Below are 72089 nucleotides of genomic sequence, written 5' to 3'. Positions count from 1 at the left end.
CATCATGTGGGCTGAAGAATCTGTTCTTACGTTGTGCCGTTCTATGTTCTATGTTCTATGTTCTATGTCAACCCCCTAGATCAACCTGTCAATTAGCAGTTTGCATGGTTGCAAAATTAACTGTTCATGCATTAGTTATTAATTGTAAAATAAAGGCAGTTTAATTCCCCTTCAAGATGCATGAACCATTACTTCGTGGTATAGATCACAACATGGAAAGTGGTAAAGTGCTCTCACTCCAACCTGGTCAGCCTAGTGCTATGGCTTGAGCGTTTCCTTCATTAATTTCAACACACTTGTTAGGTTCTAAGCCACATTATCCCCTTACGTTAATATTTCATCAAGCCATGAGGCCTGTGGTCAATAATTCCATATTAAGTGAATATTTGAAAGGTGAATAATACTGTTGGATCCAGTCATACTTCAGACACTTGAGGCCAAACATTTAGTTGGGAACTGCACTGATGTATTAAGCACCTGAACATGAACATGAAAGTCTTCAGAAAAGGGGTTAAACTGTGACTGCACTTATCCTCTGGATGTTTGAATACCCTTGGCACTGTTTTGAAGAAGGGCAAACCAGTCATCTTCTGAACCCACAGTCACAAAGTAAATGACCTGGAATTCCTACTTCCCCTTGAGGTAAAGCACCAGGTAATCCTGCTTCCCCACTCTGCTCCTCCCTTGATGCCTAAGTTATCATTGCACCTCCACCATCACCCTACTGACTGGTAAAGTCTTCATTCCCAGCCACAGTATCTTCCTTTGCTGTTCTCACCCCCAGCTCCATATTTCCTGTAAATAAAAATAAAAAGGAGCAAATGCATGATATTTAGTTTTGTTCAGTTTAGAGATACAGCGCGGAGACAGGCCCTTCGGCCTATGTGTCCACGCCGCCCAGCGATCCCTGCATATTAACACTATTCAACAAACACTTTTTACATTTACCAAGCCAATTTACCTGCATACTTAAACGTCTTTGGAGTGTGGGTGGAAACCGAAGATCTCAGAAAAAACCCATGCAATCAAGGGGAGAATGTACAAACTCTGTACAGACAGCACCCATAGTCGGGATCGAACCTGGGTCTCCGGCGTTGCAAGTACTGTAAGGCAGCAATTCTACAAAAAAACAGGAAATGCTGGAAATTCTCAGCAGACCGTGACTTCTAAGGAAGAAATAGTTAATTATCCGGATCAATAAAAGGTAATCGACTCAAAACACTTTAGCTCTATTTACACTGTTTCCACCGTCTCAATCTGTCTTGACTTAGATATGGAGGGAATAAACAAAACGCTCAAATTATCTCTTGCTCCAAGATGAAGACTCTCCACAATATCTGTGCTAATATGATTTCCTACCACAATGTTTCCCACTCGCAGCTGCTTTCCATTTCCATCTCAACAGAATGATCAAATAAAATAAATAAAATAAATGTATTATCAAGAATACCTGTTTACGGTTTAATAGCAAATATTGTTAGCATTTAAACATTAACACCTGCAAAGTGAACAAATTATATTGTAAATCGTATTCACTTAGCAGGATTGTATTTGTAAGAAAGGAATATATGTCAAGCTGTTATGCAAACTCCCAATTCAATTTATGCTTGGAAGCTACTTTAACCTGTTTACTGACAAGATTTATTTTCACTAGTATACTCTGACCTGAGTATACTTAGGGGTGGCACTGAACAGGTTAACTTTGGTTGATGTTTTACAGATTTCTTAACAATTGCTCAATAGTTTAATCTTAAAGGATCACGTCTGCCTTGTGACTGAGGGAATAATCTGTACACAATAGCTGTCCCCCTCTCAGGCCTATTTTGCAGGCTTGTTTTTGTTTTTGTGAGATCTCACAGCACTGGGCCATTACATAGTCAGCTGCATCATTAAACATTTGTACAACAGCTGTCAAACATATGGCACAATAAGTTATTATCATATGGCTTTAATAATTTGAGTTTGGTTATTTTTAAAGACCAAAACAAAAATAATTTTAAATCACACTTTCTATTCTGAAGAAGGGTTTCGGCCCAAAACGTCGCCTATTTCCTTCGCTCCATAGATGCTGCTGCACCCGCTGAGTTTCCCCAGCAATTTTGTGACCCTTTCTATTCTCCCCTCTGTCTCACAAACACTTTTGTTCTGGAAAGTGTAAGCATGCATTTTGCAGGCAGGTGGGACTAAGGGGAAATAAAAGTTGTTCGGCATGGACTTGTAGGGCCGAGATGGCCTGTTTCCGTGCTGTAATTGTTATATGGTTATATGGTTATATGTTTGAGTTATCCCCAGGATGTTGCTTATATTTCCATGGAGCTGGCTACTGGAAGATCTGCAAACAGCACAGATTCATCATGTCTGTAGGGTCTCTTTATCCAATTGAGTAGTGAATCATTGAATTAGGCATACCATTGTGAGGCAGTTCTTCGGAGACATATACACATATAAACACAAGAATAAACACTTGTTTGAGCAGAAAGCACTAACTCTCATAAAAATAACTGAGACTTTATTTTCACAGCAAATGATGACAACAATGCAAAATGGTGTCATTGAGAATTTCACTAAAAGAGATGCCTGTTTGGAATTGCTATAGTGACTCTCGTGTGAGGAAGCTGGTGAAATATTATAAACACCAAAATACCCATAAAGAGGCTTCAGCCACAGTTCTTGTGGAATTTCTGCTAGAGTTTCTGCAATAGATCCCTTTAAGAGTCATCCACAATAATGAAGATATATAGTTAGATCTTTAGGCTGGATTTACTGTTGAAGCCTTTCTGCTCATGTACACTTTTTTGGAGACAACATGGAAAAAGGCCCTTTGGCCCACCAAGTCACCCTCGAAGAATGACCATCCATTCACACTATATTATCCCACTTTCTCATTCATTCCCTATATATTGGAGGTAACTTTTTTGGAGGGCAATTAACCAACAAACCTACACGTCTTTGGGATGAGGAAATAAACCAGAGCACACGGAGGGATCCCACGCAGTACGCAGGGAGAATGGGCAAACTCTCCACAGACAGCATCCAAGGTCAGGAGTGAGCACGAGTCACCGGCGCTGTGAGGCAGCAGCTCTATCAGCTCCGCAGAAAGCTTTGTGGGAAGTAGTTCTTCTGAGTACTTGTGTTTCCAGTGAGAACAAGCCAGGGGATTGGGGGTGGAATGTTACAGATTGATCTCTGATTCATACAATTTTCCGGATTGTATGAATCAGACATGGATTATAATCATTGGGTTGTGTTGAATTGCATTCATTCAGCTCACACAACGTGTGTCTGTTTATTGAAGAAAATAAGGCATCACAGATGCGCGAAACAATGTATGCATTGGGTGCAGTCAATGAACCACACTGTTGACTTCTGCCCTGAACTTGCCGATCATGAAGGAATCCACCTGGTTTGATATAAATTTCAACATACAACTTGAACACGCACCCAAATTCTTACCATAGCTATAAGAAAGAAAACTCTTTGAGTATGATTACAAATTTGCCTTTGTGATATAAATGCTATGTATGGTGACATACAATGGATAAAAAAAAATAGATTGTTTGCATTGCCTATTTTCAGATTGAAAAGATATGTGTATAAAATCATGAGATCGGGTAGACGCATAGAGTCTTTCGGCCAGAGTAGTGGAATTGAGGACAAAGGTTTAAGGTGAAGGGGAAAAGATTAAATAGGAATCTGAGGAGTAACTTTATCACACAAAGAGAGGTGGGTGTGTGGACCAGGCTGCCAGAGGAGATGGTTGAGACAGGGGCTATCGCAATATTTAATAAACAATTAGACAGGCGCATGGATACGACAGGTTTAGAGGGATATGGGCCAAATTTAGGCAGGGACTAATGTGGCTGGGACATGTTGGCCGGTGTAGGCAAGTTGGGCTGTTTCCACGGTGTATCACTCTAGGGCTCTATACATTGAATGGAGTGAAATCCAATAATGACCAGTCACATGACATTTTACTAGGCAGCTCCTGCTGTTAGCTAAGCTTCCAATTCAACTGACTTCATTTTCATGAATAAAAACATTAATCTTAAGGAAATTTCCTGGGAGTGAAAATGTTGAACTCTTCCAAAGCCATCTGTGTTTTCAGCCATAATGTTGGACTGAAGACCCACTGATGTACAATAATTAAATTATATTATGCATCCTTCTTCCACAATTCCAACAAAATCCTGCCTCTCCATCCTCCCACCTGCAAAACTCCCAATGGCCCAGATCTCGATCATGAATCCCTGGTTATTCAGAATATCTCATTGCTCCTGGCCTTGACAGCCCTAATCTGATTACTTAATTCCCTAATGATTCTGACACCAGTGTCACTGATGTTCCAAACCTCCAAGGCAGAAAATCTGGTATCAACCAAAGATGGCACTGTGGTGCAGCTGGTAGAGCCATTGCCTCACAGTGCCAGACGCAGCTTCGATCCTGACCTTGGTTGGTATTGTGCTAACTGCATGGGTTATCTCTGAGTGCTCGGGTTCTTCCCGCAAGACGTACAGATGATACTATATGGCTTCATTCAATGTATAGAGCCATAGATAATATAGAACTAATGTGAATGGGAGATCATTGGATAATGTGGTACAGGTATGCCCAAGGGCATGTTTCCCAGTTTCTATGTTTCTATGTTTCTATGTTTCCACATTGTACCTAAGGTCCCTGGGAACCCAATTTTGCAGTACCCCTCTTCTTCTTGTGAATGAAACATAAACCAAAGGAATAGTTAGATCTCAAGCCGGGTGTTGAGCAGCCAGGTTGTTGACTCTGCATCAATGTCTGCCAGGTCCTGAGCTCCATTTGATGGGTGGTAGAGCGGGCACCCAGAGATGACATGGTTGGCTGTCTGTTGTTCTGCTCCGCGTTCACAGGCTGGGCTCTGGCGGGAGTCCCCATATCCACATGCTGGCATTGAAACACCCAACTCCAGTACGAAGTCTGTTGAGCTTCACCCGTGCTCTTCTAGGGAGGTCAGGCCCTGGACAGCTTTTATCTGGTGAGGAGATGTTGCTGTGTAATGGAGATGAGGTTGCCTTCCACTCCTGTGATGACTTGGTGGCTATCCAGTGTGCAGTACCCTGAAGGCATAGGCCATCCAGACTCTATGATGCCCTTATAGCACTGGAGTCTTAATTTTCCCCCATTGCTCCGATCCTCTTGCGGCCACAATCCCTTTATCCTCCAATTTATTAGATAAGGAGCGGTTTGGTGGCATAGCGGTAGAACTACTGCCTTACAGCGGCAGAGACCCGGGTTCGAACCTGACTACAGGATCTGTCTGTACGTAGTTTGTACGTTCTCCCCGTGACCTGCGTGGATTTTCTCCAAGACCTTCGGCTTCCTCCCACTCTCCAAAGACATACAGGTTTGCAAGCTTGGTATAAATGTAAAAAAATATCCCCAGTGTGTGTAGGGTATAGTTAATGTGCGTTGATTAGGGTGTGGGAATCGCTGGTCTGCACGGACTCAGTGGGCCGAAAGGCCTGTTTCCACACTGTATTTCTAAACTAAACTAAGGACCTTGATCATTAACTTACGTCCCACCCCAGACTGATGACCAGCCGGGTTCACCAGCCTGACCAGCCTTAGTCCCAACAGATTACTGGACCTCTCCGAATGTTCATCTGACCTCAGTCTTAGACAACACATTTTCCTGCACAGGATCCACAGCAAGCTAGAAAAAATATGTTACACAAGTTCTGAAGCGAATTAAGTTTGCCACCATGAGGTCACGGCTGTTAGAGTCACATGCATTGTATTACAATTGATGCTGCTTTACAATTCTAATGCCAGACGAGGCACAAGAGGATTTCCAAATCACTTTTATTTTAAATAGTTCCTGGTCCAAATGCTCAAATGTGATAAACATTGATTATCAATCTATATTTATTCAAGTTAATGCAAATTTTGACTTGATAGACTATATGATGCAATTTGTTCCTTGAGGCACTGCAGATTACACAGACAATCTTCTCTAAAATCAAACTGGCTCAGAGTAGAGAATGGTGCAGAATAATAATAGCGAGCAATTTCCTGATTTAATACCCCATGCAGTATTTCCCACTTCAACACCCACTTGTAGTCGGCCCTTTCAATTTAATGCATTTGAAGAGGCAGTGGACAGTGTGGACAAGGTATTTGTTAACTATTTCTTCTTTCTACTTTCCTTGCCAACACTTTCACGGGTCTTTATCCTGCACTAATCAAGAGTCAAGAGTGTTTTATTGTCATATGTCCCAAAATGGAACAATGAAATTCTTACTTGCAGCAGAATAACGAACATGTAAAGATGGTACTCTGTAAACATCACCATAAACTTTTGTAATCCGGATTTTAAAACCGCGAGACAGTGGGGGTAGGACTGATGATCGAGGGCGCCGATTGGACGAGAGAGACGTCGGTCAGCAGGCAATGGGGGCGGGACATGATTTAGCGCGATGATTAGAGGGGGGGGTGGGACTGAGGATAGAGCGCGGTGATTGGAGGAGGGAGACGTGGCACAAACCTGTGCTTCATCCACAGCCAGGATCGATCCAGGCCGGGTCTCCGGCGCTGCCCCGTCTCCTCCCGAGTACCACCCCCCACCCCCCCAGAGTGGTGGCCAGAGAGGTCGGCAGCAAAGATCCTCCGCTATAGGATCTTTGGTCGGGAGTCAGACGGGCGCGGTGCCCCCAGGCCCACAGCCAGCGCAGAGAAGCTGCGCTAAACCCAGCTCAACTCTGCCTGTCACGCCAGGTGAGCATACAGCCTTCCTGGACTTGTGGGAAATATGGCCAGCGCGGTGAAGCAGCGCTGGTATCACGTCAGTCCAGACAGGGCTGTAGTTAACCCGGTGAGACAGGCAGAGTTGAGCTACATTTAGCGCTGGATTGAACCTCCGAAGCCTCGCGCATGTGTGTGGAGTGTGCGCTTGCGCGTGGGGCCACCAAAAGATTGTGTCCCCCGTCCCCTCCATGTTTTGATAGCGAGTTCCGCTCTTGCACACATACACGCACACACACGCGCACACACACACACACACACACATACACACACACACACACACACAAACACACACACACTAGACCAACTGGGTCCCGTTCGGACCCTGTCGCATGGGAGGCCTGGTCCCCCAACACAACTCGTTCCCCAAAGCAACATTGCACCACTAACTCATAGCCCCCACGGGAGGCATGGTCCCCCAACTCAACCTGTTGCCAAACGAAAGACTCCAGCATTCCCCTGCCTCCCTCAGCGCTGGACTTTAAAACAAATTCCAATTGCACTTCCCCAAATGCAATACCAACTCACCCTCCCTCTCCCATCCTGCCAGGAGCTGGAGTAAGTGTTGCATGATGGCAACATTGTTGCAAATGTCAGGTGGAGGACTGTGATATTCCATGGAGTAAAAAGTTGGTGAAATATAACATCAAATGTGCAGAAACTTCACACAAACCACCACAGGAAAAGGCTGAGTAAGATTCTGCAAAAATGTTCACGCTGACATTTTGTCGTAGCTCCTGAGATCAAAGACAAATAGACAGAAAAACAAAAGTATACCAGACCAAGTGGGACCCATTGAGTCCCGTCCCCTCAATTCGCAGTTGCGGGGGGAGGGGGCCCGGCCTGCGGCATCACACACACACTAACCACTCCTACACACACACACGCACTAATCCCCCTCACACACACACACACTGACTACCCCCCTTGATATTATATTAATATTATTCATTCAGGGGGGGAGAGAGGGGGGGGGGGGGGGGGGAGAGAGGTGGGGGGGAGAGAGGGGGGAAAGAGAGGGGGAAGAGAGGAGGGAAGGGGGGGAGAGGATGGAGAGAGGGTGGGGGAAGCGGGGGGGAATAGGTGGGGGGGTGGGGGAGAGAGGGGGGAGAGAGAGGGGTAAAGAGAGGGGTAAAGAGAGAATTAAAGAGAGGGGGAAGAGAGATGGGGAAGAGAGGGGGGAGAGAGGGGGAGAGAGAGGGGCAAGAGGGGGGTGAGAGGGGAGAGAGAGGGGGGGAGAGAGAGGGGGAGAGAGAGAGGGGGGGAGAGAGAGGGGGGAGAGAGAGAGTCAAGTACTGGACCCGAGCCGAGAACCGGAGCCGATGACCGGACTCAAGCCAAGGTGCGAGATGGCGAGCGAGAGTCGACCAAAGTAGCGCCGCTAGGGCCGACGCCGTCTTCAGCTATGATCTTTCGACTTCAGTAGTCAGGGCGACTTTTGTATAACGGGGAGGAGGGAGGAGTGCGAGCAGACGGCAGGCAGGCAGATCCATTGTCACGGAATCAGCGAAAAACAGGTGATTTCAACGTTTTATCGGATTTGTGAAGATTTGTATTAATAACTCAAGAAATAGTGAAGAAAATTTTTCAGATGAGCCGATTTCGGACTCCAGGAGGTAAATCCATATCAGAATATGTAAACATTTTCCCATTCGTGCGTCGTTTTTTCGAGAAGGTGTGAAAACACACAAACAAATAAATAGACACATACACACACACACACAGATATCCAAGATCAGAATTTTATAGTTATAAGGATATCTATATTACTAAAAGTCTGATCTTGACCACTTCCTGTTGTTCTGTATATTGATTTTAGAAAAAACGCTGCTACTTATGGCTGTGATTTTTGGCCATGTTACTCAGAGTTCCCCTCCGCTGTGCAGGACAAGAGGATTTTTCCCATCGATTAAAAATAAAAGAGTTATTAATGTTTAAATAATGTTGAGATTCTCTCTCCTGAAGGCCACGCCCTTTCCGGAGGGACTATAAAACCTGGAAGTGTTGAGTGCCTCAGGCAGTCTCTGCAAGATGGGGAAGCGAGAGGGTCACGTCTCTCAGTCTGAGCTGTGAATAACACTGAACAGATGTTTACTAAACTGTGAGTGGTTTTACTGACCTGTCAGTGCCCTTAATGTGGTTTGAAAATATAGTTTGGAAATGCTAAAGCTGTGTTGCCTTTGGTTTGGAAATGCTAAAGCCGTGCTGCCTTTGGTTTGGAAATGCTAAAGCCGTGTTGCCAAATTAAAGTTGCCTTGCCTAATTAAAGTTGCCTTGCCTAATTAAAGTTGCCTTGCCTAATTAAAGTTGCCTTTGCCTAATTAAAGTTGCCCTGTCTAATTAAAGTTGCCCTGCCTAATTAAAGTTGCCTTGCCTTCTATATAATTAAATCTCTAATCTTGACCACTTCCTGTTTGCGCTTTATATTGATTTTAGAAAAAACGCTACCACGTACGGCTGTGATTTATGGCCATCTTACTCAGAGTTCCCCTCCGCTCATCGGGTGCCGAGGATTTTTCCCATTGATGAAAAATAAAAGAGTTATTAGTGTTTAGAAAATGCTGAGATTCTCTCTCCTGTCAATCATGCCATGAAGTCCACGCCTCTTCTGATGGGAGGGGGAAGGACTATAACACCCAGAAGTGTGGCCATGGCTCAGCCTCTGCAAGATGGAGGAGGGAGAGGTCACAACTCGCTGCCTTGCACCCTGCTTGAAATGGTATGAAATTGCACTTGAATTTGGTGGCCTTGCACCCTGCTTGAAGTGGTAAGAAACTGCACTTGAATTTGGTGGCCTTGCACCCTGCTTGAAATGGAATTTCAAGGAATAGCCCTGAGTCAACTGCCAGCCCACCAGCCGTGAGTGAGTGAGCTACCAGCACAACAGGCTTGAGTGATTGAGCTGCCAGTCCAAGAATCCATTCGGCCCACAATGTCCATACTACCCCTCTGGAAACCAGTCCCTTCAGCCCACAACACCCTTACTAGCACTCCAGAAAGCCTCCCCCACTGGCCACCAATATTGGAATTGGTGGATTGGTGGAATATTGCGTTGGAGGACCAGCCCTCCCGTGTAATGCTGGGACCCAACAGGTCCCACTTAGTCTAGTATATATATATATATATGTACTAGACTAAGTGGGACCCGTTGGGTCACAGATTAACATGGGAGGGCTGGTCCCCCAACACAATATCCCACCTCTCCACCAATCCCAATATTTCTGGAGCGCTAGTATGGGTGTTGTGGGCTGTAGGGACTGGTTTCCAGAGGGCTAGTATGGACATTGTGGACCGAATGGTTTCTTGGGCTGGCAGCTCAGTCACTCAGGCCTAGCAGCTCAGGCCTGGTGGGCTGGCAGCTCAGTCACTCAGGACTGGTGGGCTGGCAGCTCAGTCACTCAGGGCTGGTGGGCTGGCAGCTCAGAAACTGCCAGAAATTCTGCCCAAAACAGGTGAGAGACTCTGTGAGAGAGAAGGGGGAGGGGGTGGAGTATCAATTTTAGAAATTTTTCATATTTTTCTACAGATCACAGCAATAAAGGATGAAGGTCTAACATGGAGTGGATCTCACAGGGAGCTAATGAAGGGAGGGAGAAAAATATTGGGTTGAGGTTTAATACTTACAGGGGGAATACCTACTGATGGGCAAAGGGACTCCACCTGGGCTAGTACAGACCTGATGGGCCGAAGGGACTTTAAAATAATCTGAGTGAAATCTCAGTGAAAGGCACTTTTTTTCTGGACTTTTCCTGGCCTGGCACAGGCCTTTTGGGCCAAAATGCTCCTCATGGGCTAATAACACACACACCCTCCATCACACACACACATACCCTCCATCTCACACACACAATCCATCACACATACACGCACAGCCACACACATAGAGACACCCTCCATCTCTCACACACACATTCACACACACACACAATCCATCACACACTCACAGCCACACACAGCCACCTTCCATCTCACACACACACTCACACACACAACATATATACGACAGTAAAACTCTCTTGAATCTACTCACGTGGCTGAGCGTGGCCTCTCCAAGTCAAGTCAAGTTTATTCGTCACATACACATACGAGATGTGCAGTGAAATGAAAAGTGGCAATGCTCGCGGATTTTGTGCAAAAAGACAAACAAACAAACAACCAAACAAACTACAAACAGAATGGAACAGAATCACATATTATTTTACATATTAAATATTGTGGGCGGAAGGAAAAAGGGAAAAAACAGCTCTTTTAAATAAAGCAGTAGAGTGGTACAGTAAAAGTTAGTCTCTGGTGAGATAGGAGTTTACAGTCCTAATGGCCTCTGGGAAGAAACTCCTTCTCAACCTCTCCGTTCTCACAGCATGTCAACGGAGGCGTCCGTTGTAGGGGTGGCAGGGGTCTCCCATGATTTTATTGGCTCAGGAGTTGCACCTCCTGATGTATAGTTCCTGCAGGGGGGTGAGTGAAGTTCCCATAGTGTGTTCAGCCTTCTTGTCCTGGGCAGAGCAATTCCCAAACCAGATGGGATTATTTCTGGACAAGATGCTTTCCACAGCCGCTGAGTAGAAGCACTGGAGGATCCTCGGAGACACTCTGAATTTCCTCAATTGCCTGAGGTGGTAAAGGCGCTGCCTTGCCTTACTCACGAGTGCTGAGGCGTGTGATGTCCATGTCATATCCTCAGACACACACACACACACACACACACACACACACACACACACACACACACACACACACACACACACACACACACACACACACACACACACACACACACACACTGACCCACTGACCCACTGACCCACTGACCCACTGACCCACTGACCCACTGACCCACTGACCCACTGACCCACTGACCCACTGACCCACTGACACACTGACCCACTGACCCACACCAAGACAGTGAAACTTTCTTGAATCTGCTCACACAGCTAACAGCGGCCTCTCCACTGTGGGACTTCTGCAGTCAGCGGCAATTCCACAATCAGCGTGACCTCTGCACAGTGGAATTTACGCAATTAGCATGACCTCTGCACTCAGCAGAACTTGCGCAATCAGTGTGACTTCTGCACTCAACGGACCTTCGGAATGAGTGGGACTTTTGGACTAAACACAGTGGGGGCTACCAAATCAGTTATTCCTTCCAAACACAGTTGGGGCTAACAAAGCATTTATTCTTTCCAAACACAGTGGGAGCTAACAAAGCATTTATTCCTTCCAAAAACAGTGGGGGCTAACAAATCACTCATTCCTTCCAAACACAGTTGGGGCTAACAAATCGTTTATTCCTTCCAAACACAGTAGGGGGTTAACAAAGCATTTATTCCTTTCCGAACACAATGGGGGCTAACAAAGCATTTATTCCTTCCAAACACAGTGGGAGCTAACAACGCATTTCTTCCTTTCAAGCACAGTGGGGACTAACAAAGCATTTATTGCAAACACATTGAGGGTTAACAAAGCATTTCTTCCTCACAAGCACAGTGGGGGCTGTCCTGGCCCTCCTCCATGGCCAGAGTGAGGACCACCGTAAATTGGAGGAGCAGCACCTCATATTTTGCTTGGGCATTTTACACCCAAGCAGTATGAACATTGACTTCTCCAATTTCAGGTAGCCCCTGCTTTCTCCTCCCCTTCTCGGCTCTCCCTCAGCCCACTGTCTCTGCCTCTTGCTTTCTTCTTCCCCCCAATCCCCCACCCTTACATCAGTCTGAGGAAGGGTCTCGACCCGAAACTTTGCCTATTTCCTTCGCTCCATAGATGCTGCCTCACCCGCTGAGTTTCTCCAGCATTTTTGTCTACCTTCTATTTTTCCAGCATCTGCAGTTCCTTCTTAAACAACGACCTATATTTTATGTTAAGCTTAATGCAGGAAATGGAGAAAGATAAAATGGAATTGGAAATTCTTTTGTACTATAAGAACTCTTCCACTGCTAGGAGACCAGGATTTCTTGACCTTACACCATCAATGATTTTCAGGCACGTTCCTGTCAGTGGAGCATGAAATTACTGAATTCCCAGCACTTATGCTGGAGAATCTGCCCACTGAATCTATGCCAGGTTAGATTTGGCACAGCATTGATAAGCCCATTTCTTTAAAATGCAAAGAACTGCAGATATTGAAAATCTGAAATTAAAAGCAGATAATATGAGAAGATAAACCATGGAGTAATAAAGATATCCACTCTTAGTTTTATTGCTAAAGGAAAATACCTCAGACTGCTTCCAGCATTTTCTGTATTTTTCAATTAAGTTTGGCTTTATATTTTAGTATTTTAAAATGGTTTTAGGCATTTGTGTGTTATAAAACGTAACATTTCAATATGTTTAATTTACAATGCTCAGCTGATATATAATCAACAAAAACATACAGAAGCATTGCCAGTCCTTGCAACCTTTTCCAGCCTGGGAACAGATTTTTGTGCCAAAGCCTCTTCAATGATTTTACAGACAGGGCTAATCACATGATTGAAGGGACACAAAATGCTGGAGTAACTCAGCGAGACAGGCAGCATCTCTGGATAGAAGGAATGGGTGACGTTTCAGGTTGAGACCCTTCCTCAGACTGAATCAGGGGAGAGGGAAATACAAAGATAAGGACGTGTAATGTATAAAAAGGAGACAAAGGGGATGGAGATCAAGGAAAATGTGGAATCGATCATTGTTAGCTAGGAGAAGGCAACAGCAAAGCAAACAGAGATAAAATGTAAATGAGGACAGTCCGACTAATCGGAAAACTGAGAAAGGGGGAGGGATGGCGAAAGAGGGAAGGCAAAGGTTACAAAGTTAGATAAGTCAATATTCACACCGATGGGGTGTAAGCTGCCCAAGCGAAATGTGAGCCCCAATTTACGCTGGGCCTCACTCTGATAATGGAGGTGTCCCAGGACAGAAAGGTCCATCTATCCAGAGATGCTGCCTGAACTGCTGAATTACTCCAAAACTTTATGTTTATCTTCGGTTTCAACCAGCATCTGCAGTTCCTTCCTCCGAATCACATGATTGCATCACTTTGTGTAAGGCACAGGCATGGGGCTCATGTTGTCAACCTCCCCATGGTGAGCACTGTCAACGGATCTCAGTCAGGTGAACAACAACAAACAGAGACAGTAGCAGCGCCGCAGCTTGGCGCCAACCCGGAGCATGCGCCCCTTTTAGGGCGGCACCTACGGATGTCGAACTGGATGGCATCACGCTGAATTTTGCTGCCTCAAACGCAAGAAGAGAAGGTACAGGCATTTTGGGCATAAACCTTAGGAGTGGAGGATCCCCTAGAATGTTTACGCTTAACATTTCACTCATGACTACCATCGAGTTCTAGCCCAACCATCTCCTGCAGTGGTCACAGAGATATTTACCTGGAACCAGGCACGGAACTCACTATCAAAATATGGAGGGAACCGGGGGACAGGGGGGACATAATTTTTTGGCGGCCGCGTGCATGCGCACACTCACACACATATGCGAGAAGCTTCGGAGGCTCAATCCAGCACTAAATGCAGCTCAAATCTGCCTGTCTAGCCGGGTTAACTACAGCCGTGCCTGGGCTGACGGGACACCAGCGCTGCTTCTCCGCGCTGGCCATATTTCCCACAAGCCCAGGCAGGTTAACCTGGTGGGACAGGCAGAGTTGAGCTGGGTTTAACGCTGCTTCTCTGTGCTGGCTGTGGGCCTGGGGGTACAGCTCGCATTTGACTCCCGACCTCTCTGGCCACCCGTGGGGTGGGGTGGGAGGGGCACTCGGGTGGGGACGGGACTGCGCCGGACACCCGGCCGGGATCGATCCTGGCAGCGGATGAGGCGCAAGTCTGTGACATGTCTCCCTCCTCCGATCAGTGCACTCTATCCTCAGTCCCAACCCCCCCCCCCCCCACTCCTCCCTCCTCCAATCATCGCGTTGAATCATCATGTCCCGTCCCCATTGCCTGCTGACCGACGTCTCTCTCGTCCAATCGGCACCCTCGATCAGTCCAGTCCAGTCCACCCTCTCTCGTCCAATCGGCACCCTCGAGAGGCCCGGGGAGCTGTTGGTGCGAGGAGGAGTTACCTGGAGCTGTGAGTATAAAAACAACGCGGGGCTTGCTTCTACAGAGGCCCGGGGAGCAGTTGGTGCGAGGAGGAGTTACCTGGAGCTGTGAGTATAAAAACAGCGCGAGGCTTGCTTCTACAGAGGCCCGGGGAGCCGTTGGTGCGAGGAGGAGTTACCTGGAGCTGTGAGTATAAAAACAGCGCTGGGCTTGCTTCTACAGAGGGCCGGGGAGCCGTTGCTGCGAGCAGGAGTTACCTGGAGCTGTGAGTATAACAACAGCGCGGGGCTTGCTTCGACAGAGTCCCGGGGAGCCGTTGGTGCGAGGAGGAGTTACCTGGAGCTGTGAGTATAAAAACAGCGCGGGGCTTGCTTCTACAGAGGCCCGGGGAGCCGTTGGTGCGAGGAGGAGTTACCTGGAGCTGTGAGTATACCCAAATCTGCAACGTTCCATCTCACTTCCAGAGAAGGAGTCTGGTGGAAGCCTCTGATTGGTGGAAGAGGACCAGAAGAAGCAGCTGATTGGCTTGTATCCCGGGTAAGGCTTTATTGTATTCGAATAAGGGGGAGAATGAGGGCCAGGGCAGTTTACTGTTCTGGATGTCAGATGTGGGAGGTCATGGAGTCTGAGTGCCCTCCAGACGTCCACATCTGCGCCAGGTGCGTCGAGATGGGGCTCCTAAGGGACCGTGTTAGGAACCTGGAGCAGCAACTCGATGACCTCTGTCTGCTCAGGGAGAGCGAGGAGGTCATAGAAAGGAGTTACAGGGAGGTGGTCACTCCAAGACCACGGGAGACAGAAAATTGGGTCACAGTTAGGAAGGGCAATGGGCAGAGGCAGGGACTGGTGAGTACCCCGGTGGCTGTACACCTTGAAAATAAGTACTCATGTTTGAGTAAGGGTGGGGGAGACAGCCTACCTGGGGGCAGCGGCAGCGGCCGGACCTCTGGCATAAAGACCGGTCCTGTTGCTCAGAAGGGTAAGGAAAAGAAGGGGAGGGCAATTGTAATAGGGGACTCTATAGTCAGGGGGTCGGATAGACGATTCTGTGGACGCAGACAGGAGACCCGGATAGTAGTTTGCCTCTCTGGTGCCAGGGTCAGGGATGTGTCTGAACGTGTACAAGAAATCCTGAAATGGGAGGGAGAGGAGCCTGAGGTTGTGGTACATATAGGTACCAACGACATAGGTAAAAAAAGAGAAGAGGTCCTTGTAAAGGAGTGATAGCTGACACACTGTAACCTTTACTAGGAGTTTATTATAGCACATGGCACACACGTCCCAGCACTGACTGCATCCAGCCTTCAGGCGTACTGGGACCTAGTGGGAGGAACAAAGGGAGGATACCACAGTTATACTAATGTGATGGGGCGTGGTTAGTGGTGATGAGGTAGCTACATTATAGGCTGCATGCATAAACCATCTACATCCTTCCCCTTACAAATTAAACAAGTTACGGCAATGGCAGGTTGGTTATACAGTACCTGCAAAGCTAAGCAAACTCTCCGTATCGAGCCGGAGGTTTTACAATCCGACCCGAGCGAGTGCGCACAGCACCCTCACCCTCCCCACCCAAAAGAATAGGAGGAGGGACAGAAGCAGGAGGGAGAGAGAAGGTGGGTGGAGACCCAAGCTTGGAAGGGGAACCGAGGGGCACAGGTGAGCCAGGTGAAACAGAAGGGGTCGAATGGACAGAAGTAGGAGAGAGAGAAGACCTGACAGGGGACGACAGGGCCGGAGGAGCGAACCCTGGAAGAGCAGGGGGAGGAGACCGAGGCAAACAGACCGACCGGGGCATGCAGGGAGCAGAGGGTAAGTTAGTTGAGGAAGGCTCGACACGCGATGGAGGGGTATACGGAATCGCAGGAGGTGGTTTGGGCTCGTTGACCGCCAACAGGTGCTGGCGGCTGCGCCGGTATAAAGTCCCCTCAAAATCCACCAGGTAGGACCGTGGCGAGCTGTCGTACCCGACCACGGTGGCGAGTCGGGAAAATCCGGTAGACGTCTGCAAACGGACGACCTGGCCAGGCAGCAGTGGGGATAGGGGGCGGCATGATTTGTCGTGCGAGCGGCGCTGGATTTCGTGCTTCTGAGCAATTCGTTGCTGGACAGCGGCAGGCTGCAGGACTTTGGGCATCAGGGACTGCTGGGCGATCGGCATCGGAGGGCGAATAACTCGGGACATGAGGCGTTGGGCGGGGGATCGCATTGTACTGTCTCTGGAAATATTCCGAAGGTTCAGGAGACCCTGATAGAAATCACCGTTGGAGAGACGGGATTGTTCAAGCAAGTGCTTTGCGCTGCGGACCGCCCGTTCAGCCAGTCCATTGCTCTGCGGGTACTCCGGGCTGCTGGTGAAATGATTGAAGTTCCACTTCGCAGCGAAAGCTTGAAATTCGGCACTAGTGAACTGGCGGCCGTTGTCTGTCTGCAACCGAACAGGGGAACCAAACGTGGCAAAGTGACGGCGTAGCTTACTGATCACCATCTCGGAGGTGATGGCAGGGAGAAGGTCCACCTCGAACCAATTTGCAAGAGTCTACCAATACAAGGTACTGCTTCCCACGCCAGTCGAAAATATCGGCAGCCAGTGAAGACCAGGACATGTCAGGGGCAGGCTGTTGTAGAAGCGGCTGTTGCTGCTGATGCGGGGCAAGAGAGTTGCAATCCGGACAGGAGGCCACCCTGGCCTTGATGTACTTTGCCATGCCCGGCCAGTAATATGGTTCCTGGGCATGCGAGATGGTGGCATCTGCCCCGGGATGCCCCATGTGGGCAGCGTTGTAGTACAGCCCATGCAGCGAGGCAGGGACGACCACTTTGTGTCCCTTGATAATAATACCGTCCCGGAGCACCAGCTCATCGCGAACCAGAAAATAGGGGTGGACGCCAGCAGGCAATGAAGTCCGTTTTGTAGGCCACCCCCGCTTAATGACAGCAGCAAGCTGTTGCAGGTCGGGGTCGTTAGCGGTATGCTCAACCAGGCACTGGAGTTGCTTGGAAGGGACAAAGTTTACGTTCAGTACCTGTAGGTCTGCCTGCTGGAAGGGGTGCTGGTCGCAGGAGGTCCGGGGGGCCCGGGACAGCGCATCAGCCACATGCATCTCGGTGCCCCTCTTATATACGATTTAAAAGTCGAACCGCTGTAGCTGTAGCATCATCCGCTGTAGCCTGGCTGGAGCGCTGTGGATAGGCTTGTTAAGTATCGTCACCAGGGGTTGGTGATCCGTCTCAATGGTGAACCTGGTGCCAAAGAGGAAGTCCTTAAACTTTGAACACGCGAACACCACCGCCAGCAGCTCCTTCTCTATCTGCGCATAGCGCTGCTCTGTGTCCGTCATAGTCCTGGAGGCATAAGAGATAGGCTGTAGCGAATCACCATCATGGGGCTGCAGGCAGGCAGCACCCAGTCCAAAACGAGAAGCCTTGCACGTAACCACGACCGGACGCAGTAGATCAAAGAACTTCAGAGTAGGTGTACTGATCAGCTTCGTCTTTAGCAGGTCGAACGCCTGCTGGTGGTGTGGAAACCATGACCAAGCAATGTCCTTTTTAGTAAGTTGTCTCAGGGGTGCGCTCAACTCGCTGAGGTCGGGGATAAACATGCCCAGGTAGTTGACCATACCCAGGAAGCGCTGTAGACTGGTAACATCTGTCGGGGCAGACAGCTCTGAGATGGCGCTGGTCTTTTGCGGGTCGGGCTTTAACCCGTGGGCCGTGAAAATGTGGCCAACATATGGAACCTCAAACACCCCGAACCTGCATTTTGACTGGTTCAGCTTTAGATTGATCTGCCGTGCGCGGTCCAGAATCTGTCGGAGGTGGCGGTCATGTTCGGCCACATCCCTTCCATAGACCAGAATGTCGTCCACAATAATCGCGCAGGGCAGACCTGCAAACAATTGTTCCATAGAACGCTGGAATACCTCGCTGGCGGAGTTGATGCCGAACGGCATCCGCAAAAACTTGAACCTGCCGAAGGGCGTACCGAATGTGGTTAAGTCCGAGGAACGTTTGTCCAGGGGTATTTGCCAAAATGAACTCCTGGCATCAAGGACGGAAAACACCGTGGCTTGTCCGACCTGGGCGGCAACATCTTCAACAGTCCTCATAGGGTAGTGGGGCCGTTTAATCGCCAGATTCAAGTCCTTAGGGTTGATGCATACCCGTATTTCATTTTTTCCTTTCTTCATTGTGGCGACCATGGTGGAGACCCATTCGGTGGGATCGCTGACAGCCTCCAGCACTCCCATGTTGACCATATCCTTCAGCATGGCCTCCACCTTGCCCTTCATGGCGAACGACACTCTGTGAGGTGGGCGGATCACAGGCACCACGGATGGGTCTGTTGCGATTTTATACACCAGCGGCAGCTTCCCCAACTTGTCGTCAAACAGGTCTGGGTACTCGGCAAGTGGATCCATCACTGCTTGCACCTCGTGGACCGTACGGTCGAAGGACACCAGACCAAGATCCTGGCAGTAGAGTTACACAGTCACAATCCAGAATAAAGAACGACAGGTCACGGGAAGATTTCTGTAGCACGCAATGGAAGGTCGCCCTCCCCACAGGTGTTAGCTCCTCTCCCCCATAGGCACGCAAAACAGAGCGATCTGCAGTCAACAGCTCATTATTCCTTATCTTGTGAAACAGTGATGTTGACATTACGTTCACTTTTGCCCCCGTATCCAGCTTCGCAGAGAAGGACTTATTGTTCACAGTAATGAGCACAGATGGATCGGGGAGGCGAGATCGGCTGTGGAGGAGAGTGTAAACACTTGCATCTCCCATGGAATAGCTGAGCTCAGAGCTGGTGGCAGTGTCGACAGAGGACTGATAATCCATCTCACTATCAACTTGCTGAAGGTTGTTTAGGAATTGTCTAGGAGCTGAGGGCACATTCCCACGGGACCGGCAGGCAGCTGCAAAATGGTTCATTTTCCTGCAGAAATTGCAAGACTTTCCAAGAGCTGGGCACTGTGACTCCGTGGGATGCACATAATTACAGTTTGGACACTTCTGAGAGCGCGGGACTCGAGATGTACGAACGGGCCGCCATGGAGGGCGAAAGTTGTCCTGCATACGTCGTTGTCCAGCAACACCAGTTAGATTTATGGCTCGGCTGTCAGATCCCCTCTGCCCATGCGGAGGGGTAACCACTTCGGCGATGCGGCACGCATGCATTGCTTGAGTCAGGGTTAGGTCAGGCCGTTGCAGCAAGTCGGCACGTAGTTTCTGGTCGAGCATGCCAGTGACGAGAATGTCCCTGGTGAGCTGGTCGCGCATGCACTCAAAACGGCACCGCTGAGCAAGGTAGCGCAGGTCAGCGATGAAACACTCGACAGGTTCGTCCGGCTGTTGCTTCCATGAGAAAAACCTGGCCTGCTCCAATATGCGGTTGGAGGGCAGGTCGCAAATCTCCGCAAACATGCGTAAAAGACATACCGGGTCATCGGCAGATTCAGCTGGCTCGACAGGCTGGCCGTTGTCATCCAGGACTGCTGGATCGTAGATGAAAGCCTGAGCTCTCTTCATTGCATCGGGACCGGCCAGGTTGAGCAGGAGTGAGGCTTTGACCGCGGCTGGGTCATTCCAGTGCGCAATATTGACAAAGTGAGTGTAGTCCATCACAAAAGTCGACCATCGCTCCGCAATGTCAGCGTCAAAGACAAGGGGAGATGGCTTTCGGCATGAGGATGCCATATCAAAGGAAGCCCAACACTGGGCACTCAGGGGACAAATAAAAGAAAACCGGTAAACGGGAGGCGCGAGTTTAACTTTCTGACACCATGTAAAGGTTTGATAGCTGACACACTGTAACCTTTACTAGGAGTTTATTATAGCACATGGCACACACGTCCCAGCACTGACTGCATCCAGCCTTCAGGCGTACTGGGACCTAGTGGGAGGAACAAAGGGAGGATACCACAGTTATACTAATGTGATGGGGCGTGGTTAGTGGTGATGAGGTAGCTACATTATAGGTTGCATGCATAAACCATCTACAGTCCTGAAAGAAGAATTTAGGGAGTTAGGTAGACAGTTAAGGAGAAGGATTGCAAAGGTAACAATCTCAGGATTACTGCCTGTGCCACGAGACAGTGAGAGTAGGAATGGAGCGAGGTGGAGAATAAATGCGTGGATGAGGGACTGGTGCAGTGGGTATGGATTCAAGTTTCTGGATCATTGGGACCTCTTTTGGGAAAGGTGCGACCTGTACAGAAAGGACGGGTTGCACTTGAACTCGAGGGGGACCAATATCCTGGCGGGGAGATTTGCAAAGGCTACTGGGGAGACTTTAAACTAGTATGGTCGGGGGGAGGGACTCGAATTGGGAAAGCTAGCAGTCAGTGTGTGAGGCAGCAGGCAGAGAATGGTAGCACTCTGACCCAAAATGTAGGGGAGAGAGAAGAAAAAGGCAATAAACAGAGAATAAGAGAGGGTGGGTTTCTTAAATGTGTATATTTTAATGCTAGGAGCATTGTAAGAAAGGTGGATGAACAGAGCCTGGATTGACACCTGGAAGTATGATGTTGTGGCGATCAGTGAAACATGGTTGCAGAAGGGAAGTGATTGGAAACTAAATATTCCAGGATTTCGTTGCTTCAGGTGTGATAGAATTGGAGGGGCAAGAGGTGGAGGTGTTGCATTGCTTATCAGGGAAGATATTACAGCAGTACCTTGGCAGGATAGATTAGAGGGCTCGTCTAGGGAGGCTATTTGGGTGGAAATGAGAAATGGGAAAGGGGTAGCAACACTTATAGGGGTGTATTATAGACCGCCAAATGGGGAGTGAGAATTGGAAGAGCAAATATGTAAGGAGATTGCAGATATTAGTAGTAAGCACAAGGTAGTGATTGTGGGAGATTTCAATTTTCCACACATAGACTGGGAAACACATTCTGTAAATGGGCTGGATGGGTTGGAGTTTGTAAAATGTGTGCAGGATAGTTTTTTGCAGCAATACATGAAGAAAGACTGGATAGACTTGGTTTATACTCTCTAGAATTTAGGAGATTGAGAGGGGATCTTATAGAAACTTACAAAATTCTTAAGGGGTTGGACAGGCTAGATGCAGGAAGATTGTTCCCGATGTTGGGGAAGTCCAGGACAAGGGGTCACAGATTAAGGATAAGGGGGAAATCCTTTAAAACCGAGATGAGAAAAACTTTTTTCACACAGAGAGAGGTGAATCTCTGGAACTCTCTGCCACAGAGGGCAGTTGAGGCCAGTTCATTGGCTATATTTAATAGGGAGTTAGATGTGGCCCTTGTGGCTAAAGGGATCAGAGGGTATGGAGAGAAAGCAGGTACGGGATACTGAGTTGGATGATCAGCCATGATCATATTGAATGGCGGTGCAGGTTCGAAGGACCGAATGGCCTACTCCTGCACCTAATTTCTATGTTTCTATGTTTCTATGTAAGTACCTACTAGAGAAGGGGCAGTGATGGACCTCCTGTTAGGAAATGAGACGGGTCAGGTGGCAGAGGTATGCGTTGGGGAACAGTTCGGGGCCAGTGATCACAATACCATTAGCTTCAATATAATGATGGAGCGGTTCAGAACTGGACCTAGGGTTGAGATTTTTGATTGGAGAAAGGCTATCTTTGAGGAGATGCGAAAGGATTTAAAAGGAGTAAATTGGGACAGTTTGTTTTATGGGAAAGATGTGGAAGAGAAATGGAGGACATTTAAAGTTGAAATTTTAAGAGTACAGAATCTTTATGTCCCTGTTCGGTTGAATGGAAATAGTAAAAATTGGAAAGAGCCATGGTTTTCAAGGGAAATTGGACACTTGGTTCGGAAAAAGTGAGAGATCTACAATAATTATAGGCAGCATAATTAAATGAGGTGCTTGAGGAGTATAAAGAATGTAAAAAGAATCTTAAGAAAGAAATTAGAAAAGCTAAATGAAGATATGAGGTTGCTTTGGCAAGTAAGGTGAAAGTAAACCCAAAGGGTTTCTACAGCTATATTAAATGCAAAAGGATAACGAGGGATAAAATTGGTCCATTAGAGAGTCAGAGTGGACAGCTATCTGCAGAGCCAAAAGAGATGGGGGAGATATTGAACAATTTCTTTTCTTCGGTATTCACCAAGGAGAAGGATATTGAATTATGTGAGGTATGGGAATCAAGTAGAGTAGCTATGGAAACTATGAGACTCAAAGAAGAGGAAGTACTGACACTTTTGAGAAATATAAAAGTGGATAAGTCTCCAGGTCCTGACAGGATATTCCCTAGGACATTGAGGGAAGTTAGTGTAGAAATAGCAGGGGCTATGACAGAAATATTTCAAATGTCATTAGAAACGGGAATAGTGCCGGAGGATTGGCGTACTGCGCATGTTGTTCCATTGTTTAAAAAGGGGTCTAAGGGTACACCTAGCAATTATAGACCTGTTAGTTTGAAGTCAGTGGTGGGCAAATTAATGGAAAGGATACTTAGAGATAATATATTTAAGCATCTGGATAAACATGGACTGATCAGGAACAGTCAACATGGATTTGTGCCTGGAAGGTCATGTTTGACTAATCTTCTTGAATTTTTTGAAGAGGTTACTCGGGAAATTGATGAGGGTAAAGCAGTGGATGTTGTATATATAGACTTCAGTAAGGCCTTTGACAAGGTTCCTCACAGAAGGTTGGTTAAGAAGGTTCAATTGTTGGGTATTAATGGTGGAGTAGCAAGATGGATTCAACAGTGGCTGAATGGGAGATGCCAGATAGTAATGGTGGATGGCTGTTTGCAGGTTGGAGGCCAGTGACTAGTGGGGTGCCAAAGGGATCTGTGTTGGGTCCACTGTTGTTTGTCATGTACATCAATTACCTGGATGATGGTGTGGTAAATTGGATTAGTAAGTATGCAGATGATACTAAGATAGGTGGTGTTGTGGATAATGAAGTAGATTTTCAAAGTCTACAGAGAGATTTATGCCAGTTGGAAGAGTGGGCTGAAAGATGGCAGATGGAGTTTAATGCTGATAAGTGTGAGGTGCCACATCTTGGCAGGACAAATCAAAATAGGACGTACATGGTAAATGGTAGGGAATTGAAGAATGCAGGTGAACAGAGGGATCTGGGAATAACTGTGCACAGTTTTCTGAAAGTGGAATCTCATGTAGATAGGGTGGTAAAGAAAGCTTTTGGTGTACTGGCCTTTATAAATCAGAGCATTGAGTATAGAAGTTGGGATGTAATGTTAAAATTTTACAAGGCATTGGTGAGGCCAATTCTGGAGTATGGTGTACAATTTTGGTCGCCTAATTTTAGGAAGGATGTCAACAAAATAGAGAGAGTACAGAGGAGATTTACTGGAATGTTGCCTGGGTTTCAGCAACTAAGTTACAGAGAAAGGTTGAACAAGTTAGGGCTTTATTCTTTGGAGCGCAGAAGGTTAAGGGGGGACTTGATAGAGGTCTTTAAAATGATGAGAGGGATAGACAGAGTTGACGTGGATATTCTTTTCCCACTGAGAGTAGGGAAGATTCAAACAAGGGGACATGACTTGAGAATTAAGGGACAGAAGTTTAGGGGTAACATGAGGGGGAACTTCTTTACTCAGAGAGTGGTGGCTGTGTGGAATGAGCTTCCAGTGAAGGTGGTGGAGGCAGGTTCGTTTTTATCATTTAAAAATAAATTGGATAGTTATATGGACGGGAAAGGAATGGAGGGTTATGGTCTGAGCGCAGGTATATGGGACTAGGGGAGAATACGTGTTTGGCATGGACTAGAAGGGTCGAGATGGCCTGTTTCCGTGCTGTAATTGTTATATGTTATATGGTTATATTATCAGCAGTCCCACCTCCACTGACTTGCGGAAAGCGGAGATTTTAAAGTCCGGATGACAAAATATTGGGGGGGATGTCCTCCACCTCTCAAAACATGGGGGGGGACGTGTTCCCTCTGCCCACCCCCCCCCCCCCCTCTGGGTTTTCCACCCTTGCCTGGAGCACAAAGTGCTGGAGTAACTCAGTGGGCCAGTCAGTATCTCTGCACGACACGTATAGGCACTGCTTCGGATAGGGACCATTCTTCAGACAAAGAATCTACTCAAGATTATAGCAGATGCAGTTCCTTGTGTCAAGATATTTACCTAAACAGATTGCTATCTTGCATTTTATATTTGCCATAATATAGATGTCATCTGAGCTTTCATTTTGACTTGACATTCTCTTTATTTTATTTTATTTTAATGGAGGGTTATGGTCTGAGCGCAGGTATATGGGACTAGGGGAGATTATGTGTTCGGCACGGACTAGAGGGGTCGAGATGGCCTGTTTCCGTGCTGTAATTGTTATATTATATTATATATTCTCCTGGGGAATATAAACAATTCAAACAAACTGCTATCATATGCCTTGTTGAGAACTTCAAATGTACTGAGTGCAATGTGCAATAGAATAATTTGCCTTATATCCCATCACCGGGTGGCACAGTCAGCGATGGCAGCCTCGCCAACGTTCTGTCTGTCTTTTCGTCTTTTTTGTTATTTTTAGTATGTTTTATAAAGTATGTGTTAATGTTCTCTGTTTTGTTTTATGTGGGGGTGGGGGAGGGGGTCGGGGTGAAACTTTTTTCAATCTCTTACCTTGACGGAGATGCGATTGTTTTCCGGATCGTATCTCCGGTCGCTCTGCGGCCTAACATCATGGAACTGGCAGCCTTGCACGAGACTCGGGTAGAGATCGATGTCAGGATGCTCCTAAGTCGCAAGAGGTTCAACCAGCCCCGACCCATGGTCCGATCGCCCAATGCGGGGAGCTGTGATCCCCCCGATGCAGGAGATTTATTGCCCCGACGCGGAGGGCTCAACTGCCGGCTGCAGGAGCCAAGATCGTCTCGTCAACGGAATTCTCCAGGCCTCCGAACGCGGGAGAACAATGGAGGGAAGAGATTTTTCACCATCCATCACAGTGAGCAATGTGGAGGAATCACTGTGGTGGATGTTTATGTTAAAATGTTTTTGTGTGTTTTGGTGCTTTTTATTGGTAAGACTGTATGGCAAATTAAATTCCTCATATGTTGCAAAACATACTTGACTAATAAAGTATGATTATGATTATGATTATGATTATGATATGTCTGTCGTAATGCTTGCTGAGAATGTGGTCAATGTTATAATCCATGATAAATTAACTACTTTATATCCTATGTTTGTTTCTTACTTACTTTCTAAAGGTATGGCATGTTAAAAGTAATACTCTCACTCAGCTAATTGATCAATGCTTCATTCCTAAATTAAGAATCTTCTAAAATAATTTAGCATTAGAATTAAAATAATTTAGCATTAGAAAACCTAGGAGCTCTAAGTGAAAAGTGAAATAAAACAGAAGCTGGAAATCAGAAATAAAAACTGGATACTGCTAGAAACACTCCACAGTTTAAGCAACATATTTTAGGCTTTAGTGATACAGTGCAGAAACAGGCCCTTCTGCCCACCAAGTCCACGCCAACCAGCGATCACCCTGTACGCCAGAACTATCCTACACACTAAGGACAATTTACAATTGTTTTTACTGAAGCCAATTAATCCAGGAACCTGTATAACCTTGAGTGTGGGAGGAAACTGGAGCACCCGGAGGAAACCCATGCAGTCACAGGGGGTGTAGAAAGGAACAGCAGATGTTGGCTTACACTGAAGTGAGACACGAAATGCTGGAGTAACTCAGCGCGTCAGGCAGCATCTCTGGTCACAGGGAGGTACAAACTCAGTACAGACAGCACCTGTAGTTAGGATCAAACTCAGGTCGATGGCGCTTGTAAGGCAGCAACACTGTTGCTGTGCCATTGTGCCGCCCTGAGGAAAGAAACCAAAGTTAACATTTCAAATTGTACACAATTCATCAAAACAATCTTGTTTTCAGTTGGAGGAAGGATGGAAGAATGGACATGACAGAGGGAATATCTGTGAATAGGCAAGGCAGGATTTGTAAGGGGTTAGTTTGAAGAGATCACCCATTGGACGGATTAATGGGGGCAGAAGAGGCGAATGAAAAAAAGTTATGAAATGAGGGCAGTTCAGAAAAAAAGTTATGAAATGAGAGTGAAAACAGCTGTAGCTTGCCTATTGTGGGCGCCGTTGAGTATGACAGCCTTGCCTGCAGCTGTTCGTCCTTTCATCCTTCTTTTTATTTTTAGTCTGTCAAAAAATTTTGTTTTGGAGGTCTTTTAGTCTTTATATGTGGGGGATGGGTGGGCGGGGGGAGGGGGAAAGTTTTTCTCAGTCACTACCTGGTTGAGGATGCATCTTTCCTCCGGGACGCATCTTCGCCTCCCTCCCCCCTCGCGGCCTACCAATCTGGATTGGCACGGCCTTTCCTGCCGGAGATCGGCCAGAGCTTCAGCTTCAGCAGCGGCGCAGCACTGAAGGACCATCGCAGAATGGGTCCCCGTGTGGAGCTCCAGAGTGCTGGGACTGCCGACTTTAACACCGTGGAGCTATGGTCTGCAGAGCTTCCTGTCCTGGGATCCCTTTGCCGAGGGCCGCCAGTGTTGAAACTCCGCCCAGCTTGGCCTGTAGACTTCGGGAACCGCGGTCTCCGGTAAGAAGTGGCCGATTCATAAACTCCAAGCCATTGAGAATGTTCTTCCGTTCCGACGTCGGAGTTCCGATCATCCCAGCGAGAGGGCCGCCGTAGCGGCGACTGCGGAGGGCTCGAGGCCCCGACCATGGGTGAACAAAGAGGAAGATGACTGAACTTTATTGCCTTCCCTCACAATTGGAAATGCCGATTCCGCTGTGTGGGGATGTTCATGGTAAATTCTATCGTGTGTTGTGTTCTTTTTATTCTTATGGTAACTCAAGTTTCATTGTACCAATTGGTGCATGGGTCAATAAATGTAAACTTGAACTTGAATTTGAAAACACAGAGAAAGGAACGTAAATGTGTAATTATGCTCCTTGAGCTAACCCCCTTAGTCTAGTTCAGTAAAACACTGAGTCAAGCACTGGACCACTAATCTTTTATTTTATGACAAAATAACAAATTCCCTATACGAAACCCAGCCATTCCGTGGGACCGATCCTTGTCTCTGCTTGTCCAAGCCCTTCAGCCTCGTGCAAGCAGACACTTCCAAAAGGTTACACAGTCCCAAGCGCTCCTCCAGAAGATCAATAACGAACCTCGGGGGGGTTACCTTTTATAGGTCATCGAACCCTGTGGGGTAGATCTACATGGGGGTGGTACTCTACAAACCAATCACAGATATCGATTACATTAAGGTGTTATTGACAGTTCCCAAACCTAACTACAAAGCATCCCATTACAATGTTTCTACAGAAGCTTCTGGAAGGATGTCAATCAATCAAGTAATGCAACATTCTCCTGAGGAGTATAAACAATTCAAACAAGGCTTCACACTTCAGCCAATCATCAAACAGTAACACAAACATCTTGCAACATTATTGACAGTATTTACAATCCTTCTGCAGCCAGCCTATCATGCTAATGCAGTTGTAACACCTTTGGGTTTCTCTGCAAAGTACTCATACATTTTAACAATAGTGAGGACATCTGGACCTCACCTTATCTGACAGTTCAATCTAGGACCTAGTCTTCCTGGCACCAATTTGCAGCTCTCAGCTTTGCACAGAAATTGACCAAACCGGTATGCAAATGACCTGTTCCTCCATTTTATAGATCTCTATTTTAGCCCATATTAACAAATGTTGCTGCAAGACATGCTAAGCTGGTCAGACTGCTCCAATCTGAGAGAGAAAAACTGGGACAATATCACAGATGAATGACATGCAGCAAAAATGGCCTGTTCTGATATACCCAGATAAAGCAAGTTACTTGAAGTTGTGAAAAGTGATTGGTACTCAATCTGTAAGACAGCAATGTGCCCAGGCAGAAGAGGAAATGCTGTTCCTCGTGCTTTCATTGAGTATCATTATAACAGTGTGGGAGACCAAAGCCAGGTAGATGGGAGTAAGATGAGAGTTAAAGTGGGAGGCAACTGGACTCCAATGCAGTATATTAGAACAGAGGTAGTGCAAATGAATCTCTGCTTCACTTCGAAAGATTAACTCCTTGGTGATGGGCAGCAAGGAGGTGAAAAGAAAGGTGTTACATCTCATCTGACTGCTGGGAAAGTATATTGAGAAGAGAGGTGGTTGGTAGGGCAGAAGGCGTGGGAATAACATTGGGAATGTAGTCCCTTGAAAGTAAGATAGACATAAAAAGCTGGAGTAACTCAGCAGGACAAGCAGCATCTCTGGAGAGAAGGAACTGGTCCCTTGAAAGTGTTGGGAGGGGAAGATGCACCTGTCAACGGAATGTCTTTGAAGCTGTGTAAATTGTGAAGGATGATTCATTGATTGAGGAGCCTGGTGGGATGGAAGGTAAGAACCGGATGAATTTTGCACATGCTCTGCCCAAGAAGACAGGGGTTGACAGCAGAAGTGTAGAAAAAATGATAAAAATGCTGTCAAATGATCTACAAACCATGGTGGTGGGAATTCATGATTCAGAAGAAAGAAGGCATGTCATGGGGTATCTGTATGAAAAATCATGTCATTGGAACAAATACAATGAGGGATTGTGAGTGTGGAATGAAGCCTTTACAGGAGGCACAGAGAGGGGAATCACAGTTGGGAGAGCTGTGGGAGTTTATACATGGCCGTCCGAAGGGGGGGGGGGGGGTGCATTGGGTTACCCTTTTTTTCCCCAGAGTAAGAAAAAAATCCCGATAATTTAAAAAAAAAATCGTAGCGCAATCAGCGTTTTCACTTGTCGGAAATCACCCGAAATTCTGGTTCCGGCCCGCTGGATGATTTGGGAGAAAAAAATGTGACATTCCGCACCTGCGCAGTTGGAGAAGCGAAACAAAATGACGCCGTCTCTCCGCGCGTGTGCAGTGGGCCCGGGCGGGATCAGACTGAGCTCGATGCCTTGTGTCTACTCCAGGTAAGTAATGGAATATTGCGTTGCAGTTTGTTTTTTTATCGTCGGTGGCAAACTACTCATGAGGGGGTCTAATCCGGCCTGCGGAATGATTTAGAAACATAAGGGAGCGCCCATTTCTCCGGGCCCGCGGGGGGGGGGGGGGAGCGGTGTCTGCCCGCCCTGTCCAGCGTCTCCATCCGCGGCGTCGGAGCCTCGCCAACGGCAGCCTGGCGACCAGGAGACCGTTCTCCCATCGCCAGGCGGGAGTGGCTGGATCTGAACCCAGTGGCTGTAACCCGAACACCAGACGCCCCACTCCCCTCGCCTCCCCCCGCCGCCGGGGCCCAAGTCATCTTCCGCCCACGCCATCCCCGCAGAATCCCCCCGACCGCCGCTGGGCCCACGCCACCCCTGCTGGACCCCTGCTGACCCCCACTGGGCCCACGTCACCCCTGCTGGACCCCCGCTGACCCCACTGACCCCTGCTGGGACCACGCCACCCCGCTGAACCCCACTGGGCCCAAGCCACCCCCGCTGGCCCCCCGCTGACCCCCACTGGGCTTACTCCACCCCCGCTGACCCCTGCTAGGCCCACACCACCCCCGCTGGGCCCACGCCACCTTAATCCCACCATACGCTGGACCCCCGCTGGGTTCACGCCACCCCCGCTGCCCCCTGCTGGGCCAGCGTCACCCCCGCTGCCCCCCGCTGGGCCCGCGCCATCTTGATCTTCGCCCCCCCCACCAGAAAGAGAGGGGGATATGGGAGGGGGCAGGGGGAGGTAGAGATGGGTGGGGAGAGGGAAAGGGGTAATATCTTTAATGAGATTGAAAAATTAAGTTAGGTTTCAGAGCTATTATATTTTCTCCTCATGAATAATATCAAATAATATCAAACAATTGGAACTGCTTTCCTTTCCTTGATAACAATATTGAAAATTCACAAGTAAGTAATTTTTCTGAGTATTGAATTCAAAACGTTTAATGCACTATTTACAGTCACTATGATTGGTTAATTACTACTTGGTTTTGATTATCAGTTTATTGCATATCTTACTATGCAACCAGATCTGTACTAGCAGGTCGGGGGGCATCATGCCCCCAACCTTTTTTAGGGGGTTAATTGATAATACCAGCCTTAAGACACTCTTCTTATGTGTTTTGTATTGTTGACTTACAGCTCTTTCTAAGATGCAGGTCAGTTGCTTGGATTGGTTCCGTCAGTGGCCAAGGTGCGGCAGTGCAGCCTAAACACTCTTGCCATGACATATGAGCAGGACTTGCCCTCACTAGCACTACTTCATGATGAGTACATCCGCTGGGGAGAGAGTTTTCGAGAGATCACAGGAGGTATAATGACGAATTAAACTTTAGATTAGTGGTAAGAGTAACACATCTGACAGCTTTTAATAAAAGCTGATTTTGGCCCTTAATGCCTTAATAGGGCCTTGAGGCCCGGGAACCGTTGGAGCAAGAGGAGGAGTTTCTGGGCGGTGAGTGTTTAAATCGGGCGGGGGGCTTTACTACACAGAGGCCCGGGAGCCGTTGGAGCAAGAGGAGGGGTTTCTGGGCGACGAGTGTATAAGTCGGACGCGGGGCTTTACGCCACAGAGGCCCGGGAGCCGTTGGAGCAAGAGGAGGAGTTTCTGGGTGGTGAGTGTTTAAATCTGGTGCGGGGCTTTACTCCACAGGGGCCCGGGAGACGTTGGAGCAAGAGGAGGGGTTTCTGGGTGGTGAGTGTTTAAATCTGGCGCGGGGCTTTACTCCACAGAGGCCCGGGAGCCGTTGGAGCAAGAGGAGGAGTTTCCGGGCGGTGAGTGTTTAAATCGGGCGCGGGGCTTTTACCGAAATCTGTAACGTTCCACACTTCATAGGAAGGGTTCTGGTGGAAACCGCTGATTGGTGGAAGCAGACTAGAGGAAGCAGCTGATTGGTTGCAACCTCAGGTTAGCATTTCTGCTTTCTGGTTAAAGGTACAGTGCTTTAGTAAAGGTACAGTGAGCTAAGGGTACAGTGCTTTTTTTTAGTAAAGGTACAGTTTAAAGGACAAGAGGGAGCAGCTGATTGTGAGTCAGATCCCTGCTGATTTCTTCCAGCAGTTTGTATTGTATTGTACTTGTATTGTATCCATGGTAAGGTGGGAGAATGAGGGCCAGGGCAGTTTACTGTTCTGGATGTCAGATGTGGGAGGTCATGGAGTCGGATAGCCCTCCAGACGTCCACATCTGCGCCAGGTGCATCGAGATGGAGCTCCTAATGGACCGTATTAGGATCCTGGAGCAGCAGCTCAATGACCTCTGTCTGGTCAGGGAGAGTGAGGAGGTCATAGAGAGGAGTTATAGGGAGGTGGTCACTCCAAAACCACGGGAGACAGACATGTGGGTCACGCTTAGGAAAGGCAAGGGGCAGAGGCAGGGACGAGTGAGTACCCCAGTGTCTGTACACCTTGAAAATAAATACTCCTGTTTGAGTACAGTTGGGGGTGACAGCCTATCTGGGGGTAGCGACAGCGGCCGGGCCTCCGGCACAGAGACCGGCCCTGTTGCTCAGGAAGGTAGGGAAAAAAAGAGGAGGGCAATAGTAATTCGGGACTCTATTGTTAGGGGGTCAGATAGGCGATTCTGTGGACGCAGTCGGGAGACCCGGATGGTAGGCAGCCTCCCTGGTGCCAGGGTCTCGGATGTGTCTCAATGCGTCCAAGATATCCTGAAATCAGAGGGAGAGGAGCCTGAGGTCGTGGGACATATAGGTACCAATGACATAGTTAAAAAAAGAGAAGAGGTCCTGAAGGGAGAATTTAGGGAGTTGGGAGGAGAGTTAAGGAAAAGGACCAAAAAAGTAACAATCTCAGGATTATTGCCTGTGCCACGCGACAGTGAGAGTAGGAATGGAGCGAGGTGGAGGATAAATGCATGGCTGAAGGACTGGTGTAGTGGGCAGGGATTCAAGTTTCTGGATCATTGGGACTACTTTTGGGGAAGGTGTGACCTGTACAGAAAGGACGGGTTGCACTTGAACCCGAGGGGGACCAATATCCTGGCGGGGAGATTTGCAAAGGCTACTGGGGAGACTTTAAACCAGAATGGTTGGGGGGAGGGACTCGAATAGAGAAAGCTAGTAGACAGAGTGTGAGGCAGAAGGCAGTGAAGGGAAGCACTCGGACCCAAAATCTAGGGGAGAAAGAAGAAAAAGAAAATAAACAGAGGCGGTGGGTTTCTTAAATGTGTATATTTTAATGCTAGGAGAATTGTAAGAAAGGTGGATGAGCTTAGAGCCTGGATTGACACCTGGAAGTATGATGTTGTGGCAATCAGTGAAACATGGTTGCAGGAGGGTTGTGATTGGAAATTAAATATTCCAGGATTTTGTTGCTTCAGGTGTGATAGAATTGGAGGGGCAAGAGGTGGAGGTGTTGCATTGCTTGTCAGGGAAGATATTACAGCAGTGCTTTGGCAGGGTAGATTGGAGGGCTCGTCTAGGGAGGCTATTTGGGTGGAACTGAGAAGTGGGAAAGGTGTAGCAACACTTATAGGGGTGTATTACAGACCGCCAAATGGGGAGCGAGAATTGTAAGAGCAAATATGTAAGGAGATAGCAGATATTAGCAGTAAGCACAAGGTAGTGATTGTGGGAGATTTCAATTTTCCGCACATAGACTGGGAAACACATTCTGTAAATGGGCTGGATGGTTTGGAGTTTGTAAAATGTGTGCAGGATAGTTTTTTGAAGCAATACATAGAGGTACCTACTAGAGGAGGGGCAGTGCTGGACCTCCTGTTAGGAAATGAGACAGGTCAGGTGGCGGAGGTGTGCGTTGGAGAGCACTTCGGGTCCAGTGATCACAATACCATTAGTTTCAATATAATTATGGAGAGGGTCAGAACTGGACCTAGGGTTGAGATTTTTGATTGGAGAAAGGCTAACTTTGATGAGATGCGAAATGATTTAAAAGGAGTGAATTGGGACATTTTGTTTTATGGGAAGGATGTAGAAGAGAAATGGAGGACATTTAAAGGGGGAATTTTAAGAGTACAGAATCTTTATGTCCCTGTTCGGTTGAAAGGAAATAGTAAAAATTGGAAAGCCCTGGTTTTCAAGGGAAATTGGACACTTGGTTCGGAAAAAGAGAGAGAACTACAATAATTATAGGCAGCATGGAGTAAATGAGGTGCTTGAGGAGTATAAGGAATGTAAAAATAATCTTAAGAAAGAAATTTGAAAAGCTAAAACAAGATATGAGGTTGCTTTGACAGTAAGGTGAAAGTAAATCCAAAGGGTTTCTACAGCTATATTAATAGCAAAAGGATAACGATGGATAAAATTGGTCCATTAGAGAGACAGAGTGGACAGCTATCTGCAGAGCCAAAAGAGGGCTGTGATTGTGATCACCCCTCTACTATGATTTTTCCATTCTCAGATATTTCTAAAGGATGTTATTGAGTGACAGGAGCTTTAGTAGTTGATCTTGCACCCACTACATTTTCAGTCAAAACTACCCAACATACTTTCTGCAGGTCTCTTACTGCCAAGATAGAAAATATTATGTTTTAGTTTTATTAACCTGCATGCATGCCAAATTCATGACACATTATCAGGTTTATGCACATCCAGCTTATTTCCAATGTATGTCCAATATCACCAACAATTTTACCTGGTCAAATCACATTAATGCTTCAGCCCTGAAAACACACCAATGCACATCTACTTGCTCGTAATGCTAAGGAAATTTAGTGTGCCTCCAATGACTCTTAACAATGCTTACAAATGCACCATAGACAGTATCCTATCTGGATATCTCAAGGCTTGGTATAGCAACTGTTCATGACCCAAGACTGTAAGAAATTGCAGAGTGTTGTTGATGCAACTTGGTCCACCATATAATCCACTCACCCCATCAACTCCATCTACACTTCACACTATGTACCTCAGCAAAGCAGTTAACATTATCAAGAACTACTTACACCCTGCTCATTCTATCTTCTTTCTTCTCCTGTCAGGCAGAAGATACAAAAGCTCAAAAGCATGTACCACCAGCAACTTTAACAAGAGCAACTTCTTACCCATTGGTATCAGGCTATTGAATGGACCTCTCATGTGCTAAGGATAAATACTCGATCTTCCAATCCACCTTTTTGCAGCCCTTGCACATTTTTCTACCTGCATTTTTCTCTGTTACTGTAACATTATATTATGCACTCTGTTTATTTTATTTTTTGCGCTATTTAATATTCATGTATAGGGTATAATTTGCCTGAATAGTATGGAAAACAACATTTTTTCTCTGTACCTCAGTAAATGTCACAAAAATATACCAATCCCAGTATCAATCCAATCTAATTCAGACTATTTTGGAAATCCAGCTGTTTCTCCCTATTGCTTAGGTCACCAAAACTATCCTAAAGCACCAAGGCCTAAACACTAAACATGCAAATGCTGGAATCTTGATCAAAATACACATTTTTGAAGGAAGTCGGAAGAACTTTGAATTGAAATTAGGTCCCGATCCAATGGGTCATCTGTCCATTTCTCACACAGATGGTCCTCTAGCATTTTGATTAACGCTCAATCTTCACAAGCAAATTCGCTTTCTTTATGATTGTACTCCAAATTCAGTGGATTCCAATAAATAGAATATACTGCTGTGGTCTTTTGTTCTTTCTTTCAAAATATAACCCTCTCAACTAACTTCCATTGTCTGTCGAGCTTGCCTTTGTTGTACAGTGATGTAGAAATGGATTTGGTAAATATACATTTGCACTCAGAATCAATAATTCATCACAAAAATCAATACACTGGATAGTTATGCTATCTTGCAGTGATCAAGTGAAATTGTTGATATCAACCAATTTACCCGACCAATTTACGTGCTTTTATTCAATTTAGGTGATTGGAAATGATAATCAAGAGTGATATCAGGCCATTTCTTATCACTCATTTTCTCCTGTTCCGTATGGTAAGATTCTGCCCACTGGGTTTCTTTTAACAAGATTTTTCTGAGGTTTGAATCATCGAAATCTCTTAGGAAGCTGCGTTTCTTTAACTTCAGGTCCATTGTATTACAGTATCCCAACAAACCACATTACCTGTTGGGATGTGAGCGATATTTTGAGCATTTCGTTTTGAAATTCCACCAGTCTGTCTCTGAAAACTAATGCTGAAGATGTCACCCGTGGTTCTGCTAATCGATTCTCCCAGAGTATTAATGTACATGCAACTCATTAAGAATTTCAGCACTTAGACGACAACATGATGAGCAGCGATTGTGCAGTGGAGGATAAATATTGAACCACTGTAATGTGCCGTTACAGAAACACTTATCTATTAACAAACTGGCCTTGAGCAAACATTTTAATAAATGGCAGCAGGCTTAAATTCTGGACATAATGGATAGATTTGATGTGACTAACTGTGTGAAACAGGGAATTTGATCAGTCAATATAATGACCTGTCAAAAGAAGGTGAATCAATGGGCGATTTGTCAGCCCATCATGATTTTTGTTTTACACTAACAACCTTGGATTAACAACATTTATATAACATTTTCAACTCAGCCAGACATCCCAAGGTGGTTCAGAATTGATTGCTAGACCCATGGTAAAACACAAGAAAAGAGGTTAAGGTGGGGGGCGGCTAAAAAGATGAGATTAAAAGAGGCATGAAATATGTAGCAAAGTAGGAGAGAAAATGGAATCTACCGTATCTGGTGAAAACAAGATTACCAAAGGCCATAAGTGATAGAATGGAAGGAGTGGAGAAACAAGTGCGTTGAATTGGAAAGGTGAAAGGAAGGAGTGTGCCCATAAGAAGTAGACATATTTAAGTTTCTTAATCTTTGGGAGGAAATGAAAGGTGAAAATAAAGAATAGACACCAATTGTAGTAGAAATTGCTCACAGTAAATGATCACGTGTAACTGAAAACAACAGCATTCTGAATGAGGGCACAAGTGACTGCAGATATTGGAATCTGGAGCTAAAGAAATGAACACATTGCTGGAGGAAATAACCTGGTCAAACAGCTTCTGTGGAGGCAGAGGTATTGTCAACATTTTTGGATTGTGGTCTGGGAGATAAAGCCAGTATAAAGAGGTGAGAGGGAGTTCTAACTCAGGGGCTGGTGGATGACATATGAATAAAGTAAAATGGAGGATGATGAGTAGGTGGAGCCAGGCAAGGGTGAGGAGAGAGGAAATTAGAGAGAGAGGCAGGTGGGTAATAAGTGCAAACTGGAGAGTTCAATGGCGTAGAGGTAGAGTTGCTGCCTCACAGTGGCAAATACCTGAGTTCTATACCGACTGTGAATGTTGTCTGTACGGATTTTGTACATTCTCCTTGTGACCGCAAGGGGTTCTCAGGGTGCACCAATTTCCTCCCACATTCCAAAGACATACAGGATTGTAGGTTAAATATGGTTCTGTAAAATGGCCCTAGTGTGTAGGATAGTGCCAGTGTATGGGGTGATCACTGGTCGGCACGGACTTGGTGGGCTGAGGGGTCTGCTTTCATGCTGTATCTCTAAAGTCTAAAGATAAGGAAAAGATGAGGGAGGTGGGGCATACGGGATCGTGTGGGGGAAGGGAGGGGGAAGGTGGGCCCAAAGGCTGGAATGTAGAACCAGATAAGGGAAGGATGGCAGGCAGATGGAATCAGATGGATGGGGCTAGGAACAGTAGGCCAGACAGAAGCAACCCAGGCAGACAGGTGTGAGGGTGATGGAATATGGAACCTTAGTGGTGCAGCGGTAGTGTTGCTGCATTACAACACTTGCAATGCCAGAGCCCCAGGATTCGATCCCGACTACGGGTGCTGTCTGTATGGAGTTTGTACGTTCTCCCCGTGACTGCATGGGTTTTCTCCAAGATCTTTGGATTCCTCCCACACCCCAAAGACGTATGGGTTTGTAGATTAATTGGCTTGGTGTATGTGTAAATGGTCCCTAGTGTGTGTAGAATAGTGTTAATGTACGTGGATCGCTGGTTGGTGTGGACTCGATGGACCGAAGGGCCTGTTTCCGTGTTGCATCACTAAACTAAACTAAACTAAACTAAAATAGGAAAGGTGAACAAAGGAGTAGAAAATGAACACAAGGTATGGGTTACCTGAAATTGTAAAAATCAATATTAATACTATTGTCTTCTAGACTACACAAATGGCCTATGAGGTGCTGCTCCCCTGGTTTACATTTGGGCAGTGGAGAAGGCTAATGACAAACTTCTAAGTGTTGGACTGGGAAGGGATGTTGGATGACCATAGTTGTGGTCATACAACTGGAGGCTGAAGGTGGCCTTTGTGGACACAGTACAGATGCTCTGCAATGTGATCGACTACTCTACACTTGGTCTTGCCAATGTAGAGTAGGCCTTATCGAGAGCACTGAATGCTATAATTATAATAATCATAATCATATTTATTAACCAAGTATGTTTTGCAACATACGAGGAATTTGATTTGCCATAGTCATACCAATAAAAAGCACCAAAATATACAAAATACATTTTAACATAAACATTCACCACAGTGACATAGAAACATAGAAACATAGAAATTAGGTGCAGGAGTAGGCCATTCGGCCCTTCGACCCTGCACCGCCATTCAATATGAACATGGCTGATCATCCAACTCAGTATCCTGTACCTGCCTTCTCTCCATACCCCCCGATCACTTTAGCCACAAGGGCCACATCTAACTCCCTCTTAAATATATCCAATGAACTGGCCTCAACTACCTTCTGTGGCAGAGAATTCCACAGATTCACCACTCTCTGTGTGAGAAATGTTTTTCTCATCTCAGTCCTAAAAGATTTCCCCCTTATCCTTAAACTGTGACCCCTTGTTCTGGACTTCCCAAACATCGGGAACAATTTTCCTGCATCTAGCCTGACCAACCCCTTAAGAATTTTGTAAGTTTCTATAAGATCCCCCCTCAATTTTCTAAATTCTAGCGAGTACAAGCCGAGTCTATCCAGTCTTTCTTCATATGAAAGTCCTGACATCCCAGGAATCAGTCTGGTGAACCTTCTCTGTACTCCCTCTATGGCAAGAATGTCTTTTCTCAGATTAGGAGACCAAAACTGTACGCAATACTCCAGGTGTGGTCTCACCAAGTCCCTGTGCAACTGCAGTAGAACCTCCCTGCTCCTATACTCAAATCCTTTTGCTATGAATGCTAACATACTATTTGCTTTCTTCACTGCCTGCTGCACCTGCATGCCTACTTTCAATGACTGGTGTACCATGACACCCAGGTCTCGCTGCATCTCCCCTTTTCCTAATCGGCCACCATTCAGACATTTCACATTCCTCACTGTGAAGGAAGGCGAAAAAAAAGTTAAATCTCTTCCTTTCTTTGTCCTCCCACTTTCGGGGACCTCGAGTCTTATGTTGATGGGACGATCTTGGCTCCTGTTGCCAGCGGTCAAGCCTTCCACGTTGGGGCAATCAAGTTCCCGCATCGGGGGGAATCTCAGCTTCCCCGCGCCGGGCGATCGGACTCCGGGTCGGGGCTAGTCGAACCTTCCTTATACCTACCACCCCCCCCCCCCTTCTTCTTTCTGCAGGGTTGATTCTTTATTGTATTTCCTCAGTTCATTCATCCTTCCCCTTGCCCATCCCCAGGGAATTTCCAGTTGCAACTAGCAGAAATGGTGAATAATGATATGTTGGATCCGAAGGCACATGGGGCGAAAGGTAAAGACCAGGGGAACTCTACCATTCTATGCAGGTGAGTGCTCCATCAGCAATGGTAGTGTGAAAGTTATTGAAAAAGTTTCCTGAAAATCTAGGACATTTTAGAAGTCCTGGAGCAGAGAGCTTCAGCTTGACAAAGGATATGGTGGAGACAGAGAAACCAGGGAAATGGATGGAATCTTTACCGCAGTCTTAGTGGCAGGAGATGGAGTCACAAGGTAGCTGTGGGAGTCAGTGTGTTTATAATAGATATCAGTAGATAGTTTGTCTCCTGAGATGGAGACAGAGAGAGTTAGAAAAGGGAGAGAAATGTCAGATAAGGATTGTAAATGAGTTGGAGTTTTTGGTGAGACATGACCAAGAATAAAAACATTGTAAATAGACACAAAAACCTGGAGTAACTCAGCGGGAAAGGCAGCAGCTCTGTTCCTTCTTTCCAGAGAATCTGCCTGTCCTGCTGAGCTACTCCAGTTTTTTGTGTCTATCTTCAGTTTAACCCAGCTACTGCAGTTCCTTCTTACACAAAAACATTGTAAATATTGACTCTGAAGAAAGAAAAGGTATAGATGAAGTGGTGAGGTAGTCACAGACAATGTGGTTCCAATCTACCCTTTATTTCAAAAGTCACCAAGAAATTGGAATATGTCTGGACATCCTTCGACATTCGGGTTCAGGTCATGTAGATACCCATTTTTTCCCAAATAGATCCAAGCCATTGAGTCTAATCATGAAGGAAATGAAACGAGGAGGTGTGGGCCTCCCAAAAATGTAAAATTAAATGTTCATATTATTGATTATCCAAGTGAAATATGAGGTGTTATTCCTTTAGTTTGCTTTCGAGCAGTGGAAAAGACTGATGACAGGCAGGTCAGTGTGGGATAGGCAAGGCAGTTGATACAGCATGCATTCTGCAAACTTGAAAAGTTTATAATATCCCCTAATTGGGGTAGGCTCCTAATGTTACCCAGAACAAAGTGTCCTAGCCTCAATTTTATCTCAGTTGTGCTATAAAAAGGAATTTGCTTACTGTCTACCTTAGTTGGCAGTCAGAAGTAGATAAGATCCTCTTATCAATGAGAAATTCTTACCTTTAAGTGTATCATTGAGTGTTGCCCATTGCGCATATTGACTGGAATGGGACCCGAGGCATTGTGTTGAATCACCCATCACAATTATACTAGCTTTCACATTTTATAGTTGAGACTGGCTCAATCCATCCACACTCTGGAAAATCCAAAGCAACCAACATCTTTTTGATTATTGAAGATAAAATGAACTGGTTCTATAGATCATGTTAGATTGGTATCAAGTAAGTTAAATTGGTGGGACAGCAGCATCCTCTTATTAATAATGGTCAGGATAAATTAGCTAATCATTGACCTAATCATGAATAAGTATTGAAGGATTTTGTGCAGACTGGTGCTAGTTACAATATGGCATACAAATCCAATTTATATTTTTTCATGTTAGTTAATTATATTCAATATGGAAATAGATGCAAATCCAGGACTCATTTTGAGAAAATGTTATTTTCTGTTTAAGATGACACAAGCATGTACAGTGCTCAAAACAATATTAATAGCATCAGGACCAATGAAACCCAACCAAACCATCACATAGCAGAAGGGGTGGAAGATTGCAACCTTCATGTGGTCCGCCCTCTCAACGAATGCAATCACCCCGGCATGCACAATCAAATAAGATCAAATAGAACAAGTTGTCCTACAACTCTAGGCTGTGCATGCCATATGCAAGAAGAAGACATAGCAGAACATTGGCAGAACAGTAGTGCAGCTGGTACAGCCTCTGCCTCACAGCGCCAGAGACCCAGGTTCGATCCCTACCTTGGGTGCTGTCGATGTGGAGTTTGCACGTTCTCCCTGTGACCGCGTGGGTTTCCTTCCACACTCCAAAGATGTAAGGTTTGTAGGTTATCGATCTCTGTAAATTGCCCCTCCAGTGTGTAGGAAGCGGATGAGAAAATGGGATAACATAAAATTGTGATGACCAATAGTATGTTCGGTCAAAGGGCCTGTATTCATGCCGTATTTATCAATCAACCATTCAGGAGGGTCAATGAGCTCAGGATTTTCACCTCCAGTCATTTCCCCTTTTTTCTATAGCCCTACAAACATCTGCAGTTATCTCCCAATGTTTGTTTTATTTTCAAACCAAATCAATCCTCTTCCACAATAACCACCTACTGTTTAAATAGTATTTCAATGCTGCTAACTTCCTGGAACTGGCAGGTTTTCCATTGAGAACCCAAAAAAGTCTCTGACTGTGTTGGTCTCACTTGAAGAAATCATCATGATCACCAAAGCAATTAACCAAGAATTGTAAGCAAGGCCAGTCTATCAAAAAAAAGGCTGCAGTCTAACTATCTCTTCATATTTACAGTATAATGTAGCTCTCAATCCTTCAGTGTATTTTTGAATATCATTTTACGCATTCACCTTCCGTTGTTCTATTAGTCAAAAGACTACTTGATAAAATAACAAAAGTATGTGGTAAGAAAACAACATCTGAGACCCGACAGAGTGGGTCCCGCTCGCTGCAGCAAATATGATGAGAAGGCACGTTTGGCACAGTTAATGGCACTTTAACTTAATTTATTATCAAAGACCCATTTGAAAATGAACTCCAAGTTGTCAGTTATCCATGCTGTATTATATGTAACATTAGCATTTAAACAAAATGCTTCCCATCTCCTGAAGAGGAAATGTAATGCTTTGTTGGTGCTACCCCTGCACTCTGCAGTGAGCAGATACATGGGACGGTCTGACAACCCGAGCCGCAGGAACAGTCTTCTCAGAGTCTGCAAGTCAATGAATTGATTTTATCATGCAGAGGCTGGTTTCCCGAGTCACAGGCTGAACCAACGGTTCTATTATTATTCCCAACATTAGCAGGAACCATAGGCCAGTCAGACAGTACGAAAAACCTGAAGCGGGATCTTGCTGGATTTATTGCAAGACCCGACTGATGAGGCAAAATGGTGGAAAGACATAAAAGAACATTCCTCCCCCCGTGTAGCGAGAATGTATCTCTTGCCACTGTTATGCCACATATTTTTGCAACCGGAGAATGAGCCTGGATGCAAACATATTGATATTCGGTGTTCCATCGAGCCATAATGTCATTAAATACTTTGTGATCCAACATCCATTCTGTGTTGTCCTTGATTTTACGTGATGATACACCAGCGCCAAATGAGGTTAGGTAAATTATTACAGGATACTTTGACTTGATTGCACCCATGTGACTAACATATGCCACCACCACAGTGTATCAACTTGGAGTTGAGCATGCAGATTATGCATATTCGCACAATAACCCCTTAACCCATAGAATGTACCTAGTGTCTATAGGTAGTTGATACCAATAACTGAAGAATTGGTAACTCATGCAAATCCCAATGGCCTCCGTAACTAGAGATGGCATTCATAATTTTCCATCTTTGAGCACGAGCATCAGTTTGTAATATAACTGAAGATTTACTGACCAAAAATTACTGGAGCAATGCTGAATACTGTTCATCCAACATTGTGACTTTGGTAACTTCAGCTGGTAATAGCATAGGTCTGTTAACAATGACCTACATGGTACTTGAGAGGTTACTCCTATGCACGTTGTAAGTTCTGATAATGCAAAGGCCCAACTTGCACAGCTGAAACACAGCTACTATATTGCCAATTACACTTGATGAATAGAAGGCTGCTTCATAATAACAAGGTTGTTACAGGCTTCTATTAATTCCAATCTCTTGCCCCAGGGCGGAGTCACAGACAAATTAATAGTTAAAGGTAAATCCCAATAATCAATAACTCTAGTTGGTATCAACTTAAATTTAACTGGATGGATGAGAAACCCCAATTTCTCAAATATAGTTTGTGGCTGAAACAGTTAATTTTAGCAAAATACAGCGTTTGGAATATCATCCAGAAAGGCCATAACAAGTTTTGAGCTCTGAGCTGTCCAAGCACCGGTTTTTGTAATTTGGTAAATAACCTGGGAGCTGAAGTTAGCCCATTTTGCAACGCTTTAACTGTTATCATTGCCCCATCCAGATAAAATTCAAATATCTCCGGTGATCCCTGTGAATGGGAACTGAATAGTATGTATCTTTGAGATGGATGCATGCCATAAAGATCCTATGGAAATCAGTTGTTAGACAGTAACGAAGTTTTCTATTCTGAAATGTGTATACTGCACATGCGAGTTAAATCAAGGATGAACCGACATCCTCCATCTTTCACAATGAACAGGCCACGCCTGCCATAATTCCGAGCCTGCCTCGAACGACAACTCTGGCCAGATTCCCGAGCCTGTCTCGAAAGGCAATCCTGGCCATAATACAGAGCTTGCCTCGAAAGACAATTCTGGCCATATTTCTGAGCCTGTCTCGAAAGGCAATCCTGGCCATAATACTGAGCCTGTCTCGGAAGACAACTCTGGCCATAATTCTGAGCCTGCCTCGAAAGGCAACTCTGGCCATATTTCCGAGCTTGTCTCGAAAGGCAATCCTGGCCATAATACTGAGCCTGCCTCGAAAGACAACTCTGGCCCCAATTCCAAGCCTGCTTGGAACCCCATGTATACTGTGGAGTATAAACTAATCACAAGTTATCATTTTAGTTTATAAACGGATCTAAATCTCATGTTTTCATTGTAATTTGTGCAAAAAACAGGTGTAAATATTACCAACTTGTAAATGGTCCACATACACCATGTTTTGGAAAGAACCAGACCCACCTACCTCCATGGTTACCGGTGGTCTTATGGTAAGACCAAAGGCCCCTGATGCGGGTTCTATTTCCGTGCTTGATTGGAGAGTAGGACTGGTAGGGTGCGTGCATTTCATATTTTTCCTTGCCTTGGCCTGAAAGACCTCAGCCCAGCTTACAAGCTGCCACCAGCTTCAGTGAACCACTTACTGCCGATGGAGGCATGGGGTGTGTCATTGCCGAAACGATGGTACTTTGATTAGTCCGACAGCTTTTGCTTCCTCATCCAGGTCTTACATGTTGGATAAGTCTTCCCTGAAGAGAAGATTCGGCAGCTGGTTTCATTTCCTGTGTTTTCATGCCCCCTCCAATGTCACCCCTGATAGCGCTGTTCACTGCCGGCACTTTCAGGAACAATTTACAGGTGCATGGTACCTTACAGCCATCACCTGTTCCTGTAATGACGTGACGTGAGGTAGCTGATGCTAGCAAAGCTTGTAGTGTGAGGGGAACTCTGGCCCCTTCCGGGTTTTCTGCCAATGGCTGGAACCAACTCTTCCGGCAGCAACACCTTCGTTTGCGCGGATTCCCTTGAAGCCATACGCATGTGCCCCAGTATGTTCCACGGACATACTTCCGAATTTGAAGTCAGTTACACACTGACCACTCGCACTCCCCTCCACAGAGAGGGAGATTCGTAAGCAGCCCTGAAACAGGTGCTGCCGCAGGCCCCTGAGGATACCTGCGCTGATATGGCCCCTTCTACGGACCTATAACAGGATGGAGCATCACATTTGTGGGATAAACGCCCGAGGGCACTATCCATGCTCCATCTGGGTTAAACGTCCGAGGACGTACCCAGGTATATCGGAGGGCAACCCTCCTGTCCTGACTTGTCCAAGTCCATAGGCCTACCCGACTTATTCTTGGATTTACCCCCTTTCTGGGGAACTACAGCGGTCTGGGAGCCGCTGACCACATTGTCAGTGACTTAGGTAGCGAACCCGACAGCCGCCGGCTACCCGCGCTTCTGCGGTCCGTGGGGATCTCCCCACGGTCCATAACCGGTTTCCCCACGGTCCGTCCAGACTTTGCCCCGAAATTATCCAGCAGGAAAAACTCTGTAAAAGAGATTCCTGCAAGAAAAAACAGAACCTGGAAATAAGTTCAAAACTTACCTGTAGGTTTAAACTTACCGCTGGAGGAGCAACGCGCCTGTCAGCCAGTCGTTGCGCAATGCATCAGACGTAATTGACGCACATGCGTGTTGACGGGCTTTTTCACTAAGTAAAATAGGAGCAAGGTTCCACCTCTGCAAAGCTCAGTTGGACTATGTGCTGATTGGAGTGGACATGCCAGGATAAATTCACCACACTTTGTACTCCCCTTTCCAGATACAGTAGACAGCCGTGACTCCAAAGAACTGAAAGATCTGGACCATCAATGTTTAGGGGAAGGAATCCTCCAAGGAACATTGCCTGGTAATATATCAGACATTCCCTTTAAAAAGCAGTTGATTGATTCTTATTACTTCCATTATATTCTGCTTTCCTGGTCAATGTCTGGATTATTCTATTAATTCATATTCCATTCAATGTTGCAACAAGACCGTTAAATGTGCTTTGACCTGTTATATAGCAACCAGCCTTCTGAGATCTGAGGTTCCCACCTGCTTTAAAAAGGCATCAATTATACCGGTGCCCAAGAAGAGCAAGGTGACGTGCCTCAATGACTATCGACCTGTGGCACTAATGTTGGTGGTGATGAAGTGCTTTGAGAGGTTGATCATGGCGCAAATCAACTCCTACCTTGACAAAAACGTCGACCTACTGCAGTTCGCCTACCGCCACAACAGATGGATGCGATCTCGCTGGCTCTCCATTCCGCCCTGGACCACTTGGACAACAAAATCTCATATGTCAGGCTGTTATTCATTGATTACAACTCGCCATTTAATACAATCATCCCCTCCAAGCTGGTTACCAAACTCGCAGAACTGGGTCTCTGCGCATCCCTCTGCAATTGGATCCTCGACTTCCTCATTCACAGACCACAGACTGTTCGAATTGGTGGAAAGGTGGCAGCCTCGATAACAATCAGCACTGGAGCACCTCAAGGCTGCGTGCTCAGCCCTCTTCTGTACTCACCCTATATTCATGACTACGTAGCTGGTCTTAGTGCGAACTCCATCATCAAGTTCGCTGATGACACCACTGTTGTGGGACGTATCACTGATGGGGCCGAGCCAGAGTATAGAAGGGAGATCAAACGACTGACCAAATGGTGCCAGCACAATAACCTGGCCCTCAACACCAGCAAAACCAAGGAACTGATTGTGGACTTTGGAAGAGGTAGGATGGGGACCCACAGTCCCGTTTATATCAATGGGTCGATGGTGGAACGGGTCAAGAGCTTCAAATATCTGGGCGTGCACATCTCTGAAGATCTCTCCTGGTCCGAGAACACTGATGCAATTATAAAGAAAGCACATCAGCGTCTCTACTTCCTGAGAAGATTACGGAGAGTCAGTATGTCAAGGAGGACTCTCTCTAACTTCTACAGGTGCACAGTAAAGAGCATGCTGTAGAGAGCACAGTAGAGAGCACAGTAGAGTTGCATCGTGGCTTGGTTCGGCAACTTGAGCGCCCAGGAGCGGAAAAGACTACAAAAAGTAGTAAACATTGCCCAGTCCATCATCGGCTCTGGCCTCCCTACCATCGAGGGGATATATCACAGTCGCTGCCTCAAAAAGGCTGGCAGCATCATCAAGGACCCACACCATCCTGGCCACACACTCATCTTCAGGTAGAAGGTACAGGAGCCTGAAGACTGCAACATTCAGGGTCAGAAATAGCTACTTCCCCACAACCATCAGGCTATTAAACTCAACTCAAACAAAACTCGAAACACTAATACCCCTTTATCTGTTTATTTGCACTTTATCTGTATTATTTATTCATGTGTATGTATATATTTATATAATGGTATATGGACACACTGATCTGTTCTGTATTCATGTCTACTATATTCTGTTGTGCTGAAGCAAAGCAAGAATTTCATTGTGTGAGATATATGGTTTGTGCTCACAATCACTACTCAGAGACTAAATCGTGGAAACAAGAAATGCTTTATTTGCGAGTCTGCAGAATCGGGTGCCTCTCCAAGTTGAGACACACCGAGCAAAGGAAAAACGTCCATTTTTATACAATTCAGTATACAGTCTTTATTGATCGGACGCCTCCCCTTCTGACCCCTTCCAATCAGGGTACCGAGGTTCACAATCTTCCAACCCTCCCCTCCGTGCGTCATCAATCATTCCCTCTCCTCCCACATCATACATCGCATGTACATTTAAATTAGGTTCTTTGTCATGAGGGGCGTAAAGTTAATATTCATTTATTTTATTAAGCATGCTCAGTAGCTGTTGCCCTAACCTACTTAATTGCCTTTGACCTAAAGAATAGCTTCTGTGTTGTCAGCTACATTCCTTACCTCATCTTGTTATTCTACAATGTTATCAACAGCTCTGAAGGTCTGACTGTTTGTTCGAATCACAAGGTTGGTAATTCCAATTTCTCGGCCCATCACAAGGTCGGTGACTTCAATCACTCGGCCCCTCACAATGATGGTGGTTTACTCATCTTATCCCTCACAATCCTCCCTTTTTCTTTTGCTACGCATCCTGTATTAAACCCCATTCCTAGACTTCCTGCTGTTCCAAAGCTAATAAGATTCTTTTTATCTCTCTTTCCTCTGGGTCCTCTCTCGGCCTCATTATCATTATCTTCTGGATGCCCCCTTTCTCCCCCATGGGGAGTACAACTGCCTGCATTTGGCTTATACTTCTAGTTATAAGAACCCTGAGACATGGTATACAACAGGTGATAATGATCAATGCAGCTAATGCCCATAAAATCACCAGTCCCACCGCTTTCCACCAGGCTCCTCCTAAGATGTAATCCCACCATCCTGCTCCCATGATTGTGTTCCATCTCTGTACCAGGACATGTGCTATTTTTCTGATTCCTTCTGATATATCCATTACTGCTTGCCCGTTGTCATCTATGTTTAGGCAGCAATTAGAGAGGTTGAATTTTCCGCATACTCCTCCCTCTTCGGCTAGTAAGTAGTCTAAGGCCAAACGGTGTTGGTATATCGCTGTTCTCATCTGTGTCTGCTGCTTCGCCAACATCTCTAGTGCAGATGCAGTCTGGTTAGTAATTACTTCCAGCACTGCCTGTAGTCTTATGATCCGATTTAACATATACACTGGGGTCCGGTAGCCCCAGGATCCGTCCTGTGCCCCAGTGGCTGGTCCATAATATGAGATGATTCTTGCAGGTGGCCACTCATCATTTTCCCATTTTCCGATGTCCATTCTTCTCTTCGTTCGCTGTAGATCGTCAAAGTTGGGTGTTCCTAGCGACCGCCCCTCCTCAGTGGTCAAAAAAAAAAATCCTGGTTGTACCAGTCCAATTAAACAAGTCCCACTCCATTTTTCTGGCAATACCGAGTATGCCTTGTGTCCGCATATCCATAGCAGTCCTTCAGGGGCCGGTCCACTAGAGATAACATTGTCCCATATGTCCTGCAACACTGGGATTCCCTGGTAAGCGTTGTTCCTGGTGCAATTCCATAATCCAGTCGATTCGCTTCCATCAGTCTTCATCCAGATAGTACAGTTTCCTTCATCCTTTACAGTGGGATACCATTGAGGTTCCTCTGGCCACCACACTCGGGATTGATTTGGCCACTGGGTGATGATGCGCTGGCAGGGGCTGCTGCCTACTAGGATGGCATCCTTTGCCCAGGGCCTGGCGATACACTCAGTTCCAACCGGGGTGTGTGTCAGGACCCATTCCTGGGGACTTCCCACCGTCAAATTCCACTTTATCAGGTCCCATACCTCAATGATAGATCCTCTCCATGGCCAGCATCAGCTCATCAGCGGTCCTCCACAAACCCAACAGTTAGTCACATTCAGGGTTCTGGCTATCCGGAGGGCCAAGTCCACAAACAGGTTTCTCCCCACTTCCGGGATCTCAATCTGCTGCTTTATTTCATCATACATAGTCTGGTGCAGTTGAGGCTGGGAAGGTGGGGGAGGTTTGTTGACTACTGCTTCTGCTAACTTCCCTATCACTACCTCCTTAATTTTGTCTAATGTTTCCTCCCTGGCTCGGGAAGGGATGCCTAACTGTCCTCTCTTGGTCATGCAGACCCATTTCTTCCCTTTTGGGCAGGTAATGTGCCCAAAACTTCCTACATGTCCCTTATTTTCTACTACATAATACCCCCTCCCTCTGTCCTGTCCTTAGGTCGTAGCAATCATCACTTACATGGGAATGATAGGTAAATTATCTGGTTGTTCGCCCTCCATATCTGATAGGATGGTAGCACTTATCACAGTTATTAACACTTCTTATAATGGTTGCATACATAGTTAGTAATACTACAACTGCTCCTTTCATGCTGTTAGTTTAATACACTTATTTCTTATTGAAAGTTAATGCCAGGGGCTTATTCCCTGGTTTTACCGTCCACTGATCGTCTTTCTCAGGAACTGACGGCAGGTCAACGGGTCCTTTAACCCGGGTCGCATGTGTCCACCCTTTTTCTTTTGTTCGTACTGCTGTCTCCGTTGTCAGCAATGCCAGGTATGGGCCAGTCCACCGGGGCTGCAGTTTCTCCTCCTTCCAACTTTTAATCAGTACCCAGTCACCGGCCTTTATAACGTGTATTGGAAAGTCGAGTGGTGGACTTTGTGCCAACAGTCCTTTTATTTTTAATTCTGCAAGGGAACGAGACACTGCCAGTAAATAGTTTCCTCAGGAACACATCGCTGCCTTCGAAGATCGGCGTGCCCTCTACCTTTCCAAGATAGGGCAGCCCAAACAACATTTCGTAGGGAGACACCGCAATATCTTTACGGGGTGCCGTTCCATTTCTTAATAATGCAATTGGTAAACACTTAGTCCAGGGTAGTCTGGTTTCCTCCATTAACTTAGTTATCTGTGTTTTAAGGGTTGCATTCATCCTTTCCACTCGCCCAGAACTCTGGGGGTGCCAGGGTGTATGCAATTTCCAATTTATTCCCACGGTACTGCAAACCAACAGGTGAACCTTAGAGGCAAAATGTGTTCCTCGGTCGGAATCTATGGATTCGATGACCCCGTATTGGGGAATGATTTGTTCTAATAATATCCGAGTTACTGCCTGAGCGGTGGCATTTATCGTGGGAAATGCTTCCACCCACCTGGTGAAATGGTTTACAACTACTAGGAGTTACTTCCACCTTTGTATTCTTGGAAGTTCTGTAAAATTTACCTGTATTCTCTGGAAGGGTCTTATAGCCAATTGTTGTCCTCCACCAGGGACAGCTCTCATTACCTTCTTGTTAACCCTCTGACATAACACACAACCGGAGACTGTCTGCTTAGCCAAAGTATTGATACCTCGGCAAGCGTAGGTCCGTAGTAGTGTGTCATACAGGGCCTGCGCTCCCCAATGTGACTGGGAGTGCAGTTGTGTCATCAAACCCCGAGTTAATCCTTTGGTTAACATTTGTTTCCCATCCGGCGTCCACCACCTCCCGTCAGTGGAACGCCGAGCCCCAAACTCATTCATTTTATCCTCCTCCTCCTGTGAGAATACAGGTATCTTTCCTACTCCTTCCCTTAATGGTATTAAAGACAACATCCTCACTGTTCCTTGTGTCGCTGCCTTTTTGGCGGCTCCGTCTACCGCTTCATTTCCCCTTGCTTCTAATGAGTTCCCCTTTTGGTGTCCCGCCACATGGTGTCCCGCCACACCGCTATCCTTTCTGGCAAATGTAATGCTTCCAGCGCCTTCTCAATTAATTGCTCATGTGCCAACTCCTTTCCTCTTGCTGTAATCATCCCCCTTTCTTTCCATATTCTCCCAAACGTGTGCATATTTGGAGTCGGTGTACACCGTTCCTTCCTTCCCCTCCAACAATTCTAACGCCCGTATTAAGGCATACAATTCACATGACTGAGCCGACCAACTACCTGGCAACCTGCCCGCCTCCACTCCTTCAAATCCTTCTCCTCCTATTATGGCATACCCACTATATCTTTTTCCATTTATACAGCGGGAAGAACCGTCTATAAACCACCTTTCTCCCTCCACCAGAGGCTGCTCCTCCAAATCCTCCCTGCTCTTGGTCTGTAGTTCTATAACTTCGCTACAGTAGTGTTCTGGTCTCTGCCCTTCCTGCTCGTCGTCCGCCGAGTAAAAAAACTGGGAAGGGTTTAAATTCTTATCGGTCAGAATGGTCAAATCGTCTTTTTCCATAAGTATCACTTCGTACTTTAGGATCCTGGAGTCAGTCAACCACCGGTTGGACTTCTGAGTTAGTATTGTCCGGACCGTGTGGGGAGTAGATACTACCAGGTCACCTCCAAATGTCAATTTTCTACTTTCTTCCACTAATATTGCTGTTGCTGCGACCGCTTGAATACATACAGGCCACCCTCGTGATACCGGATCCAAGAGTTTAGAAAGGAATGCGACTGGCTGTCGCTTCCCTCCTCTCTTTTGTGTCAGTACCCCCAACGCAATTCCATTCTCCGCATTAACAAAGAGATGGAATGGTTGATCGATGGACGGGAGGGTCAGTACCGGTGCGGTGATCAGGCTATTCTTTATTTCTCCAAATCTCTGTTCGTCCTCAGAATCCCATTGTACTTTATCAGTCTCCTCACACAATTTATCATACAAGAACTTGACTTGTCGGGTGTAATTGTCTATCCATAATCTACAGTATCCAATTAACCCGAGAAACTTCCTGATTTCTTTTTTGTTCCTTGGCATCGGCAGCCCGGTGATCCCAGCTATTCTTTCGGGGTTTATTCTCCTTTTCACGTCACTAATCAGGTGTCCTAGATATTTAACCTCCTGTTCCACAAATTGTAGTTTATTTTTGGACACTCTCAATCCCTTTTCCCCTAAAAAGTTTAAGAGGGTTATGGTTGCATCCCTTACTGGCTCTTCTTCTCCGCCTGAGAGTAACAAATCATCTACGTACTGCAATAATTGTGTCCCATAGGTCCTGGGAACATCCTCTAATACTTGTTCTAATATTTGCCCGAACAGGTTCGGGGATTCAGTAAATCCCTGAGGGAGCACAGTCCATCGATTCTGTTGCTTCCTCAGTGTGTCTGGGTTTTCCCACTCGAATGCAAAGAGGTCTCTACTTCCCTCAGCCAGGGGGCAGCTCCAAAAGGCGTCTTTCAGATCTACCACACTGAACCACCTATGGTTAGGGGGTATACGTCCCATTATGGTATAAGGATTTGGGACTACCGGGTGTCGAGCCCTAACTACCCTATTCAATTCTCTTAGGTCCTGGACCAGTCGGAACGTTCCGTCAGTCTTTCTTACAGGGAGTATTGGCGTGTTGTAGGGGGACATACAACTCTCCAATACTCCATCCTTCAGTAAGTTTTCTATAATTGGCTGCAGCCCTTTCCTTCCTTCCATTGAAATCGGATACTGTCTTACTTGTACTACTTCACTTCCTTCTCGCAAGGCTATCCTCAGAGGTGGTATTCTTAGCCCTCCCCTATTTCCCTCTCTTGCCCACACCTGTGAGACTATTCTTTCTTCATCTTCGGTCGTCAATTTATATAGTTGTACTATAATCTGTCCACCTACGGGAGCTGTGCCCATTCCTAATTGAACTTGTAAGTCCCTTCCCATCAGATTTATTCCTGCCTGGGGCACCAGGATTAAGTCTTCCATGGCCTCTCGATTTTCATATCTTACCATTACTCCTTCTATCTCAGGAGCTGTCATTACCTTTCCCCCTACTCCAGAGATGTTGACTTGCTTTTCCCCTAATCCCATTCCCTCCGGTATCCTGGTTACACTTGATCTTTCCGCCCCTGAGTCCACCATAAATACCGTGTCTTCTCCTTGGAGACCTAATTTTAAGTTTACCAAGGGTTCCCGTGTACGTCCTACACACCCCAAGGAGGGAAACCCCTGACCCTCCTATTCCTCCATCAGTGTGTACGATTGTACTTTATGCCTTATCTTTGGACATTATCTTTTAAAGTGTCCTTCTTCGTGACAATGATAACACCGGGATGGCCTGGTGTGCCATCCCCCTGATCCTTGTTCTTTATTTCCCGGGGGACCCCAACCTTGGTCCCTCCATTCACCCCTTCCTCTCTTTTATGGGTTCCTTTGGCCATTCAAAGTAACAATACTTTATCATGACTTTCTTACTTTTTCCCTGAGTCCCCCCCTCACCCCATCCATGCAACATCCGCCCCAATGGACTATCAGGCGGAATGTGCGGCTCTTCACCAGTTTGAGCCTTTTTCCCCGGGCCCTTACTTTGCCCGTTCCGGTTACCCATCCCTGTCAGACCTTTTCCCGTCCAACAGAACCCAATCGCCCGAGTAATACTTAATAGTCAATATTCTTACCCAAGTCCTGTGCACAGGAATTGCTCGATTGATTGATCCCTTTCACCGGATTCCCTCTTGTTTCCAGAGTCTCTTGTCCGAATATCACTCGCTCAAACCGATGACGGCAAGCAAGGAGATCAGAGATTGCTGAAATCAGCAGGGTGCACCTTCCCTTCCTTTCGTGCCTCCGTCAAGCAGCCGGAGTGGCGATCGCAGACGAGCCCCCAACTTGTGAGATATATGGTTTGTGCTCACAATCACTACTCAGAGACTAAATCGTGGAAACAAGAAATGCTGTATTTGCGAGTCTGCAGAATCGGGTGCCTCTCCAAGTTGAGACACACCGAGCAAAGGAAAAACGTCTATTTTTATACAATTCAGTATACAGTCTTTATTGATCAGACGCCTCCCCTTCTAACCCCTTCCAATCAGGGTACCGAGGTTCACAATCTTCCAACCCTCCCCTCCATGCGTCATCAATCATTCCCTCTCCTCCCACATCATACATCGCATGTACATTTAAATTAGGTTCTTTGTCATGAGGGGCGTAAAGTTAATATTCATTTATTTTATTAAGCATGCTCAGTAGCTGTTGCCCTAACCTACTTAATTGCCTTTGACCTAAAGAATAGCTTCTGTGTTGTCAGCTACATTCCTTACCTCATCTTGTTATTCTACAATGTTATCAACAGCTCTGAAGGTCTGACTGTTTGTTCGAATCACAAGGTTGGTGATTCCAACTTCTCGGCCCATCACAAGGTCGGTGACTTCAATCACTCGGCCCCTCACAATGATGGTGGATTAATCATCTTATCCCTCACAATTGTCCTATCTGGGACACATGACAATAAACTCTCTTGATTCTTGAATCTTGAATCTGCCTGCATGTTGAGGCATGTTATGTGCAAGCAAATGTATAATACATTGTTGCATTATGTGTTCTTACAATGAGTTGAAGTATATCCTAGGTAATTGACATTCTGGACCAATTAATATGACTTTTTTTTAAAATCTTAGAATATTTTGTATTGATTACAGATGTATTTTTGAAGAATATGACCAAACACGATTACAATGACTGTGAAATAATGATCGCTGCTATAGTTAAGATATTACTACATATCAATAACCAGCAGCCCTCAAGACAGTGGCATATCTCCCAGTGTGAGGTAAAGGACTAAGCGAGACCAAGAGATACACTGAAGTGGATTTGAATCTCTTTAATTTGATTCAGAAATAATAATAAAATACTCGAAAACCATAAATGATGATCATGTCCATTACTTTCTAAATTCCACCACAAGATATTCAAAATGATCCGGATTTGAAATATAATTTGCATTAGAAGGACCTGGAGCTTTATATTTTTATCTTCTCCAGATGAGCATTTTTCATCTTATTTTGGCCTTTATTCAGCCTACACATTGCCTTATATTTTTGTATCATTATAGACAACTTAAACAGTTGCTGAAAAGTCCTGGTCATTTCATTAAATAATTAAAAATATCTTTAAAAAGTTTTAATCTCTGTTAAATGTTAGCAGATGTTTTGATGCTCAGTGTGATAAATATCTTGGTAATAAGACCATAAAGGTGTGTATAGTTTGCCAACACTCAGCCATACCTGCTTTCTCCCATAATTCTCATCATTCTTTCCAATTCATGCTAAAGACTTGACATCTTAACTAAACATCACCCACAATGTCCCTGAAATAGTCACCCTAATTTTGTTATGATTTCATGCTAATCCACTTCACCTACAAATTTTTCACCATAGCCATCATGGATGTTATGGGCCTGTCCCACTTTGGTGATTTTTCAGCGGAGTGCCGGTGACTGTCAAGTTGCCGGCAGTGCCTGAAAAACCGGGAACTGGAAAGGCGACTGGCAGAGTGGAACACACACACATACAAACACATCGCATAGGCAGTGGTCAGGGCAAGCGGGGAGTGCTGTCTGAAATTCACACGGTACAAAGCCAAGGTGATACAGACACCCACAGCGATGATCAGGAAGGTTGCCGCTGTAATTAAGATGGCTAGCTCAGTGTACGGTAAGTTCTTTAAAGGAGGGGAGAAGGGGGAAGAAGTGGGGAGAGGGAGGGAGAGGGGGAAGAAGGGGGAGAAGGGCAGAGAAGGGCAGAGAAGGAGTGGAGACAACTTTTAAGAAGCCAGATAACTTTTAATAAGCCTGAGATACACATCTGTGAAGTTCGGCAGACATTTAGCATTACCGGTCGGTTATCCTTGGTTCTGAAAACTCCTGCTTACGTTTTTTTCCCTCAATGAACCAATGAAAATGACCGTTCAGCAAAGGCGATTAGCTTAAACTACCTTCGACTACCTCGACTACCTACAACTACATGGTGACCCCACTACAACTGCACCTACGACTACAGGATTATCGATTTTCTCCATGGTGACCAATTTTTGGTCACAAAAAGATTTACAACATGTTGAAAATTTTGTGGCGACCATACTTAGGCCGCGACTAGTTCCCAGAATGCGGGAACCCTTTGCGACCATGAAGGAGACTCACCAGGAGACCATCAGCGAATATGTGGCGACCATGTGGTGAGCGCAGAGTCTCATGCACTTGCCTCAAAAGTCGCCTAAGAGGGACAGGCCCATTAGCCTTCATGTTGCCCCTCTATACCAATAATTATTCTACCATTCTCCAGTTGCCCACTACCCCCATCCCCCCCACCCCCCACCCCCCACACACACACACACACACAGAAATATTGAGCACTTACATAGCATGGCAGGCATCTATTTAAAATGTACCACATTTCAGATGTTTTTAAATTAATAAGACAAAGCAAAATAATGTATATTAAAGTTCTCTAATGCCACATTGTAAAGGGCACAGTGATATTCAGAATACTACCTTTTATGTCTCCCAGTTTAGACCTCAACTTTTCAATAATTGTCTCAATTTCTAAACTGTATTCTCAATTAAATATAATAGAGCTCGATATGAGTGGTGCTCCTGGTATGAATGGTTTTAAGTGATCAGGGAAGGGAGCTTTAAAAAATCAAACAGTAAATGAGAGCATAGGACAGAATAAACTAATGTGTGTCGATAAATGGATTAGGAATAAGTAATGGCATCAAGGGAAAATACTATAAAAAGATGATTAAATATAAAGCTAAATGTACAGCAATCGGAACACGAGAAACACAGCAATGCAGACTCTATCCATAATAACATAGTGTAGCTGAGGCAATGATAATGGGAGGAATCAATTATTGTAGAGATTAATTGAGACAGCTGAAAGTCAGTACCGGAATGAAGCTTTGCAGAGAACAAATATACTTAGAAAATGTAAGGGATGAACACCAGAGGAAGGAATAGACAATTTGTTTAGAGACTAGACCAAGTGCAGCCCCATTGGGTCTGCTTCCCCAACGCACCCGTTCCCTACCCGTAGCCCCCACGGGAGGCGTGGTCCTCCAATTCAAGCCGTTCCCGAATGTAAGTTTCCAGCACTCCCCTGCATCCCTCAGAGTGCTCTTTAAAAAAAAATTCAATGGCACTTGCCCTGCGTGTTGCAATAGCAATTTTTCCTCCTCCTTCCAGCTGAGCCATTGTGACATCATCAGATGAAGCTGGTTGTTTTAAATTCAAAGTCTTGTGACTTTTTAAAACTTTAAACAGTAATAAGTCGAGAAATAAAACATAAAATGTTCAGTGAAGGTGAACTCGGCCTCGAGGGGAAAAATGTGAATCAGAATATGTAAAAATCTTGTGAAAGTTGGCATTTTTAAAGCTTTAATCCATGAATAACGCATCAAATATAGGATGAAATCTTCAGTGAGGCTGATCACTGCTAGCCAAGCCATTGTGACGTAATCAGTTGAAGCTGGTCGTCTTAATTTCAAAGTCTTTTGACGTTTTTAGACTTTTAATCAGTAATGAGTCGAGAATAAGTCGAGAAATAAAGCATAAAATGTTCAGATAAGGTGCGCCCGGCTTCGAGGGGAAATATGTCAATTGGAATATGTAAAAATGTTATCATTACCACGTTGTATTTTTGCAAATATGTAAAGACAAACACATATACACACACGTACAAGATCAGACTTTTAAGAAGTACTAGACCCTGTTGGGACTGCTCCCCCAATGTACCCGTTCTCTACCCGTAGCCCCCTATTGCACTTGCCCTGGGTGTTGCAATAGCGATTCGCCCTCCCCCTCCTGTGGGGTGAAAAGTTCAGAGTGTTCCTGTGTCGCAACATTGGATCGAAGTGTGTTGGAAGTTGGCAGGAATGATTTTAACAGTAAAAATCTTGTGAAAGTTGGCATTTAAAGCTTTAATCGTGAATAACATGAAATATAGGATGATATCTTCAGTGAAGCTGATCACTGCTATCCGAGCCATTGTGACATCATCAGCTGGTCATTTTTAATTCAAAGTATTTAGATTTTTTAAAACTTTAATCAGTAATAAGTCGAGAAATAAAGCATAAAATGTTCAGTGAAGGTAATCTCTGCCTAAAGGGGAAAAAAGTGAATAAGAATATGTAGAAATCTTGTGAAAGTAGGCATTTTTAAAGCTTTAATCATGAATAACGTGAGATATAGGATGAAATCTTCAGTGAAGCTGATCACTGCTGATCATTGTGATGTCATCAGTGAAAGCTGGTCATTTTAAATTCAAAGTCTTTTGATGTTTTTAAACTTCTTACTTACTTTTAATCAGTAATGAGTCGAGAAATAAAGCATAAAATGTTCAGATAAGGTGACCTCGGCCTCGAGGGGGAAAATGCGAATCAGAATATGTAAAAATGTAATCGTTACCGCGTAGTGTTTTTGTGAAGATGTAAAGACAACCACATATATGCACACATATACACACACATATACACATGTACGAGATCAGTCTTTTAATTAAGTATATGATATGATAACAGTAATAGCAGGAAAAATGGATGCACCTACCAAGGCAACAGAGATAGAATCTTGTGGTTACTGAAAATTGATAACAAAGAATCAATAACAATTATAGGAACAGTCTACAGTCTTCCCAACGGTGGAAGAGAATGAGGAAGAAGCACACAAACAATTAAGGGAAATGCCCAAAAAGTATAGAATAATAATTATTGGGGACTTTATCCACTCCAAAAATAAAAGACAAAAGGAGTGATAGAAATGAGTTCCTAAAACCACATCCAACACATGCAAAATGCCTGGCCAGGGAGGATTTAGAATCACATAACAGAGAATATCTTAGCTTTAAAACAGTAATTAAGAGATGTGGTATTTCTTGAAAACTGTCAATAAATTGGATAAAAACTGATTTTGAAGGATTAAATGTAGAATCTAGGAAAATACATCAAAAGGTAAAATGGAAAATATTCTTAACAATCTCAGAAAAATCCAAGGAATTATACTCTTTTAGATGAACAAGAATAAAAAAATGACAAATGAAACAGAGAAAAAAAATCATCCTTCAGTTGAAGGTCAGTTGAGAATATAATCCGGTAGCTAGCAGCTTCACATTGCAGTCTGTTTCCAAAACTGGATTCTATTGAAATCCATAGAAGCAAAGTTTGAAAGTAGAACATGGGACTAAGTCACAAAGTAAATTACTCCTCGTCGCAATTAGCCATATGACAATTGTTGCTGCTATCTAATAACTGGGTCTAGATCAATAGGTAAAAAGGTTCATGTTTGGTTAACTGGAAAACAACCACCAGAAAGAGCTTAGGTCTCTCATTTTGAAAGATTTTGAAAGAATTTTTCACTTAGGATGCATTTGCTGATCTTTGTTCAACCCAGAGTTTGTTCCTTATTACTGCATGAGGGAGATTTCCCAAACCCTGTGCCCAAGTATCCTTGTAATTCACTGAAAGGATAAATGAACCAATGTTGCGATTAGGAAGGAACTGCGGATGCTGGTTTGAACCAAAGATAGACACAAAACACTGGAGTAACTCAGCGGGTCAGGCAGCACCTCTGGAGAAAAGGAATAGGTGGCGTTTCATGTCGAGACCCTTCTTCAGACTGAGAGTCACCTTTTTCTGTTCTCCTAAGATGCTGCCTGACCCGTTGAGTTACTCCAACATTTTTTTTTTTTTTTTTAGATTAGATAGCCTTTATTGTCATTCAGACCGAAGTCTGAACGAAATTGAAGCAGTCATACATGCAATACAATACAATAAAAAACAACAATAAACACATATTAACATCCACCACAGTGAGTCCACCCAACATCTCCTCACTGTGATGGAGGCAAAAGTCTTAGGTCTCCAGTCTCTTCCCTCCTCTTCTCCCTCTGCGCTGAGGCGATACCCCCCGGGCGATGTTACAACTGTCCCGCGGCTGAAACACCGCGGCCCGGGGTGGTCGAAGCTGACGCCCACCAGTCCTGCTGACGCAGCCGCTGGCCCGCGGCCGACCCCGGACTCAGGCCACCGCCGCCAGAACACCGTCCCAGCCACCGGAGCACCGTTCCAGCCCCGAGCCGGATCGCCCTCACGTGAGTACCGTTACCGTCTCAGCCTCGCGCCAGGCCGCCCCGACATGGGCGCCGCTCCTCCCTCGGGCTGGGCCGCCCCGACTGGGCACCGCTTCTCCCTCGGGCTGGGCCGCCCCGACTGGGCGCCGCTCCTCCCTCGGGCTGGGAACGCCGTACCTCCCCGAGCTCGGCCACTCCGACGGGAGCACCGTTCCTTCCTCGGGCCGGCCGTCCTCATGGGAGCGTCACAGCCCCTCACGGAAGCCCTGTTCCAGCCCCGAGCCGAGCCGTCCTCACGGGAGCGAGCCCAGTGCGAGTCCTGGCGGGCTCTGCCTCCTGAGCCTCGTGGTCGCCAGCTCCGCCATTAGGCCTCAGCGCAGACGGAGGCAGAGAAGGGGAATACGACAAAAAAGTCGCATTCCCCCGCAGGGAGAGACAGCAAGCCCCGTTTTCAACCCCCCCCCCCCCCAAACAGAAACTAAAAACCAAAACTAGACTAACCAAAACGAAAATAAACAACACAAAACAAACAGGACTGCCGGAGAACCGCTGCAGCCAGAGCCGCACCGCCACTAGGACATTTTGTGTCCTTCCTCAATGTTAGTGTTTACAAGGTGGACTGGGGAAAAGTTTCAACTACCTCAAGAGGTTCTCAAAGCCTATTCAAAGGATATGCATCATCCACACCAAATCATAAGAATCCCTGCCCCCAAATCACTCATACCATTAAGATGCCTCGAGGGGGAGGAAACTTTTTCTAATCTCTTACCTCAACGGAGATGTGATTTTTTTCCGTATCGTATCTCCGTCTGCGCTGCAGCCTAACATCGATGAGTTGGCGGCCTTTGCTGAAGACCAACTTTTGAGAGCTCCACCACGGGGAGCTGGCTCGAAGGGGCGAATGGCCTCCTTCTGCACCTATTTTCTATGTTTCTATGTTTCCATGAGCCTATGGGACTTTAACATCACGGAGCTCGCGATCCCTTTGACAGGGGTCGACCTCGGAGCTCCTTTTGCCTTCCATCACAGTGAGGAACGTGGGGAATCCATTATGGTGGATGTTTATATTAACTTTTATGTAGTTGGGTGTCTTGTTGCTTTTTTTTCGTATGGCTGTCTGGTAATTCGCATATCACTGTATCTTAATTGGTACATGTGACAATAAAAGACCTATGAAACCTTTGAAAAGGCTCTGAGTATTTTGACCATTTTCAATAGGAGCATTTGTAAATGAAAATCACAGAAGAATGTAACTCTCATAACAAAACATCCACTCAACCCATGAAGATCCATCTGTCCTACCTGTTTCAGAGTCTGCAGATAACACAAAGGGTTAACATTGATCACACCTCTGAACCTACAGAATTTTATCGAAAGTATGTTATCCTTGACTTCAAGAGACTGTTAAGAAGAAACATTGAACATAGAACATACAACATTACAGCACAGGAACAGGCCCTTTGGCCCATATTGTACATGCCAAACATATTGCTTAATTGAACTAATCTCCTCTGCCTGCACGTGATCCAATAGAATATAGAACATTACAGCAAAGAAACAAGAGGTTAACTAATCTGAAAATCTTAAATACATAGTCTTTGATCATTCTAATCTGTCACAAGCCAAATATATGATTATATCAATAATTATTGCATTCTCTATTGATTCATGCTGAAATTATTTGCACCGCATACAAAATCAAATTTCTGTTCTTTTTTCTGTTCTAGAACCAGAGACCATAGCTTCAGAATAAAAGTATGTACCTTTAGGAAGGAAATGAGAAGGAACTTCTTTAGACAGAGGGTGGAGAATCTGTGGAATTCATTGCCACAGAAGGCTGTGGAGGCCAATATAATGGATATTTTTAAGGCAGAGATTAATAGATTCCTGATTAGTACGGGTGTCAAGGGTTATGTGGAGAATGCAGGGAAATGGGTTTGAGAGGGGAAGATAGATCAGCCATGATTGAATGGCGTAGTAGACTTGATGGTCCGAATGGCCTAATTCTGCTCCAATCACTTATGAACATAAAATGTAAAGTCAGTGTTTAAATTGATGTGGCTTTGCAACCATACTTAAAAACTGTGCGCTTTCTTTCGCTTCAAGAAAGGAGAGCGATGTTATCAGTTGAGTACCAATTCTAGTTGTTGATAGGTAGTACATTTAGTCTCAGTAAAGTTTGCAATAAACTGATTGTGGCTGCCATACATTTACAATAGGCACTATTTTAAATCATGACAGACTGAATTTATCTACTTCAGTCTTTACTGGAAAAAAACATTCTTTTGTGTCAGAGTCTGTGACTTGTTTGTAGTAGCATCTGACATCTCTAAGTACCATTATAAAATAGTATGTAGTGTTGTTTTTCTTCTTAAAGCACTCTCCCGTCTTAGAAGATTTATTGAGATCTCTGCTTCAGACTGCACTGTGTCAAAAGTAATGTGCTGTAATACAACATTAAGTCAAGTCACCTGTTATATAAATCATTGGCACAGGCCAGGAGCACAGTTACTAAAGTACAATGCAAGCCTAAAGCAGCAACTACCTGTACCTGAATTAGAATCTGCATTTCCATAAAAACAAAATCTGTCAAATGGTTTGCGTTTCTTAGCAACCTCAAAACTGCTATCATACTAATGTTATAGCTTCTCACCTCAGCCAACACAGAAAATAAATGAAAAGCTATCTAATACATCAATATAACCTGACTTCTTGACAGCATATAGTGACAGATTCATTAAAGTGTGCTTTTACTACCAAGGTTTCTATTGTATACTGAAGGTTCTCTTCAACTTTGTTCCCTATTCTCATTTATTTAAGAAACATGACACCATCAAGTGGAGGAAATTATTCTTTCATAATTGAAACCACAATACGTTATTTAGTGATATCAAGTCTCCTCGCTTATATACGTTTGGTCTGAAGCCACAAAATATATTGGTCTGAGGGTGCAAGATATAAGGACTACCAAGTCACTGCCATTCAGTAGATTACTACAGTATCTATACTTGAGTCTAAAGAAGGGGTCCTGACCTGAAACAGCACCTATCCGTGTTCTCCAGAGATGCTGCCTGACCTGCTGACTTACTCCAGCACTTTGTGTCTGTCTCCATACCATTGGCAGGTTTCTACTTGAGGAAAAGAATGTAACTAGCAACGATAATGGATGTTTCTGGGACATAAGCATACAGGCGTATAGACTATACTCAGTTATGTATAGTGGCAGATTATTATATCATTCAAGGAATTTCTCCCTCTAGCCACTATGAGAAGACAAGGGGGTAAGGAGGTAGCGTTGTTTACGCATGGGAGCTCTCCACGAGACATTCAAAGCCGTCCAAAGATAAATCTTCAAAACACAGTGTCTTGATTAATAGTTTATTTATTATCGTAGTAAAACAGTAAGATATCCACCCAAACTTCTTTTTGTTAAGTACATTTTAATCTTACTCGTAGTCAAACTCCAGCATGTGGCTCCGAAATGTTAGAAAGCCCTGACATGTTAGAAAGCTCCGGAAATGGTTGAAAGTTATGCCTTCCCTCCATGCTTCTTCTGAACTAAACTAAAAAACTACAATCTTCTGCACAAGAATCCCAGCAGCAAACATGCCTCCGACTATGTAATAAACCCCACCCACATAATTACAGGCAGACAAAATTTAAAGGCAAATGCCATAATTTATAACATACTGTTAAGCCAAATGGCCACTACATTATATACAAACCTAATGCAACAACTGTTTTTATAAACCATGTTTTTTTCATTTTTATTCAATTTTTTCAACTTAGTCATCCACATGATGATACAAACATTTATTGCCCGTTTCTAATTGCCCTTGAGAAGGGGAAGGAGAATGCCTTCCTAACCCACTCCTGAAGGAGCGGATCCTTGCAGAATATTAATAGGTAGAGTTCTGCAGGATTTTGAAGGGGGATCTTCAAAATGGTAGTGCTCCCATGTATCTGGACTCTCTTTATCACGAATACCCGTTGTCATTGTTCTTTCAGGTGGTAAACATTATTAGTGTTGTAAGAGCCATCTATGTAGGCTTAGAAAGTCACTACAGTGCATCAATAAATGCTACACCCTGTGCCAATTGTGGTGGACAGATGGGATAAGCATGCTTCTGGATTGGGTGCAGGTGAGCAGTCTGCCTATTTCTAGATGTCCTTTTAGCTGTTGCTGCAAGTGAATTGACTTTGGTAAAATTGTAAATTGTCCCTAGTGTGTAGGATAGTGTTAGTGTACTGTGTAATCTCTGGTTAGGCACGGACTCATGGGCAAAGGGCCTGTTTTTATGCTGTATCTCTAAAATCTGGATGTGTATTTTTGAATTGGTGTCTTGTATATGGTGGGGTAAGTAAATAGTAAGTAAGTAAGTACATTTTATTTACATAGCACATTTCAATCAACTCGCGTTGAAACTAAAGTGCTTTACATAGAAGAAATAATTACGTTTCCGTACATCCATAGAAAAATTAAAAAAGATAAAAGACACAACACATTATAGAATTTAGCATGAACGTCCCCCCACAGCAGAATCAAAATTTTACACTACGGGGAAAGGCACAAGAAAGTTCAGTCCTCTTCCTCTGTGATCACCCGAGGTCGGGGTCTATTTGTGGCCTCCGCAGCCAGTCCGATGTTTTCAGGCCCTCTTGCCGGATGATAGAACTCCGGCGTCAGGAGAAACATAGAAACATAGAAAATAGGTGCAGAAGTAGGCCATTCGGCCCTTCGAGCCTACACCGCCATTCAATATGATCATGGCTGATCATCCAACGCAGTATCCTGTACCTGCCTTCTCTCCATACCCCCTGATACCTTTAGCCACAAGGGCCACATCTAACTCCCTCTTAAATATAGCCAATGAACTGGCCTCAACTACCTTCTGTGGCAGAGAATTCCAGAGATTCACCACTCTTTGTGTGAAAAATGCTTTTCTCATCTCGGTCCTAAAAGATTTCCCCCTTATTCTTAAACTGTGACCCCTTATTCTGGACTTCCCCAGCATCGGGAACAAACTTCCTGCATCTAACCTGTCCAACCCCTTATGAATTTTGTAAGTTTTTATAAGATTCCCCTCAATCTTCTAAATTCTAGCAAGCACAAGTCGAGTCTATCCAGTCTTTCTTCATATGAAAGTCCTGACATCCCAGGAATCAGTCTGGTGAACCTTCTCTGTACTCCCTCTATGGCAAGAATGTCTTTCCTCAGATTAGGAGCCCAAAACTGTATGCAATACTCCAGGTGTGGTCTCACCAAGACCCTGTACAACTGCAGTAGAACCTCCCTGCTCCTATACCCAAATCCTTTTGCTATGAATGCTAACATACCATTCGCTTTCTTCACTGCCTGCTGCACCTGCATGCCTACTTTCAATGACTGGTGTACCATGACACCCTGGCCTCGTTGCATCTCCCCTTTTCCTAATTGGCCACCATTCAGATGACAGTCTACTTTCCTGTTCTTGCCACCAAAGTGGATAACCTCACATTTATCCACATTATACTGCATCTGCCATGCATTTGTCCACTCACCCAGCCTATCCAAGTCACCTTGCAGCCTCCTAGCATCCTCCTCACAGCTAACACTGCCCCCCAGCTTCGTGTCATCCGCTAACTTGGAGATGTTGCATTCAATTCCCTCATCCAAATCATTAATATATATTGTAAATAGCTGGGGTCCCAGCACTGAGCCTTGCGGTACCCCACTAGTCACTGCCTGCCATTGTGAAAAGGACCCGTTTACTTCCACTCTTTGCTTCCTGTCTGCCAGCCAGTTCTCTATCCACATCAATACTGAACCCCCGATACCGTGTGCTTTAAGTTTGTATACTAATCTCTTATGTGGGACCTTGTCGAAAGCCTTCTGAAAGTCCAGATATAACACATCCACTAGTTCTCCCTTATCCACTCTACTAGTTACATCCTCGAAAAATTCTATAAGTGTAGAAATAGCCGGGGCTATGACAGAAATATTTCAAATGTCATTAGAAACGGTAATAGTCCCCGAGGATTGACGTACTGCCCATGTTGTTCCATTGTTTAAAAAGGGTTCTAAGAGTAAACCCTGCAATTATAGGCCTGTTAGTTTGACCAGTGGTGGGCAAATTAATGGAAAAGATACTTAGATATAACATATATAAGCATCTGGATAAACAGGGTCTGATTAGGAACAGTCAGCATGGATTTGTGCCTGGAAGGTCATGTTTGACTAATCTTCTTGAATTTTGTGAAGAGGTTACTAGGGAAATTGACGAGGGTAAAGCAGTGGATGTTGTCTATATGGACTTTAGTAAGGCCTTTGACAAGGTTCCTCATGGGAGGTTGGTTAAGAAGGTTCAACTGTTGGGTATAAATGCAGGAGTAGCAAGATGGATTCAACAGTGGCTGAATGGGAGAAGCCAGAGGGTAATGGTGGATGGTTGTTTGTCGGGTTGGAGGCAGGTGACTAGTGGGGTGCCTCAGGGATCGGTGTTCGGTCCTTTGTTGTTTGTCATGTACATCAATGATCTGGATGAAGGTGTGGTAAATTGGATTAGTAAATATGCAGATGATACCAAGATAGGGGGTGTTGTGCATAATGAAGTGGATTTCCAAAGCCTACAGAGTGATTTAGGCCATTTGGAAGAATGGGCTGAAAGATGGCAGATGGAGTTTAATGCTGATAAATGTGAGGTGCTACACCTTGGCAGGACAAATCAAAATAGGACGTACATGGTAAATGGTAGGGAATTGAAGAATACAGTTGAACAGAGGGATCTGGGAATAACCGTGCATAGTTCCTTGAAGGTGGAATCTCATATAGATAGGGTGGTAAAGAAAGCTTTTGGTATGCTAGCCTTTATAAATCAGAGCATTGAGTATAGAAGCTGGGATGTAATGTTAAAATTGTACAAGGCATTGGTGAGACCAAATCTGGAGTATGGCGTACAATTTTGGTCGCCCAATTATAGGAAGGATGTCAACAAAATAGAGAGAGTACAGAGGAGATTTACTAGAATGTTGCCTGGGTTTCAACAACTAAGTTACAGAGAAAGGTTGAATAAGTTAGGTATTTATTCTCTGGAGCGCAGAAGGTTAAGGGGGGACTTGATAGAGGTCTTTAAAATGATGAGAGGGATAGACAGAGTTGATGTGGACCAGCTTTTCCCTTTGAGAATAGGGAAGATTCAAACAAGAGGACATGACTTCAGAATTAAGGGACAGAAGTTTAGGGGTAACATGAGGGGGAACTTCTTTACTCAGAGAGTGGTAGCAATGTGGAATGAGCTTCCAGTGGAAGTGGTTGAGGCAGGTTTGTTGGTATCATTTAAAAATAAATTGGATAGGCATATGGATGAGAAGGGAATGGAGGGTTATGGTATGAGTGCAGGCAGGTGGGACTAAGGGTAAAAAGTTGTTCGGCACGGACTTGTAGGGCCGAGATGGCCTGTTTCCATGCTGTAATTGTTATATGGTTATATGGTTATATGGTTATAAGATTCGTCAGACATGATTTACCTTTCATAAATCCATGCTGACTTTGCCCAATGATTTCACCACTTTCCAAATGTGCTGCTTTCCCATCTTTAATAATTGACTCTAGCAGTTTCCCCACTACTTTAATAACTGACTCTAGCAGTTTCCCCACAAACACTCCTCAGTGGCTTGGAATATCTGGAGCGGCTGCTTCCTCCCTGGAGACTGTGGCACCCGAAGTCCTCAGGCCACGCTGGTTGGAGCTCCGACTCCGACTCTGGTGATCTCGGATCTGGTGAACTCCAACGCCGCCCGCGGCTGGACGCTCGCAGCCACAGCTCCTCGGATGTTGGAGTCGGCAGTCACAGCACTCCGGAGCTTACCGCACGGCGGCCTGGGCAAGGCATCGCCCGCTCCATGATGGTGTCCCAGCGCTGTGCCACCGCCCGAAGCTGTAGTCCCGGCCGATCCCGACTGTAAACGCCGCTCCAGTCTGATAGTAGGCCGCGTGGAAGGGGCGAAGAAGCAGCTCGGAGGGAAGCCACCTCTTCGACCAGGTAGGGACTAGGAAATAAAGTTTCCCCCTTCTCCTTCCCCCACCCACCACATAAAAGAAGACATCCAACAAACATTTTGTTTTAACAGGCCTTGGAGAGTCTAAATATGAGCCCTATGTTACACAATACTTGATCTCAGACCTACTCTTCCACCTTAACAGTGAAGAAGGTGGGAAAGCATGGCCCATGATACTGCCTTAAGATCCTGTAGTAATAAGGCCCCAGGACCAATGTGATCCAACAGCCACAGCTATTTCCCCGTGCATTAAGTGTGACTCCAACCAGCCTTTCCCCATGATTTTCCTTCATGAATAACTATAATATTTTGGGCAGCATCTGGATAAATTGCACTTTATTTTTGTGGACAGGACATACCTAAGAAAATGTCCACTATTTAAGGTAAGTGCCAGTGTTACAACTGTACCAGAACAGGTGAGAGGGGCAAAGTTCGAAGGAAATGTGCAGGGCAAGAAGTTAATCAGAGGCTGATGAGTGCCTAGATTGTGCTGCTGGGGCTGCTGGTGGTGGAGGCACATATGATAGTGGGATTTAAGAGACTTTTGGATAGGCACATGGATATTAAGGGAATGGAGGGATATTGATTATGTTCAGGCAGATTTGAGTTAGTCTTGTAGCATGTTTGGCAGACATTCTGGGCCAAAGGACCTGTTCCAGTGCTGTACTGTTCTATGTATCAGTTTGGTAAAAGACGCAATCCGTTATAAAGCATGTCTTCAGCGCTAAACTTGAGATTTTGTCCAATCCTGGAAGTTTTCCTTCATTGAGTTTTCTCAGCCATTTGTTTATTTTATTTGTGTACCTTTGTTTATTTTATTTTATTTGTTTAGAGATACACCATGGAAACAGGCTGTTTGGCCCACCGAGAACGTACCCATGTCGATCACCCGTTCACACTAGTTCTATCTTATCCCACTTTCGCATCCACTCCCAACACACCAGGGGCCAATTAACCCACAAAGCTGTACATCTTTGCGATGTGGGACAAGTCAAATAATCTGGAGAAAACCCCTGTGGTCTCAGGGAGGACGTGCAAACTCCACACAGGCAGCACCCGTGGTCAGGATCAAACCCGGGTCTCAGGTGCCATGAGGCAGGAGCTCAACCAGCTGCACCACAGTGCTGCCCTGTTCATGTTATCACTTGAAGTGAATTGGTTTCTACAACAGTGGAAAACTTGGAATATAAAAAGCCCATATTAGTAAGCTTTCTGTTTTTGTAATAATTTCTGGCATAACATGTCCATCAATATAATTTTTTTAATTTACTTCCATTGTGTGGCCAATGCCCACCAACAATTACAACTTCCATTTTTTCACTCATAACGCAATGTAGAAAACATTTACTAGACTGTTATCAAAGAAAATAGTAAGATTAAACGAGAACTTACCAGTTTGAAGTTTGATCTTTATTTTATGAGGAGTTACGATGAGCGATTACGTGAAGAAGGCCGTCAGCCCGCATGCGCGTCAACCTTCAAAGTAGCGGTGTGAAATCACGGAATAGCAGTTGTTGAACTGAATATAGTAAGATTCGAGAGACTAGAACTACCAGCTGATCTTTTTAGAGGGTTGGGAGCGGAGGGCACGTAATCGCTCATCGTAACGCCTCATAAAATAAAGATCAAACTTCAAACTGGTAAATTCTTGTTTAATCTTACTATTTTATTTCGGAGTCACGTGAGTGACTACGTGAAGATTTTAAAGCTCTGTGATTTCATGCCGTGGACGCAAGTCCATGCCACACATTGTATTGGTTGACCAAGGATGAGAGAATAATGCATTCAGACATCACAAATTTTTAAAATGCTTAAAATTTACTTTAATGGACAAATTATAATAATAGTGGACCCTCTCATCCAAGGGAAACTACGAAACGGAACTTAAAATGGTATCGGCAAAAACACCCGGTCTGGCAATAGGTTTATTATAGAATGCCTGAAATGTGCGTTCTCTTGACCATCCTGCAGTCGGCAGGATATGGTCCAGCGGGACGTCAATTGTCCTCGCTGCTGACGTAGTTGCAGCCCTGGTGGAGTGAGAATTTAAAATGTCAGTATCTACTCCTGCATAAGCCAGAACCTGTTTCAACCACCTGGAAATTGTCTGTACTGAAACCTTTTTATGAGGTTTCTTGAAACTAACAAGCACTGCTAGTTCCGAGCCCCTGAGGCTCTTAGTGACCTTCATATATTGTTGGAGGTGTGTCACCACACATAACCGCAGGTCCAAGGGGTATGCCACAAAATGTAGTATGAGGCCGGAAGTACCTGGTCTGCTCTGCTTGACTAGATCATACACGTAAAACGTGATACTATTGGCAGACATAATCATTCTATCCGGCCGAAGCTCGTGCAATGACTGGGCCCGTTGCACTGACACCAGCGCCATGAGCATCACTACTTTGTACGTGAGCTGGACCAGGGACAGAGATGTTGCCGGCGCCCACCGGCAGAGCAGTGTTAGTACTGTGCCAACATCCCAAATTTCCGTATATCTGGGTCTGGGAGGATTCGAGTTGAAGATGCCCTTCATGAACCTGGACACCAGAAGGTGAGACCCAACAGAGTGGTGTCCCGATCCCGGCCACAAATAAGCTGACAGTGCACTTCTGGCACAATTTATAGCACGATAACTCAACTTCTCATCAAAATACAGTTTTGAGAGAAACTCTAATACATTGGTTATATGTGCTGTGTCGTACGAAATATTAGATTGTGAACAGTACACTTCCCACTTCCTGATATAGGAAATGTATTGTTTCTTTGTACTGTCTCTCCAGGCCGCAGCGAGTACATCCACTGTGCAATCAGATAGTCCGAGCCCCAGGAAAGGTCTTCTCAGACTCTGTAAACCAATAAATTAATTTGGTCATGGAGAGGATATTTTTCCCACCTGTTACAGGGTGGACTAGCAGATTACTGCCTTGGAAATGGCCATAAAGGCTGATCATTCCCAGTATGATTGGAAACCATGGCTGTGTATGCCAGTCAGGCACCACCCGAAAGCCTGAGGCAGAGTCTTGCTTGATCTTCTGCAAGCATCGGCTGACGAGGCAGAATGGGGGAAATGCATAAAAGAACACTCTTCCGCAATGTAGCGGGAATGCATCCACCGCCACTGCTCGTGGACCTGGTTCTCATGCAACATACTTTGATAACTGGTGATTTAGTCTGGATGCAAACCAATCGATATCCGGTGTTCCATAACGGTCGATAATGTCATAAAATACGTTATGATTCAACATCCATTCTGCGTTGTCATTGAATTTCCATGCCCTGGTGTCCGCCACCATATTGAGCCTACCAGGCAGGTAGGTAGCTAAAATCCAAATATTTCTTGCAATGCACCAGTGCCAAATGAGCCAAATAGCCGATTTATCACAGGATACAGACTTGATTCCACCCATGTGATTAACGTATGCCACCGCTGTGGTGTTATCAATTTGAGGTTGAACATGCAGATGATGCATATTCCCGCAATAAGCCTTTAACCCATAGAGTGCTCCCATCAACTCTAGGTTGTTAGTACCATACCATTGAAGAACTGATGACATGCATATTCCATCTGCCACCACCACAACAGTTTGTAATATCCCTGAAGGACTGTTGACCAAAATATTACTGGAGCAATGCAAAATATTGGACGTCCACCATTTAAACTCAGAAATGGCTTCAGCTGGTAAATGCATAGGTCTATTGAAGGACCTGCATGGGTTTTGAGTGTCTGCTCCTTTGCACGTAGTAAATTTTAATAATGCAAAGGCCCAAACTTTGCAGCTGGAAAATCAGCCACTAATTTGCCAATTATACGGGCTACTTGTTGAATAGAAGGTTGCTGTTTTACAATGAGATAATTACAAGCTTCTATTAATTCCAATCTCTTGCCCGAGGGCAGAGTCACCGACATGTGAAATGAGTTAATGGTAAATCCCAAATCACCAACAACTTAGATTTAATTGGATGGATGAGAAACCCCAATCTCTCAACCAGAGTCTGGTGGCTGAAATAGCTAATTTAGCTAATGTTTAGAGTTTTACCTATG

General features: G+C 45.3%; 1 long non-coding RNA gene across 1 annotated transcript; it reads left to right on the top strand.

The window, feature by feature from the left end:
- Positions 1-31153: 31153 nt before the first annotated feature.
- Positions 31154-49863, top strand: LOC116971122. The gene is made up of 3 exons (XR_004411416.1): positions 31154-31256; positions 47697-47700; positions 49854-49863. It is a non-coding gene; the product is annotated as an uncharacterized LOC116971122 (long non-coding RNA).
- Positions 49864-72089: the final 22226 nt, after the last annotated feature.

The sequence above is a fragment of the Amblyraja radiata genome, chromosome 1 (genome assembly GCF_010909765.2).
Source record: "Amblyraja radiata isolate CabotCenter1 chromosome 1, sAmbRad1.1.pri, whole genome shotgun sequence".
Lineage (NCBI taxonomy): Eukaryota > Metazoa > Chordata > Chondrichthyes > Rajiformes > Rajidae > Amblyraja > Amblyraja radiata.
This window is presented reverse-complemented; position numbering and strand designations above follow the sequence as displayed.